The following is a 72,089-nucleotide window of genomic DNA, read 5'->3' as shown; positions in this document are numbered from 1 at the left end:
GTCAGGTTCATGGCCGAGACAGAGCGGAGAGTCCTCCCTGGGATATACCAACTAAGCTTCTCCTTGAAAAGTACTGGTCCCTGGCTGTGCAGTGATTTATAGGCTAGGCATAATGCTTTGAACCTGCAACGTTGTCTAACTGGTAACCAGTGGAGTTTCCTAATGGCTCCTCTAGCGGATTCATATTTTGGAATTTTAAAAAGGAAAGATGCAGCTGCATTTTGTAGAGTCTGGAGTCTCATCAGGGTACCTGTCGCAAGGTTAAGGGAGAGACTATTACAATAGCCAATCCTTGAGAGTATCAAAGCCCACAGATCACAGTTTTATTTTATAGTTCTGGGGGTAGGAATTTCTCAATCTTTTTTACCAGCCTCAAAGCGCAAAAAGAGGCTGATGTAATTTTATTCACCTGATCTTTGAGCTTCATTTCGTTGTCTATCAAGAAATCGAGATTCTTTACTTTGTTTGAGGGTTCCGGAAGAGGCCCCAACTCAGGCAACCACCAAGCTGGCATCCAGAAAGAGGGGTTATTTCCAAAGATGATGACTTCAGTCTTAGTGGCGTTCAATTTAAAACAGTTATTGTCCATCCAATAGCTAACTTTACTCATGCAGGTCTTGAATGCAAAGCTCGAGTTTGTTTCTGGTTTAATTAGTGACACCACAATTTGAGTGTCAACGGCGTATGATGCAAGCAAGAAACCAGAATTTTTTATGAGTGTCGCCAGAGGTTTACAAACGATTGATGAGTGTAGGACTCAGGGCTGAGTCCTGGGGGACTCCGCAAGGCAAGGAGAAAGGCCTTGATGAGATGGTGCCCAGTACCAAACTTGTCTATTTGCGAGAAAGGATTAAAGGAGATCAAGTGCAGTGGCCTTGATCCCTAGAATCCGCATACGGTCAACCAGGATCTCATGGTTGACGGTATCGAACGCCACGGAGAGGTCTAGCAAGACCGGAGCCGCTGTCTCCCTTTATCCGATGTCTTTCGTCGCTATTATCAAGGCAGATTCTGTACTCCGTTTTCTTCTTAAACCATGCTGAGTATCATCCAGAAGAGTGTTTTCCTCTATGTACTGTGAGAGTTGCTAATTCATCAACTTCTCTGCCAATTTGGCGGTGAAGGGGAGCCATGATATGGAGTGATAGTTGTTCAGAATTACTGAACATCGGAGTACCATCCACTGTAGGAAGGCCAACACAAAAATGTCTTCTCACTTCAAGGAAATGAACCATCCTGCGGACAGTTTAAGGTGGACTATAACTGAAGCTAACAGCAAATGGAACATGAATTCCCTTTTCTCTAGAGAACAGCAGTGAGTTTTCTGTCTTAAGACGCATGTCCTTGGTTTAAATGATGACATCCCCTGGTCTGCATGCGCTATTTAACTGTATGATCCTTGTGTTATCTAGGACACTTAACACACATATATACCCACTTCTACTAACATCGGGTGTTAACCCTCCTGGTTACTAGCGCGATCATAAGGAAAGTCTGTGCAACACTTTCCCACTAGCGCAATCATAAGGGAAGTCTGTGCAACACCACCTTAGCACTTCTCCCATCTCTGGGCCTGAATGTTTGTGCATCATGGAAAGTAACCTATACTCTTCACACCCCTTACTGACACCTCGTGTTATTTTACGAACAGGGCTATTACTGTTTAAATGTTAGTGCATGTGCTGCAGATCGGCGCATATAAATTCTTCCTACTTCCACGGACAGAGTAAATCCACAGTCGCACGCACATACATTCATCATACGCTAGGGCCCATCACACTAAACTTCACACTATTACTCTATCCACACTGAATATAGGAGAGAAACCTAAACCAATCTGCATCTAAACTGAGGTCAATGCGACCATAAAGACATTGTCCTGAGTCATGATTTTAAACATAGGAAATATATCTGTAACTCAATAAATGACAAAGAAATACCCACCCGACACTGGAATTCAAACAAATGGTTGTTTATCTAAATTAGTTCAAATGAAAGTCAATCAATAGCAAAATCATTATTCTCATAGTTACCTATTCTAGCTAAATGGGTCAGGACAGGTCTCTCAGTAAAATCTCTCGAGCTGCCGTCCTCAGCATGGGTTCAGGAAGAAGTGGCCTCAAAATCCCGAATGCAATGAACACAGACCCTCTCTAGTCTAGTATATTTATAACGAAACTAGCGAAATAAAAGTTACAAACAAATGCTGAATGTCCGTTGAGCCGCTGAGCAGAGCCAACAGGAAAGGATGTCACTTGGTAACATTTAGAAAAACCTCCGCTCAGGAAAAATCACAAAAATAAAAACACGGAAGAAGGAAACTTGAGTTTGCAAGCGATACATTTATGAATGCTCTTCCTTGGTACCATAGCAGAGCCACCGCAGGTTTATCTTTGTCCATTGTGGCTTAATTCTTCTCCAAGGACAATTGGAAGCATGCCCCGAGCTGCTGTCCTCACGGAAACTTTTAATTCAGGCAGAGGCTGTGGTCAGGTGACTTTCAACCATGTTCAGCAAGGCCTCTCGTCAAATCTCAATCACTCGAGCGCAGGCTGTAAATAGCAGCCATCTTTGTTTAGGCCAAAACGGACCATCTTAATTAAAAGAAACACAAAACAACGTTACCACATCATAATGGTTAAACAGTGTTAATCCCCACTAATACCCTTATGTGTATGTAATTACCTAGCCGTCTGCAACATAAAGAAGCATTAGTACACGTTATTCTAAAGGCGCAAACTCAAAACAAATAGCACTTTTGCGACACTCATTTAATTAAATTGCACATTATTATTAAGCAACATATATGCATCCCACGTGTAATTTCTCTCATTAGTAATGTTGATTAATTTAGACCTTCAACAAAACAAATAATTAATGATTATAAATTAGTAATTTTAAACATAACATATAGACAAAATTGGAGCTTAAAACTCGATAAATTTTCAACAGAAAACTCTGCTCCAGCAATCCCCCCTTTGGTGATATATTATCACCACAAAAACCAACCCCAAAAAAAAAAATATTAGTCCCAATTTTAGGAGAAATCGAAAATGTCTTTTATAACACAACATTAAACACCCGATTCTCTCACATCATCCCTCTTCGACTCCAAGTACACACTCTCCCTCAATTCTTCTAATTCTATTTCTTGTGGGTCTCTCTTTGACCTCTTTTGTTTCTTTTCAGTATTTCCTCTAATTATTCTCTTTTTCCCTCCCCTGTTTTTACAACACAAACACCCCAATCTTAGTATCAATAAAGCAACAATTACGCATGTCAATGGAAATAATACTCTACCAATAATGGTACTACCTATCTTAGCAATAAAACTCTTAACAGCAACTATCTTGTTAGCTATTTTAGTCCAGATACTCTCAGCTTCCAGTGGTACTAATTCTTCATGCAAATCAGTAATATTTTTGATATAGACCTTTAGATCTTTGCTTTCGTCAGGAATGTAAGTGCAACAATGTTGAACTTTCAGCATTCCACAAACTCCACCCTCCTTGGCCAATAGAATATCAAGGGCAAGTCGATTTTGCATAGACATGGCACATACGGCAATCATCTCCGTATTTACCAAAAGAAACCCTCCAGCGGTACTTGTCGATAAGCGACCCACCACTGTTGACAGTTTCCGAATCCCATATGCATTTAAAGAAATTCCCACTGCTGGAATTAAAGCTCCAAAGATATCACCTACGATTTTTGACCAAGTTTCTCTCTTAAAACGTGTTAGTAAATTAATGTGTTCTACATCTTCTATCCTATCTATATGAAAAATCTTTGGAAAGACCAGGCCCACATAACACGTGCCATACCAATGGTCAGGCAACTTGTAATAAGCCTTGTTCCCACAAATGTAATACACTCCTGGGAAAACTGGATCTTCTCCACCTTTAAAACCCCATCCTGTTGCAATGAAGTATGTATCATGACACTCACTAGTCCCAACAAAGTAATTATCATATTGGGATTTCTTTCTGGTAATGCATAGTTTACCCTTCTGTGGTGCATCTAAAGCTAAAGTTGGACTAGCCCCATTCCTCAATTCCTTTCCCATCTCAATATCCCAAATTGTCTCACTCATTTTTATATTTCCCTGCCTTTTCATGCATGCTCATTCTCCTTTCCTCTACCATGTCTAGGAATGCCTTCTCTTCTTCTTTCAAACTGCAAGTTAAATTGTTTCTAAAAATGTAATCTAATGTTCATTCTTCTTTTTCAATAAAAATCTCACCAAAAATGTTAGCTTCTTTAGCTGGATTCAGCTTTTTATTCATAGGCAATTGCCCAAAAATATTATCTTTGTTAGACATCTTATAATCTATTTTCCCTAACAAATAAAAAACACTACTTAGCACACTACACGAAATTCCATACGTAGCTGGTAAATGGTGATAAGTAACACCTTCAGAAACGGATGCAAGTAATTGCATACATACGTAGCAATCCCTAACTTCCATTGTCTTTACGTATTCGTACAACAACTTTGAAAAAACATTGCTAGAAAAATCATTAATTGACCTATCTTTATGTATGTAAATGTTACTACTTCTAGTTGGAACTACTTTCTGTGAACTCTTCTCTACATTGGTCACATTCTCAGTATGTATTCCAAAAGTACCTATTGTAACTCTAAAAGTAACTAGTAAAGCTAGTACACCCCATAATAGCATTAATAATCCAGTACAGAAGCAGCACATTCTACACCATCTTTTCAAAAAGGCACATCTACTTTGATTATTTTCTGTGTTAGCCATTTTACTACTTTGACAGTGTCTTTTGACTTAGCCTTTTCTACTCCACTACTGAAACACTAGAACACTAGATTATTTCAAACAGTTAAATTCAGACTCTCTTCTTTTCACTTTTCTCCAAGTGACTCCTTTAGTTCACTCAATTTGGATTTTCATCACTTTTCACTTCTTCTTCAGCAACATCAAATTGTATCAGATCTTCAACAACATCCTGAGCATCTGACTCTTCTCCAATGTCAGTCAAGATAACTTTCAGGATTCCAACAGTTTTCTCCTCAACCACTTCTCGTACGGTCTCCTCTGGATTTCCTTGACTCTCTGCCTCTTCACCTTCAGACAGCGCCACGTACGTCCATTCCGGTGACCTATACTTCTGGTTAGGTTTTCTGATTCTCTTGATCTCCTCTGGTTCTTTTGAGACCTTTTGTTTTTCACCTTTTGCTTGATTCTGACTCGACACCTCGTTCACCTGTTCAGCTTTCGATGAACTTGAACTTGTACTTGCTCGTGTCAGTCTGTATCTCAGTCTCTTTATCCTGTTAGGCCAAAGATCTCCTCTCACAACCCTTTTCGGTCTCACTTCTTTATTATTTCTTTCTCCAATCCAAGTTCTCTTTCTCAGAACTCGACCCTCTAATTTCTCATTCTCACTCTCATCTGATTCTGTTTCATTTGCCTCTTGTTCTTCAACAATTTTCTTTTGTTCCACAGTTTTTTCCACCACTAATTGAGATTTCCCTATTTCTGTCCCTCCTCGGGTCTCCGACACGCAATCTTCTTGCTGTCTGCTTGTCCCTTCACCTAGCTTATCAGGAATGTTCCCTACACCTCCTCGGGGGTCTTCCGCAATCTGTCCCTCTCTATCTTCTTCTGACCCTGCTTCTTCAGGTGTAATCTCAAGCGGATTTTCAACCTCCTCATCTGATTCAGGAGTAGTTTCTGTGGAATTGCTCTTTTCTCTTCTTTCTTCTCCACTGCTTGTTGGAACTTCAGGCACTCTTACAGAATCCGATCTCTACTCTGAGACTCTCAGTGTTTCTGTTGAAGCCTCTCTTGGAAAGAAAAAAGAATCACCTGACTCTCTTTCTCCTTCACCCCTTTCAGGATTCTTTTCCCTTCTCACTGGTTCAGTTTCTGCATCATCACTGGAATCTGACTCTTCAGAATACTCCTTACCAGTCCCTTCTTTTGGATTTGGAACTCTCAGAGTATGACTAGCATGCACCCAGTTTTTCACACCAGCACACTTTACTGCAGTCGTTGTAGTCAGAATAACTTGTCTTGGCCTTCCCCACCTTGGAACCAAGCAATTTCTTCTTCTGTGCACCTTAATCCTCACCCAGTCCCCTGGACTCAGATCATGGGCTTGCTTCTTCTCAAGTGTGGTAGCGTCTTCTCCAACCTGGTGAAACACAGAATGAACTGCGTCAGCCAGGCCTTTACAGTAATCCAAAATCATGTCATCAGTTATTGTCATCAACTTGTTGACAGGCACAAATGCATGTCTCATTGCACGTCCCATTAATATCTCATGCGGACTCAACCCTGTGGTACTATCTGGAGTAGACCTAATAGTCATTAGCACTAGAGGCAAGACATCAGGCCATTTCATTCCAGTGGCTAAACACATCTTACCAATTCGGTTTTTTATTGTGCCATTCAGCTGTTCAACGACTCCAGAAGCCTCTGGTCTGTATGCACAATGTAGCTTCTGCTGTATGCTCAATGCTTCACAAATTAAACCCATGAGCTCATTGTAGAAGTGTCCACCTCTGTCAGACTCAATTGTCACTGGGAACCCGTACCTAGGAATCAACTCTCTTAACAGTAACTTTGCAACTGTTATTCCATCATTTCTCCTAGTCGGCTAGGCCTCCACCCATCTTGAGAACAAACAGACTACCACTAGAACATACCTCAATCTGTTCACTTGAGGCATTTCAATGAAATCTATTTGCATTCTGGTAAAAGGACCTCCTTCTCTGCCTATGGTTCCTAGACTCACCACTGTTTTTTTTCCAGTATTGAACTGCTGACAAATCAAACATCTCTGACAGATACTCTCTACAATTAACCTGAACTTTGCATTGTACCAAGTTTGTTTGAAAGACCTAATCATTGCACCCCTTCCCAGATGTCCCTGGCCATGATACATCCTTGCCATTGTCGACAACATGGAATTGGGCATGACTGGTCTACCGTCTCTATAGATCCAAACATGATCTGTCTCTCTTGGGGCACAACCTGCCTTAATCCAATCTCTCATTTCCTCATCTCCTGCCTCATCCTGCAACTGTTTCACTTCATCCCACGTTTCTAGGACATTAGTAAACATCACAGAACAAGAAGACATTTCCCTTTCTCGCGCCCTATTAATCGAATGATTGTTCTTTGCACAATACTGTGCTATGTCATTGGCAAAACGATTACCAAGGGTAACAAAATCATCTCCCTGTCCATGAGCAGCACACTTCACAACTGCTAACTCCTTAGGCAGCTGTATCGCCTCAAGCAACTTTCCAATCACTTCAGCATTCTTTATTGGAGTCCCACTCGATGTCAAGAAACCTCTCTGTAGCCAAAGCTGGCCAAAATCATGAACGACTCCAAATCCGTACTGACTATCAGTCATCACAGTCACTCTCAGATTCTTCCCAATTTTGCAAGCTTTCGTCAATGCCACCAATTCAGCCACTTGAGCAGATCTTACTCCTTTCAAAGACGAAGCTTCCATAACTTCTGAAACCTTGCACACTGCATATGCTGCACTCAGCACACCATCATCAGTTCTCAAACATGATCCATCCACAAACAACACATGATCACTCTCAGGCAATGGCAAAACTCTTATGTCTGGTCTGGGTTTTGTGCAGTAATCAAGCACATCCAAACAATCATGATCAACATCATCTCCCACATTCACATTCTCAGCATCTGGTAGAAGTGTCGCTGGATTCACATTCACACATCTCTCAAGAGTCACATTTGATGCTCCCAAAATGATTTTCTCATATTTAGTCAGCCGACTATGTGACATGTACTGAGTTCTGCTTCTTGTCAAAAGAATTGCCACATCATGAGGTACGAATACCCTTACAGGATATCCCATTATTATACCCTCACTCTGTTCCAAGCTTCTGCATGTAGCAGCTACTGCTTTCAGACAACCTGGCAAACCCACAGCTACGGGATCAAGTGTCGATGAGAAGTACGCAATCGGCCTTCTCAGTTGTCCATGCTTCTGAATTAACACTGAAAGTGCACATCCATTTCTCTCACTGCAGTACAACTCAAACTGTTTCTCATAGTCTGGCATTCCCAAAGCAGGGGCCTCACACATTCTGCTCTTCAACTCCTCAAATGCTTCCATTTGTTCTCCATCCAGTTCCAATGGGTCTTTCACCTCACTCTTAGTCAATTTAATCAGTGGCTTTGCTACCAGGGAGAAATTACTTATCCACTGACGACAATAACCCACCATCCCCAGAAACATCCTCACTTCTCTCTGGGTCATTGGGGCTCTCATTCCTCTGATAATTTTGATCCTGTCATCGGTCACCTTTCTCAGACCTTTTTCAATATTGTGTCCGAGATAATGCACCTCTTTCTTGCAAAATTGCAATTTGGCTGGAGATACCTTTAACCCTCCATCTGCCAGATGATTCAGTAAAGCTATGGTATCTACTTCACAAGCTTCACGTGTCTTCGATGCCACAAGTAAGTCATCGATGTACTGCACTAATACTGAGCTCTCAGGCATGATCAAACTCTCCAATGATTTCTTCAATAACTGATTGAATATCGAAGGACTCTCTGTATACCCCTGTGGGATACGACACCATGCTAAAATACGCTGTCCAAACCGAAATGCAAAAATCGGCTGGCTGTCATGATGCAATGGAATTGAAAAGAAAGCATGACACAAAGCAATCACTGTGTACCACTCAGCATCATGAGGAATCTGATACAAAATCACTGAAGGATTTGGCACAATAGGACAACATGCCACCACAATTTTGTTAACTTTTCTCAAATCTTGTACAATCCTGAACTTCCCATTAGGTTTCTTTAGCCCCATTATCGGTGAATTACACGGGCTACTCAGTAACTCTCTCAAAACACCCTGTTGAATCATTTTGTCGATTATAGGAGTAATTCCCTCAATTATCTCTGGTGTCAATCTGTATTGTGGGATATTAGGATAAACAATCCCCTCTTTCACTGAAATCTTCACTGGATCTACATTATTCATCAATCCCACATCTTCTCCAGTAAAATCCCAAACTGCTGTTTTTACTGTGTGTCTCAACTCCTGAGGCAAATCATCTGGGTTAAACACTGCATATGTACCAACAATCTCACTCTCTCTATTATCTAGAGTCATCCGGTACAAAACATCCTCATCTGGTGTCTCAAAAGCAATTCCATCCGGAGTACAAAAAATTGTACAATTCATCTTGCACAATAGGTCCCTACCTAACAAGTTCACTGGACTAGTGTCACAGACTACAAATCTGTGCATGTCTGAAAATTTCCCTATTCTTACCCTTACTGGTTCGGTAAGACGAGTCTTAATCTGTGTATTGGCTACACCAACCACTTGGATTGCTTCGTCCGAGAGAGGAAGATTTCTTATATCTGCTGACCTGACAGTTGATCTCGTCGCTCCTGTGTCTACCAAAAAAGTAACACTCTCCCCATTTATTTTCCCATCTACAAATGGTCCTGCCTGGTCTATTTCTAGAGTTGCACCAAGTATGCACTCTTCCTCCTCTCTTCGGCACCGTCAATAGTCCCCTTCAGACTCACTCCCCTCATTCTTTAACCAGTACTGCTGTACCGGGTTAGAACGTCTCGGTTTGTTTACCTGCTCATCATTGTAGAATCCTGAGTCCTGGTTATACTTTTGGGACCCTCTATTCTGCGGCAAGGGCGGTTTTGGCTCTTGGCTCTGCTGTCTGACAACCTTCTGCTGTTGCTGCTGATGATTACACCCCTCGTTCTGCACCTGTTGATTTAAGGTTTTATTCTCATTACTCACTAATGGTGGATTGGTACACTCGGATCTCCAATGCCCCAATTGTCCACAGTTGTGACAAGGGAACTTTTTCTTCGCTTCCTCTAAATTCCCCTTTCCTTTTCCTGCATATCTGGGTCTATTTCCTGGATTATTTGCTTGTTCCACCAACTGTGCTTCTTGTCTTTCAGCAACCTTCACCTGTGCCCACATTGCCTTTTCTTTCAGCTTTCTCTGTTTTGCCTCGATCTCATCACTGAAGTACTTTGCATGTCTCAAGATTTCATCAATCTTTTTACTCTGCCAATCAACTGTGTGCTCCCGTATTCTTTCACTGATTTCAGGTCTCAAGCCATATACAAATCTGTATACAAAATGACTCAAATCCTTATCACCCAGGTGTTCATCTCCACTGAACTGTTTAAAAGCCAGTATCAGCCTTTCGTAAAAAGCATGAACTGATTCTTTCGCTTCCTGATGTGTTCGATCTATCTTAACTCAATCTGTTTCTTTCGGGGGTACCTTATTTTTCAGGAACACAATTACCTGATCGTATTTCTTCATAACCTCTGGATCTGGTGCTCCTGTTTTCGGATCTCTTGGATACTCCTTAGCAGGCCAATCTACAACTATTTTACACTCTGCCCACAAGTCTGCTGGAACAATTATATCAAACCGACTATTCAGGTCAATCCACAGCACCTTGGACAATTTCACAAACCTGTCTACCTGCCTATACCACTCGACGGGCTTTTCTCTCAGTCGAGGGAAATCATTCGTAAATGACAAAATATCCTGTCTAGTCCATGGGACATGTACATATCCTCCTCCAGGAATCTCTCTCATAGGATATGCATCCACTGTTTTTTCCTTTTCTCTCATAGGGAAAGCTGAGTAAGTCCTGTCCACTGAATCTTCCCTTTTCTTGTACCACCTATCCTTCCACTTTTCCACTTCACAATAAAGCAATCATTTCCTTAATCTGTCCTGTTCTACCAGTACCATTTAGATTTTCAATGTCTTTATCCGTGAAATCCATCCTGTAAGACTTCTGCAAAGCTTTCACCTTATCCATGTCAACTCCTTGTTCACTTGCTATTGCTCTTAACCTATCATGTGTACTTTTAGCCCTCCAGGTGATACTCTTGCACATGAATAACAATTCTCCATCATGATGGTTTTTCAGTATATCGGTAGGAATTGTTCCTGCAATAAGCTCCTCCAATTCTATGCGCAACCTGGCTACATCAATTGCCTGTGAATCTTTATCCTTCCTTTGAAGAACTTTCAACCAATCATTCAAATCTTCAGCTGTTATTTCAGTAGACTTTTTTACTGCACCCACTTGTTCTGTCATCCTCTGTGGTTCCAAAATCGTTCCTCCCAAACAACCAGTATTCAATCCTGAATTAGGCTGCACTTCTGATCCCCCACTACATATGTCATGTCTCGACTGTCTCAAATTATTTCCTCCCGTCCTCATTCCTGATTCCTCCAAAGAACAAGTACCAACCAAACCATTTCCAACATAAGGAACTGTCAAACCATTTTCACCCATTCTTTGCTTATCAAAAATAGGCACAACCGGACCTATAGTTACAGGCACTGTAACAGCTTCAAGATTTTTCGTTAGCTCTCTAATTTTCTCAGTCAGTTCAGATGTCGTTCTGGCTAATTCTCTTGCTTTCTCGTCACTGACTCGATTCTCTCTCTCTCGCTCTCTCTCTCCCTTTCCATGAAAGAGCTACCACTTTTCAGATCAGGTGTCACAACCTCTGTTTTCACAATTCGCAAAGTATCTCTTATTGGTGTAGCAACTGGCGTGCTCTCTTCTGGTCTATATGGAGGTGGTCTCTTGTAAATCATGTCATCCAAGACCTCATCCTCATAATCATTAACCCCACACCTTCTCACTTCTGCATCAGGCACCTTTTCTGTACCCTTCCTCCCTTCCGCTTCTTCAACAGTTCTCATAGGATATAATCCCTCTGACATACTAGCATCTCGCCATCTCCTCATTCGATCATGATGAGTTTCACAATCATATTTCCTCCCAAAAAGGTACCTATAATTGCCTCCACTCCTCTGCTTTTCTCGCTCATGCACCTCATCTTCCCATTCCACCAACGCCTCGAACTGTGTCGGCCTTGGTCTAGGCTCTAGACACATCATCTTTTCCCGTAAATTTCTCAACACGGCCAAATTAAATGAACCACGTTCCGGGAACGCTAAAACACCATCGTCCTTAGTATACTTAGCCCAGTTATTTAACCATATACAGGTATGATACCCATATTTCGCAACCAGGAAGGATGCAGGAGTTCTCGTTGGAGGTAGCAATTCACCTTCTCTAGTTATTATGTTTTTATCCTTGTCGAACCATCTTTTAATTTTACGGAACAAGGATTTCTTCTTCTTTTCCTCGGGTTGGTAATACATTTTAGCGTTTACCAATATTCTCTAGTCCCTTCCGTAACTGTACGATCTTTTGTCCAATAACAGCGCGACTCACACTAATGCACCAATACTGGAGCGTCTACGTCACCCTGTACTCCTTCCAATCCCTGCGCGGCTCACACTAACGCAGTTCTGATCCACTACCCAATCAGAGCGCGGTCTGAGTGACGTCAGCAGTCGCTGCAGTTGCTTCTACTCTGTCTCCTGTCACTCGTCTACTCCTCCTTTACAAAGCCTTCTCAGTAGACTTCGTTCAGATTCCACAAATCTATTAGTTACAACATATAAACATCTCCATTGTCTGCTTCGCTAACCACAGTATAGTAAAGAAAATTCTTTCTCACAAGAATCCCGCTTTTCTCTAAAACAGCACTTACCTCTGCTCTACCACGGAATAATTACTTTCGTTGACACAGTAGCACATCCCTCTACTCTGCCCTTCTAACATGCATCCATTAACTGTTTCCTCTAGGACTGCTCCAAAGAGTCTTACAATCAACTAAATGCTCACACATTCACGCACTTTCATGCCAGAAAAATGTAGCACATCCACACAGAATCCTGCCTTTCCCGAGAACAGCGAACAGTCTGTCCCACTACAGAATTATAACATACGTTAACCAAGCAGCGCTTACCTCTGCCCAGTCCTTCAGACAAGCTCAGAGAATACCTAGTACTACTCCAGCAGTAAGCTTTAACAGCGAACCTTACGGATCCCTGGGACTTAAGACCAGAGTTTCACAGATAACCTTCGCTATCATACACACTCCTTTTATACCGAAAATATGTCCCTAATAGTAACACAAAACGATGTCACTAATTCCGAACCCAGACAATGTGACGCGCAACTTCAATTGTCACACGTTTTTCCTGCATACGTACAGGTATTCCAACAATCCCGTCTTTCCCGAGAGCAGCACACACTTCCCTCTGCCCTACTACGGAACCGTCACCAGCTCCCAAGTTCCAGAAGCCGTACACACTACATAAAACTCAACACGACGACTTCAACATATAGTATTAGTACATATACCAACATCAATCAATAAATCAATGAATCAAAAGCCTATGTACAAGCAATCTATCAGATCAAGACAATAATCTAAAACTATCATACTGCTACCAGGAAACTGCTGCAGATCGGCGCATATAAATTCTTCCTACTTCCACGGACAGAGTAAATCCACAGTCGCACGCACATACATTCATCATACGCTAGGGCCCATCACACTAAAATTCACACTATTACTCTATCCACACTGAATATAGGAGAAAAACCTAAACCAATCTGCATCTAAACTGAGGTCAATGCGACCATAAAGACATTGTCCTGAGTCATGATTTTAAACATAGGAAATATATCTGTAACTCAATAAATGACAAAGAAATAACCACCCGACACTGGAATTCAAACAAATGGTTGTTTATCTAAATTAGTTCAAATGAAAGTCAATCAATAGCAAAATCATTATTCTCATAGTTACCTATTCTAGCTAAATGGGTCAGGACAGGTCTCTCAGTAAAGTCTCTCGAGCTGCCGTCCTCAGCATGGGTTCAGGAAGAAGTGGCCTCAAAATCCCGAATGCAATGAACACAGACCCTCTCTAGTCTAGTATATTTATAACGAAACTAGCGAAATAAAAGTTACAAACAAATGCTGAATGTCCGTTGAGCCGCTGAGCAGAGCGAACAGGAAAGGATGTCACTTGGTAACATTTAGAAAAACCTCCGCTCAGGAAAAATCACAAAAATAAAAACACAGAAGAAGGAAACTTGAGTTTGCAAGCGATACATTTATGAATGCTCTTCCTTGGTACCATAGCAGAGCCACCGCAGGTTTATCTTTGTCCATTGTGGCTTAATTCTTCTCCAAGGACAATTGGAAGCATGCCCAGAGCTGCTGTCCTCACGGAAACTTTTAATTCAGGCAGAGGCTGTGGTCAGGTGACTTTCAACCATGTTCAGCAAGGCCTCTCGTCAAATCTCAATCACTCGAGCGCAGGCTGTAAATAGCAGCCATCTTTGTTTAGGCCAAAACGGACCATCTTAATTAAAAGAAACACAAAACAACGTTACCACATCATAATGGTTAAACAGTGTTAATCCCCACTAATACCCTTATGTGTATGTAATTACCTAGCCGTCTGCAACATAAAGAAGCATTAGTACACGTTATTCTAAAGGCGCAAACTCAAAACAAATAGCACTTTTGCGACACTCATTTAATTAAATTGCACATTATTATTAAGCAACATATATGCATCCCACGTGTAATTTCTCTCATTAGTAATGTTGATTAATTTAGACCTTCAACAAAACAAATAATTAATGATTATAAATTAGTAATTTTAAACATAACATATAGACAAAACTGGAGCTTAAAACTCGATAAATTTTCAACAGAATACTCTGCTCCAGCACATGTGCACCCATGAAGTGATACACTGATGATTTTGACGTGCTCCTTGTACTCCCCCCCCTTTCAATACCCCTTAGGGGAGACAAGTTTATTTAGGGGCTGACAATAGGGTAGGTGTTTTGCATCCACTAAAAACACTATTTGCCAAGTAGCCTTGGATCCCGGGCGGCCGCATTTATCGTTTAAAGATGGCCACCACAGGATCAGGCAACGAGCACCAACTATTTTCTCCCCTCCCCTCCCTCTCCATGCATGTGTTTCCCGATCACGTGGGCTGCAGTTCGACTCCGCCCCTGCCGGCACCGGGTTTACCATTCAACCAGCGCCAGTTAGGGTATCTGGTCCTTCCAGGCGAGTACGGGATGATACCAACCACAGCAGAGAGAATTGTAAGTACAGTATGTAGATTGTCAGGCAAGATCCATACGGCCCATTTTCCTTTTCCTTTTTTAATAATGAGCCTCTCATTACCCATTCCCGCAGATCTCATGCCACAAACTAGATGCGAGCGCCTGCTCTGACCTAAGGGGCACAATCCTTGAAAAAGAAGGGTAAGCAACAAATCCCTCACAGTATAAGGATATGTTTCCGTGCGCTCATATCTACGACTCTCCAAGTGTGTTTGTTAGTCTTGTGTACTTGTGGACCTGCTATATATTTTTAAACAGCACATGAACGCATGTCACTCACTGTAGATTTCCGAATGAGTGACACCCAGCAATGTGAATACCTTATATTGCACCCCAAGCATGTTATTTATTAAAATATGCTGATACTATATATTTTTGTAGCCCCTACAGATATTTACCATGGTTCTATTCTATTCTTACCCTATTTTTCTCCCCTCTCTTAAAGATTGCATTTTTTTAGGTTACTGACCACAAAGGTTTTTCTTCACCCATTTTACCACTCTCATTTTTATGAGTGTACAGGTTGGTAATGTATAGATACCATACCGCGACTCCCCCGTTCCTGAATCTGGGTTGGGACAGATTAATTCCTCTATACTATCACTCAGTCCTGATGAAACGCCATGGATCCCTCCAGGACCAATAGGGCGTAAAATATTTCGACCCGACCCACACCACTCACACTCATGACTACATTGTGTTTCCTCATTGCTGGGAAGTAACAGTTTAGCTATTGATTGTAACCTTACCAAGGGGACCCTGGAATAAATGTCACCCTTAGGGTACCTCCGTGGTATTTCTAACCCACAGTTTCGCCTGCTCCACACACTCACCCTCATGTCATTTTTATAAAAAGATCTCTACTAAAGAGCCTCCTCGCGAGGCCCGTGGGGTATTGCAACGCCGACCCCACGAGGAGCAAAAACTCCCAATGATGAAGCATGACACCTTCGCAAGTGTGTGAGGGCATCACTTCCTAAATAGGAAGCCCCTCTTTTTCCTACCCAAAAATATATTTTTCATTCCTACCTGCATCTCGTTACCTCTTTAGGAACAGCTACCCTCTTGTGTACCACACACATTTATAGGAGCCCTTGTTTAACCAAGAAGGCCAGGTAGCCCTAATTTTACTCACAGGGTAGCTAGATTAAATTATTTTACGTAAAGTCTTACCTCTACGGTGTGTAATGCTGGTGCGTATATTAAGAGGTGTGGCGCAGCGGCCAGGGCGACAGACTCCGGAATCTGGGGATCACGGTTCGATCCCCGGCGCCGGTGACAGATTAGCCCAGCACCATGTGACTCTGGGCTTTAGCTTGCTTAATCTTCCCAGCGGCCCCCAGCGCCTAGAGACCCTTACAGGTGATTGTTCGCGCTTTACAAATGTGGATTATTTTTATCTGATGTCAAGTATTCAATGTCTGATGAGAATATTGTATATCTTGTGCACCACTGGATGATAGTCGGTTACTACCCTCACTGTGGGAATCGGTTTCTTCTTACGTTTTGTTTCAGCCGGCGTCTCTACTCGATTAGGTCTGCCTGACCTTAATTCTTGCTCTATTAGTAATATGTTAATCATACCCATGTGCTCTGAATCTGTCTCAAATATCTCGTAAGGTTGAGTTGTACTTACATTCCACACTACAGTTATGTCTGGCCCTTAACATCTCCCCATGGTATGGAGTTGATTTGACATTTAGGATGTGAACTTGAGCCATGCAGAAAGGAGTTACATAATGTAGTTACATGAAATTAGTTTATCGGATTGCGGGTAAGGGATGGAGTGAGCAATATTACTCTTGCGGTTGACTTGGTAACTGCAATTTTATGTTGTTTATTGTAAGTCACAATAAAATCACTTGGTTGGAAAAAACAAAGCATTTGCACACACCTACTAAATGAAGCAGCTACGTCACTGCACTTTTTTCTATGCTTGGTTCATGATGGGCAGCATCAGCATTTTTGCCAATGCTGTACAGCATGAACAAAAGGCATTGGCAGGGTCACTCAAATTGCAACCTATTGACTTTGACAGTGCTTCTTCTCTTTTGTTGCCCAACAGTAATGTCATTCCTGTGCCACCTGTCAAGCCCACAATACTAGGAATGGAAGCGAACCCACCTCTGCTACTCCCCATCCACCTTCTTGGGGTCCATTTGTCCACATCAAGATGGACTTTATCTGAAACGCCTAAATGATGTTCCTCTCAATTCATTTCAGTCTAGTCTGTATGTTTTCAAACCTGAATAAAGCCTACCCTTGCTCTCATGTTGGTGTGGAACACTCATTAGGTTTTTCACTCCGAAATTTGTGGTCCTGCTTTGGATAGGGGGTGACAAGTGCAGGACTTGTGCAAGACTTTTGGGATCAAACAAAATTTTAGCTGTGCTTACCACCCCGAACCTTCAGGAAAAGTACTATCTCAACTCCACTTTGAAGAAAAACTAACTAGATTTGTGCTGACAAGGTGCTCAAGTCGGTAACTAGAGGCACCGAACTCCCTCGCGGTAGCCTTTGCATTTTGCTTTTTGTGTTTTTTAAACTTGCTGCTACTGTTTTTAAACATGTGAAAACTTGCTGCTATTGTTTTAAAATTGTTATGAGTCCGGGGAGAGCTGCATTCCATGCTCTGGGGTAGTGGGGTCTCTTAATTAACTTGCACTCGCACTAGGCGCCAGGTCAGTATTCTAGCAGCTGATACCCGACGCATGTCTGACGCAATATAAGCGCCAGATGACGCGACCGTACAGCGGTAACTAGAGGCACCTAACTCACTCGCAGTAGCCTTTGCATTTTGCTTTTTGTTTTTTTAAACTTGCTGCTATTGTTCTTAAAACGTGCTGCTTTTGTTTTAATATTGTTATGAGTCCGAGGAGAGCTGCGTTCAATGCTCTGGGGTAGTGGGGTCTCCTAATTAATTTGAACTCGCACTAGGCGTCGGGTGAGCATTCTAGCAGCTGATACCCGACGCACGTCTGATGCAATACAAGAGCCAGATGATGCGACCGAGCCGCTGGCGCACTGAAGGCGCGCCAAAGGCAAGCCCGTCTGCGCCCATCCGCGCCAGACCGGGCCCAGGAGCCAGAACCCCTGCTTCTCCTCCCTCAGGTCAGTATCATTATACTAGCACGCAACTCAAACAGTTAAATCGAGCCCTAGGGTTAAAATGTGCACACTATCTCGATCCAGACGCTCCAGGATAAGTGTCTCCATTGTCAGTTTGAGCCTTCTGCACTCGCGGCCCCCCTCTACTCCTTGTGAAAGTATATAAACTGTTCTTACTCAACTGCAGATCCCTGCCCAAACATACGACTGAAATATCCATGTTTCTAAAAGACTCCGACCCAGAAGTCTTATTTCTCACGGAAACCTGCCTCAATTCCAGCTCAGAGCCGGACATTGTTCAAGCACTCCCCCCGGGATACTTGATTCAGAGGATGGATAGAGCGACAAGAAAGGGCGGGGGTATCACCATTATTTACAAAGGTCATCTGACCTGCCGCTTGTTAGGCAGTCCGCTGTCAGATTGCGAGAACTCCCACTTCTCCATTGAATTTACATCCACCCTCTCATTGTCAGTTATACTAATCTACCGCCCACCAGGGGCGATAGGTCAGTTCTGTCAAACCTTGCTAGAAACAGTTGTCAATCTTGCTAGTTTTGCTGCAAATTTTACCCTCCTCGGAGATTTTAATCTGCATTTCGACGACCCCTCTGCTCTAACCGCAACTGAATTAGCCCAAGACCTTTTGGCCTATCAATTGATTTAGATGATTTTGCAAGTAACTCATGTAAAGAACATCTCCTTGACCCCATTTTTTCTCATTTGGGAGACCTGAAAGTGAAAGAGCCCATCCCTCTCCCGTGGTCGGACCACTTTATGATCCCCTTTCTTTGGGCGCCACCAAGCACAGTGCCACCCACCCCATCTATATGAACTCAAATCCGACCTTGGTCCAAATTCGCGTTGAACTCAAAAAGACCACACCAAATTCCGTCTTTGACCCAACGGCAGCGAATGATAGTTTTTGCAACTGGATTGAGAGGTCACTCAATTTGGTGCTCCCTAAAGTGTCAATCCAGAAGAAAGCTGGTTCCAATAAGGCCGCCTGGTTTTCCCCTAAATTACGCACTTTAAAACAGCATTGCAAAAAAATTGGAAAGAATATGGAGGAAAGATTTCTCTCCTGAGAAGAAATTGGAATATAGGGCGGCTATCGAACGATACAAGGCATAAATAAAAACTGCTCAAGCCTCTTATTATGAGGGAAAGATCGTGTCAGGAGCTAGCGCCCCCAGAGAAATCTTCCTCATTGCCAAAAAGCTACTTAAAGTACTCGGCCTGTCTGCCACACCTGATAACTCAGGTCTCTGCTGTACTGAATTGGCCGAACATTTTTCCACTAAAATACAAAATATCCTTAAGCATCTCCCCCAAAAAGACAGTAACATCTCAATCACGCATATGAATATTGGTGGGCATCCAGTGGAACATGAACTGGAGACCTTCCCCACGATGACTCAGGAATTATTCCTAGCCACCTTGTCATCAGTAAAAATTGGGTCTCCACTAGACCCCGCACCTCCTAACATCTTGAAATTGGTCGGACCAACAATTTCCCCCACTGCCACCTGCCTGATCAAAGCTTCATTTGCGATGGGCATGGTCCCTCCAGAGTGGAAAAGGGCAATGGTAAAAGCGCTGTTAAAAAACCTAACCTGGATCCAGCCGACCTGGGCAACTATCGCCCTATTTCGCTCCTTCCTGGAATCAGCAAGATAGCGGAGAAACATGCCAACCACATTCTCTCCGAGTTTCTCGAAACCAGCCGTATTCTCCACCCCTCTCAAACGGGCTTCCGCCCCTGTCAAGGGACGGAAACCGCCATACTATCAGTGGTGGAAGAAACTAGAAAAATTCTTGATGAGCGAGGGGCAGCAGCCATAATCCTCCTCGACCTGAGCGCGGCCTTTGACACGGTGAACCACGTCTTGGTTCACCGCCTCAGGAGCGCAGGAGTAGCCGGAACAGCTTTATTATGGCTACAATCCTTCCTAGAAGGAAGATTTTTCCAGGTCTTTGAAGGCGGCGCCAACTCACAGCCCATCCCCCTACAGTGTGGAGCCCCGCAGGGGTCTTCGTTGAGCCCCACTCTTTTTAATGTTTACATGGCCCCGCTGGCGGATGTTGTATCCCCCTTTGGGATTCATATGGTGACATACGCCGACGACACACAGCTGGTCGTAGCTCTGAGCCACCCCAACCAGCAGACTAATGACCTCCTTTCCTGCCTCGAGGAAGTTGCCAAATGGATGAGTCTTTCCCACTTGAAACTTAATGGTGAAAAGACCGAGCTCATGATCCTCGGCAATTCTCGATGTTCTTTATCAAGCACCATGTGGCCTTCCTCTATGGGTCCGCTGCCGGTTCCCAAGACAGAGATTAAAAGTCTGGGAATATGGCTAGACCAAGACCTTGCTTTTATAGTACAGGCAACGAAGACTGCCGCTATATGCTATGGCCTGCTGAGAATGATCTGCAAAATCCTCCCCCTCCTACCTTTCCAAGCAAAAAAACGACTGATCCAGGCTTTAATATTGTCTAGGATAGATTACGGAAATGCCCTTTACTTGGGTGCCCCGAATTCAGTAATCGCGAAATTGCAGGTCGTACAAAATTGTGCAGCAAGGCCACTTACTGGGACCCCCAATCGATGCTCAGCAAGGCACGCTCTACGCTCTCTCCACTGGCTTTCAGAGCAAGAGAGAATCAACTTTAAGGCCCTCTGCATAGCCCATAAGTCGCTGGATGGGCGTGGACATCCCATCAACAAAGCCATGGTTCACCCCTACAGGGCGAATAGAAAACTCTGCTTCACCTTGCTGTGGTCCCTAGGTTTAAGAAGGCCAGAAGTGGTGGACGGCTTTTCTCATTCAAGGCCTCCAGACTCTGGAATACCCTTCTGTTGAACCTCCGCAGGGAACCAAATCATCTGACGTTCCAGAAACAACTAAAGACCTGGCTTTTTCCCTAGGGTATCTGTCCTCTAGTTACGGCTTCAGTACTGCGACGCTCCCGGGTAGCCATGCGCTATATAAATGCCAATTCAATTCAATTCAAGTCGCCCAACGACCTTCCCTCTGCACTCTGGTGAATCAGAGCCATCCCTAGCCAAAACACGAAGCTATGTGCTTACAGGATTGTCACTGGCTGACCTATGCTGCTCTCCTCTAACCCCCCTGCGTTCCCAGCAACCCTTGAGTTACACGTAAATATTACCTTCCAGTGCTGCAAAACAATGTGTTTGCTGTCTCAACAGTTTTCATTCTCAGGTTGAATCTGTCTTACCTGTTCGCCCAATCAAAGCCTATCAAAACCTGAACCAAGAGAGTGGATTCAAGTGCGAGCCCACAAGTGGAAACACCCTCTAAAGCCTAGCTGGCATGGTCCCTTCCAAGTCCGGCTCATCACGAACACTACTGTTAACTACTACGGAATACTATTCATTCTAGGTATTGCAGGAGGACGAGCGATCTGAAAGGCTCCAGCCCTGCAGCTGACTTCATGCCCTTGAGCCAAGCTTCTGCTATGCATCCTGCTCAAGTGAACAACTCTCTCATCCACGCAGAGAGAAACTCTCCTTGACCTTGCCTTCGGCAGAATGCAGTCCCTCCTTCTTACCATAGATACATATACTTCCAGCCAATGTAGTTGGAAGTCTCCCACCAACTAGATCACGCGATGGCTCTGGCTGAACTTTTTGCTGCAAGCATTGTTACCTGGCTCACAGTGTGGATCAGATCCAGAGGAACTCCTTGAAGAGTACCTGAATTAAACAGTTACTTGCCTGCCATTCAACCTTGAGCTTAGTGATCCTTGTACAGGGAGAATGCTTTTAAATTTTTTTTAGATAAATACCAACAGAGCCTCCACAGTTCCCTGTGCTGGATTTTTGCCTGCTGACGGCTGAGGGGGCATGCCAATGGTTCCTATTCCTTTGGCAAAGAACTATGCCTTCAGTTGTATCTACATGGGCAAGTTGCGGAGGAGTGTGAAAATATTCTGTACCTAATCACTTAGTTGTCAGTGACTGCCTACGAATAACTGTAGTAGCAGCAGCATTTTTCTTGTGCAATGCTACTAAACGGAGTCTGCTTCTGGCATGTAAAGCCTCACTGCCCATGTCTGGCATCCGAGGCAAGAATTCTCAAAAAGCTTTCTCAGCTCTAAAAGTGTACACTCTTGTATCAATTTGAAGGGAGAGTGTGTACTATACAAGGGTTTCAATTTCTGTACTTGTACAGTCTTTTGTTTCGGTTTTGTCACATGATTTCTATTTGAGACCAGTGTACAAAAACATATAAATTTGTGTTCTGTACTGTTTAGCTTTATGCTCATGGGATCCCTCTGTCTTGGACTCTGTGATTCACACATTATTATTTTGGTTAATATTTTCAGACATCAAAATTTGGCGTTAACTCAGATTTCTTTCACACATATAGTACCCTTGCATTCGGGACACCTAGAGGAACAAGGTTGTGGGCCAACCAATGGCAAGAATATAAAATTAGCTAGCATTCGCGCCAAGAATTTTAAATTCTATTAACGACAAGGAGGCGAGGATTAGGCTTCTCTTTCTATTTATTGCCACTCACAGCAGCCAATGAAAAACTTGTATCACGTAAATAAAACTACATTTCCCATGATGCACATGTTACATCACATCCTGTAATGCCCCATAAGAGCCACCATCACCGGAACTCGTCCTCTTTCTTTGCTTCGAACAGTAAAAGTCCAACAATATAACTGAAGTCCAAACAATAGCTTCCAACGTGGAAGAACCAGACCAGCTGGAAGATACGTCGTCTCAACCAGGATTACACTTAATCCATCTTCTTCTCAGATCCTGAAAAAATGAGAGATAGAACAACTCGTAACTTCTGCGTAACCAGAATATAAATACAAAACGGGTGGGTAACAATTACAATATTGTAATGTAACCGGGTGGGATAATCCTCGCCTCCGTGTCCTTAATAGAATTGAAAATTCTTGGCGCGAATGCTAGCTAATTTTATATTCTATTACAAGACCGGAGGCTTCGTATTATGCTAGTTTAACGCTGATTAAAAACCACAGAGGATATATCACCCACCGGTTTATAATAAAACTGTTTAAATGGCGACTCAGAAGACCAATCTGCAGAATGCATAATGTCCTGAACAGTAGAACCCAACATGAAGGTCTTAGAGGCCATTGCGCCTCGAACAGAATGTGCCCCAAACACTTGAGTATTAATACCTGCTTCCTGCATAACATATTTTAACCATCTGGCTATAGTAGCCGCAGTGACAGGCTTGTAAGGTTTCTGCAAAGCAATTGATAATTGCACCACACCATCAGGCCAAATAGGCCTGGTACATTCTTCGTAGGCCTTGAGACATTGAACCACACAGAGCTTGGTATTACCAGGAAAAGCATGATAGTCCACATTGCGTGACATAGTTTTAGTCCTGGAAGTGATATTAAAAGAAACTCCTTCAGGAGTAAATACTCTACCTGCAATATCTAGAGCTTTAACGTCCGACGAACGTCTACAGGCCGCCAGGCATAACAGCATGGCCAATTTGGATGAGAGTTGTTTCCTTGTCAACATATCGTTGCTGGGCCATTGATTGAATAAGGAAAGAACTAGCGAGACATCCCACAAGGAAGAATACTTCAGCTTGGGCGGATTAGCTACTCTAATACCTTTCAAGAGTTTACAAATGAGTGGCTGCATCCCTACTGGTTTGCCCTCAAGTGGAGAGTGACCCGCCGAAATGGCTGAACGGAAATGGTTGATGGAACGATATGCCAAACCCTCAGAAGCCTTTTTGGACAAAAAATGTGCAACATAGGGTAAGTCTGCCCCCACGGGATCCACATGCTATTCCACGCACCAACAAACGCAACATTTCCAGGCTGAAGAATACCGCTTCTTGGTGGAGGGGGCCCAAGCTTGGTTGATAAAGTCTGAAGCTTGTTACGAAAATCCTGGCGTTTGCCAACGTTGCCGGAAAGTCTCCAGGCCATCAGGGACAATTGCCCCGATAATTACCATCGGGTGCATCTCTCCATGAGGGCCCTGGAGCATCGTTGAGGACCATGGGATCCTCCTGGGGAAGTCGCAACTCGCCTCCAACAGTATCGGTAACCAAGGCTGTGACTTCCACAGGGGAGATACTAAAATCACCTCCGCCTTCTGGTGCATCACCTGTATGAACACTCGGGGAATTAGAATGAAGGGAGGAAACGCATAATTCTGATTCGGTGTCCAATCCTGTGAAAAGGCATCCATCGCCAGAGCCAGCGGATCCGGCCTCCAGCTGAAAAACGTGGTCATTTGACGATTCAGTCTGGAGGCAAACAGGTCGATCTCGCAAGGTCCCCAGATCGCCTGCAACCACTGCACTATCTGAGGTTGGAGCTGCCAATCGCTGTAATCCTTGAGATGGCGAGAGTTCCAGACTGCCACTACATTCGACTGTCCCGGAATGTACTTGGCTATGACCGAAATCTGATGACTCAGGCAATAGTGCCAAAAGTCCTTTGCTATTTCTACCAAAATTGAGGACCTCGTGCCCCCCAGCTTGTTGATGTATTGAACCGCCGAGATGTTGTCCATCCGCAGTAGGATGCAACACAAGACTTGTTCGGGAGAGAAAGTCCTGGTCGCGAACGACCCTGCAAGGAGTTCTAGGCAATTGATGTGGAGATGTAGCTCGCGTAGGGACCAACGCCCTCCTGTGGAAATATTTCCGCAGCAAGCTCTCCAGCTCCAACGACTGGCGTCGGACTCTATGACGACCTCTGGCAGAGAGCCGAAAATGGCCCTGCCGTTCCACGCCTCTACGTGGGCAAGCCACCACTGGATCTCCTCCCGTACCTCTTGGGAAAGAGGTACTAGGTCTGTGTAAGAGAGACATTTCTGCAAGTATTGAATCTTGAGCTTCTGAAGGGCCCGGTAATGTAGGGGCCCTGGAAAAATTGCTTGAATGGAAGACGCTAGAAGGCCCACTATCCTCGCAATCACTCTGAGTGAGACCATCTGTTTGGATAACAGGGAGCATAGCTCCTTCTTGATATACCGAAGTTTGGAGCGTGGAAGACTCAGCTGAGCCGTTTGAGAACTTATTACAAACCCCAGGAAATCTATCGTCTGGGTAGGACACAGAACTGACTTGGACTCGTTGATCACGAAACCCAGGTTTTGTAAGGTAACAATGGTCATGCGCAACTGCTGAACTGCTAGGGTTGCAGATTGCGCCATGATGAGAATGTCATCTAGATAAACTATCAGGTGCACTCCCTGTTCCCTGAGATAAGCTATCACTGGCTTCAGTACCTTGGTGAAGCACCATGGTGCCGAGGAAAGCCCGAAAGGAAGGACCAAATATTCGTATCATCGGTTCCGCCATTGAAATTGCAGGAATCTGCGATGGGGAGTAAAGATGGGAATAGACAGATAGGCGTCCTTCAGGTCCCCACCTCCCTTCTCCGCCCCCCTCCACTTTGTCAGGAGACGGGCCGCTGCTGGGTAATTAACATGTTTTGGGGAAGAAAAAACCCAAAACACTACAAATATGAAAACATCATGTTAAGTGCATTGTCCCACCAAACCAATCAGAGTCAGAGATCTGGCACTCAGGGTCTGAAACCTTATAAAGCCTGGGTGATGAAAATATATGGTTGTTGTATGTTTCCATGAAGAGAAGTGTTGATACCTGCAACCAAAGGATAGATAGCCTAAACAGCATTTTACTTGAAGTTTCTTTCCAACTGCACTGTACCCATTGTATTGCCGGTGGGTACCCTGAACCCAAAGAAAATCCATATATATCTGGTACCCCATATTGCTGAGACCCAGAACCACCATTAATAGGGTCAAGCCAAGGCAGGGACATTTTGCTTATCGAGGGAAACTGGAGGGAATTAACATGTTGTGGGGAAAAATGCATTAAAGTCCTAAAAACGCTATGTTCAGAGGGTCCTATTAGACAGCCGGTGATTCAGGGAGTGGGGGTCTGGCATGTACCAATAAATTCCTTAGGTCGAACAAAATTAGAAAATAGTCCTCAATTTGAGATTGGTCATAAAAAGTGATTCAATCACTATTTTGTGTTCTGTGGTAAAAAGGTACAAGTTTCTAAATCTATGCAGATTTTTTTTTTTTAAAGCTTCAGGCACTGAGGTGCGCAAAAAGATTACAAAATATTAACTGCTCACACGAGAAGGAAATACTACCTTAAAACAAGCAAAATAGTGATTATACAAGTATTCCTATTTAAGTATCATATCCCAGCCCAGCGAAAATCTTTATATATGAACAAATGGTCAGTATTTTTCTGTGAAAGGCGGCAACCCTATCACTGACATTACAGCAGAGAAGCGCCATAGTCACCTACAGTTAAAGCCGTGGCATAGAAAAACAAGCATTGGCATAGCCAATAGGTCTCGCCTTTGGGACCTTATAAGTGTTTAGCCATGCAACAGTTGCATAACTAAATACTTATAAGGTCCCAAAAGCGAGACCTATTGGCTATGAAAAGTGGCCCTGCGGCCGCGAAAGCTCTGAGGAAGTCGTGACACCTCTTGAGGTGCTTGATGCTTTTTGTTAGGTCGAGGGACCATCCGGTCTGCCGAAGGCAGAACCGGAAGTCCGGAGATTTAATGTTTTGGAGAAGAGGGGCTTGAACCCGCCCCTCTTCTCTCCTCTTCTCCATTGGCTGGCCTCTTGAATGCTGGCCAGCCATTGGAGAAGAGGATCGTCTCTCCGAACAGGCCCCGTCCTTTTCGGATTCGGGGGCGTGTTTTTTGCTACTTTTCTCATTTTCTCCTCCAGCCAATGGCAAGAGAGAAAAGAAAAACACGCACCCGAATCCGAAAACGCAGCTGCCTTTCTCCGAGGCATTTCTGCTTCGCCTCGGAGAAAGGCGGCGGTGTTAATGGCGTCCTTGTCTATATGCATCAGGTGATGGTCGCGTGCTAAACGGAGCCATGGAGATATTTCCCCTGCAGATATTTTCGTGCCAGTTGCTTGTTGCATATAGGGCCATACCTAATATAGCGCTTTAAAGCAGTTTCTAGGACAATAAACCACTCGGACAAAGGAACGATCAGGCTGCGGGGTCAGGTGGCAGGGAGTGTAGTATAGCTTTGTAAATCACTAGCCCAGGCGGGTGCCCTACGATAAGAACTGTTACGACTCGACTGTCGGTTCGTTTATGGTAAAAGTGTTTCTAAGAGCTTCTCTCAAATCAACGATTATGTATTCACTTCCTGCAAGGCCGATTTAGCATTTCGTGTTCCAAAGGCGGACATAATAAGTAACAATAAATTGTTCAAATGTAGCACCTGTGGTTTAAAGTGATTCGAAGGCACACCGCTCTAACAAGCGCTTTGTAAAGCAAAGTGCCATTAAAAGAGAGTCACCAGAGAAGCAAGTACTAGGATGAATGTATGAATCGATCTACGAATGAAAGGCTGTATGTCTGTCCGCTGTAGTCTTCGAGTAACGTGTCTGGTCGAAATATACACCCCAGGCAGTGAACTCCATACAGGAGGCAGCTGACATGCGGTGTGGCCGCACAAAGCGCTAGATTTGTGAGAAGAGTGGCCAGCGCGCGACACTTGGATGAATGCATTTGCGCCCAATGATATTATAGAATGTCAAATGGATAAAAAAGGAGCCAATTAATAAACACATTAATGGGTACGTGGGAATTATAAATACTCTGATCATGGGAGGGATGAAAGTCAAATCTGCTCGCGAAGGCACGGGGGAATGCCTCACGATTGTTAGAATTCATCGGAAAAATTACATTAATTTTAAGATGTCAAAGACTCCTGCAATGGTCACGTGGAACCAATGAAACCCCTAAGTTGTGGGCTTCTTCCAGCCGCTTCAAGCAGACCCGGTATATCAAACGCAATATTTTATGCGGAGACCTGAATCCCTGCTGTGGAGACACGATGCACCCGAGTCCTGTACGGACCCTGGTGCAGGGGGACATTTCGCAAGTATCGCTCCGTCCACACACTGCACCTCGCCCGGGCGTGAATGTATTTACGATACACGTCCAATTGGATTATAGCATGTCAAATGTATAAAAGGGAACCGAAGTATATATATATATATATATATATATATATATATATATATATATATATATATATATATATATATATATATATATATATATATACATATATACTCTCTGCTCCCTGGGAGGACTGAAAAGCAAATGTGCCTCAAATGCACAGGGGAATGCCTCACATTTATGTGAATTCATCAAAACATTAAAAAAAAAAAAAAAAAAATGTGTATCTTGTATTAGTGACGTGGAACTAATGAAACCTTCAGGCTGTAGCGTGCTTCTAGGCGCTGCATGGGTTGAATCTCGAAATTATTTATTTCGCACAGCGCCTACCTCAACTACTCATCTACAAAATAGTACTATGCATCCAGAAAACTGCCCCTTCCCTAACCCCCTGCCTCGTTATCGCGAACTGCAGTGAAAAGCCAGTATCTGCGCTGTCGTGACATGATACATGCAGGGAACGTGGGCGAGCACAGCCCCATTCATTATAATTAAAAAGTTACCCACTCATCCTTCACGCCTTCTTCAGGTCGCGGTTTTGACGCTCAAAGGCCTGTCACCGCTTTTATTTTCGATAGGGGTTCAGGGGGGCTGTATGCATCATGCTCATATCACAGCGCTACCCACACTAAACCCTCACACGTGTGCTCTTTGTTGAACCGGACCAAGCACATATTGTCATCGGCGTCATCATTTTCAATTTCTGCACAGAACACGCGCTTTTTCCGGTTCTGTCCCATTTCAAAAAGCTGGAAGCTAAGAACATTATATATATATATATATATATATATATATATATATATATATATATATATATATATATATATATATGTGTGTTGCCAATAAGTTAAGTTAGATGTCATTGGGTAAGGGTCGGGAGCACATCACATTTGCCATGAACGTACTATGACTGGCACGACTGTTTTAAAGCGCTTGGAAACGGCAGGACTGCACGAAGCGCTATTAATAGCATCGCCGAGATATCGTCTTGCACAGACTTTGGCAGTACACTGCGGGAACATACAGCACACGTGCCTACACGTGCAAACGCATCCTCGCCTGGACGCAACAAATGCACGTGCAATGCCAGTCCGCGTGGCATGTACCATGCTGCCCCCTTCTTGAAAGTATGCATTTTCATTCATAACATGAAATACACGTCTGAAGCTTGGCCCTGACGAAGCGCACGTGCCTTAAACCTCGACAAAGGGGCAGTTTTCGCTCTGATTGTACCCTGTGGGTGTGAGTGAAAAATACTTTATTTGTACTTCACAGCTCCTCGCACCACCACACACGTTATCAAGCATATGACACAGGGCTGTTCTGAGGAGGTCACAGGGGCAGCTGCGGGCACGCCTTGCACTAGTGTTTGTTAATTCCTGACCCTGTACGGTGCGCCTCGAAGCTCTTGCGTTCCAGGGTTCGTTCACTTCATCTTTCCAGATAAAAAAAAAAGCGGTTTCCGCTCTTTATATCGAAGATCCACAGGTCGTAGGGATAATTGATGAATCGTGGCCTCCTTCTTCGCGTCGATTGTGTCTCCTGCACAGCTCGCTGTCCAGTCATCGATAAACGTATCCATTCATGTATCCATTTATCCAGTGACTCGCCCGGTGATGTCCATGTGTTTATTCTTGTGCCCCAGATGCAAGCATTCAGGACGGAGAGGCTTGAGGCGAGGTGCAGCGCCGAGAGGCCGAAGCCTTGGCAGTCGCTGCGCTTTACACCGTCCCTTGGATGCGGTGCGCTCCCCCCGGCTCTCTCAGAGGGCTCTGCCGGGGCCCTCCAGTTACAGGGAGCTGTGCCCCAATCAGTGCCCGGGGGAGTCCCAGGTGGCCCCCACCGAGGTCAGGGCCGGTCTGAAGCGGCCAGGAGATGGCATGGCCCCTGGGGCCACGGGTCCCAGGTCAGCAAGTTCACCCGTCGTGTCCCCCTACTGCCCCCTTTCTGGCAGCACCAGGCCCCGTTCAGCCATGGCTGTCCCTCACCGGCCATGGGGTGCGGCTCCCGTCTGTCCGCCCTCTGCTTTATTCGCCCCTATGCTCTCTCAGCCCCCACACACCCCTGCCCCTGGTCACTAGTCTGTTCACAGCCCCTCCTCCACTCTCACCTCTTCTCGAACTCTCTCCCCCCTCTGCCGACCTTCACACCCGCCGCTGCCCCCACTCCAGCATAACACCCTCTCCTACCTGCAGCGCCTCGGCTGTCTCCTCGGGTTCAGGTGTCCCTTCCCCGCCTCCACGCCTTCCCCTCTCGGCAGAGGGCGCTGCACAACCCGGGTCCACGTTCAACAAACTTAGTTCTACCTTCGCCCATATTCCAGGAACTCCTCATTCACCCGCCATTCACCCCACTCTTGCCCATTCACCACCTCCTGCCCATCACCGCTCTCCTGCCAGTAAACGCTCACCTGCCCATTCACCCCTCTCTTGCCCATTCAGCACCCTCCTGCCCATTCACCCACCTCCTGCCCATTCTCTGCTCTCTTGCCCATTCACCACCTTCTGCCCATTCGCCGCAATCCTGCCGATTCACCACTTCTCCTGCCCATCACCACTCTCCTGCCCATTCACAGCTCTTTTGCTCATTCACCTCTCTCCGGCCCTTTCACCACTCTCCTGCCAGTAAACACTCTCCTGCCCATTCACCGCTCTCCTGCCCATTCACCACTCTCCTGCCCATCACCGCTCTCCTGCCCATTGACCCCTCTCATGCCCATTCCCCCCTCTCCAACCAGTAAACCCTCTCCTGCCCATTCACCGCCCTCCTGCCCATTCACCGCTCTCCTACCCACCACCGCTCTCCTGCCCATTGACCCCTCTCATGCCCATTCCCCCCTCTCCAAACAGTAAACCCTGTCCTGCCCATTCCCCACCCTCCTGCCCATTCACCGCTCTCCTGCCCATCCACCCCTCTCCTGCCCATCCACCCCTCTCCTGCCCATCCACCCCTCTCCTGCCCATTCACCCCTCTCCTGCCCATTCACCACTCTCCTGCCCAGTCATCCCTCTCCCGCCATTCACCCCTCTCCTGCCTATCAGCCCTCTTCTGCCCATTCTCTGCTCTCTTGCCCATTCACCCCTCCTGCCCATTCACCGCTCTCCTGCCCATCACCGCTCTCCTGCCCATTCACTGCTCTCCTGTCCATTCAACCCTCTCCTGCCAGTAAACCCTCTCCTGCCCATTCACAAACTCTCTTGCCCATTCGCCCCTCCCCTGCCCATTCATCCCTCTCCTGCCCATTCATCCCTCTCCTGCCCATTCAACCCTCTCCTGCCCATTCACCGCTCTCCTGCCCATTCACCCCTCTCCTGCCCATTCACCCCTCTCCTGCCCATTCACCCCTCTCCTGCCCATTCACCCATCTCTTGCCCATTCAGCGCCCTCCTGCCCATTCACCCCCCTCCTGCCCATTCTCTGCTCTCTTGCCCATTCACCACCTTCTGCCCATTCACCGCAATCCTGCCGATTCACCACTTCTCCTGCCCATCACCACTCTCCTGCCCATTCACAGCTCTTTTGCTCATTCACCTCTCTCCGGCCGAGAGTTGTGCTTTGTGTCCGGTTACTTTCATGCGAGCCCTTCCGAAGGTAGTTTGTGGCACAAGGACTATAATGGCTGTAGTTTCTATGCCCTATAGAAAATGTAGCTGGATGGCTGTCACTAGATGGACGCAGGCGGCTCTGTGTTTTTTTTTTAGAGAGCATGCAGTCCATAAAGCTGGAGCAACGAGCTGAATCCCCCGAGCCACGGCGAATCGAGCAGACCGAGTAAATACTGCAAGCTGGAGTCGAGGGATAACTGCGCCTAGCTCGACAGCTGCATGGCCTAACTTCGAGTGCAATGCCACATCCCCCCTCATTAAAACTCACTGGAGAGGAATAGTCGTAATCTCAACAGTCAACTGGCAGGAAACGAGCGATCCTAGTGGAAAACGCTACAATTGGCGATATTAAGGGCCTAATTATCATGATTCGTGTAAATGTGTTTTACTCTTACAGTAGTCCTGGTTTACTCATGAATTTCAGGTATAAATCTGTCATTTGGGACCTCAGTAGAAATGCGTACTATCATGGAAGATTTTGTGTAGGAGTAAGTGTGCCCTTCTCTTGTAGTACTGGTTTCAAGAGTGAACTAGGAGCGCTCTTGGCTTATTTCAGGCTCGCCTCCAAAATTCAAGAGTACTACGAGACTAAGCCACAGCATAATCTTTGTTACTCGGTCCAAGAGGGTTAAGATTGGATCCTGAAATTTGAATGACCGGTTTCCCGGAGGCTCTTCGAAGGTTGCTAACAGCACTCCTGGACCCCTAAACTTACATGTCGTGAGAGAATCTGAGCTTGCTTTGGCCACACCTCCCGTCAGGCATGCTGGTGCCCTTCCAACAATTGATGAGTGAGCTTTTAGGTGTGCAGCTGCTGTCTGTGTTGAAGCCTGCTGTGCTCAGCCTTGTACTGCAGGTAAACGGAGTGCTCTGTCTGGAGTCTCTTCTATCTCCGAGTAGTACACCCGTGGTAAAGAGGTCAAGGTGCATATTTCTTGGCTTCTCTTTATCTCTACATTTTGCTTGATGTTTATTATTTTCAACTCTTCTCACTTGGGGCGTGCACTTACATTTCGTCACCTGAATGAAAGGCTAACTAGAAGCAGAGTGGCATGTCTGCAACATATAAACATTGAGTAAAACATTAACTTCAACTGTGTGGCTCTGTGTGTGGGGGGGTGGCTCTGTGTGGGGGTGGCTCTGTGTGTGTGTGTGAGGGTGGCTCTGTGTGTGTGGGTGGCTCTGTGTGTGTGTGTGGGTGGCTCTGTGTGTGTGTGTGGCTCTGTGTGTGTGGGTAGCTTTTTTGTAGGTGGCTCTGCGTGGTGGGTCTGTCTGTGAGTGGGTAACTGTGTGTGTGGGTGGCTCTGTTTGTGTGTGGGTTGCTCTATGTGAGTGGCTCTGTGTGGGTGGCTCTGTGTGTGTGGGTGGCTTTGGGTGTGTGGCTGTGTGTGGGTGCAAATGCAATAGGTCTCGCATTTGAGAGTGATTAAGCTATTGACATTGTAAATAACAATGCTGTTTCTTTAAATGTTTTAAAAACAAAAAGATTAACAAAAATAATGTCATGAGCAATGCCAATACCTTTAACTTTAACAATGCCGAGACCATTGCATTGTAAATGCTTGTATTGCTTTTGCCAGAAAACGAATAAACCAGCGTCCTTCCTCTCTTTCGGACGCTCGCCTAGAAGACACGGTATCAAAGGTACGCATACGTTAAAATGACAGTATTAAGTTTCTTATAATTGGGTGTTGTAAGAGCCCTGACCTGTTGTGTTTGGCTGTTCGAAGTGAGTACGCCTCTGGGGGTTGACAACACAAAGCGAAGTAGCTCTCTCTGCGACTGGTTACCGTGTACTCTGCTTCTCATTGCCATTGGTTGGATCAAGTGCATAGGCCTCGCCCACTTTTTGTCACATCTGAGCTGTGTGGGCACAGGGAGGTTGAGCTAGAGTAGATTCGACAGTAGGTGTCTGACGCTCGCAAGAGTAGCTGTTATCAATCCGGTAAGTAATCGCTCATGCATTAGTTGGGTATGGAACGCGGCATGCAAAAATATAGCTTGATAGAATAACGCCGTTACCTGTGCGCATGCGCAACCTGCATCATAGCTTCTTTAAGGTGGCTCTTAAAGGGGCATTGCCCTTATACCTACGATTGCCATTCAATCTATAGCTTCAGTTTTCCTCTTAACACTCGTAGCATTTATCCATGTAAGTATAGCGTCAACAATTATAGAATACAAAATAAAAACCCGTTAGTTAACTGGCCGAGGGTGACAGTTAACTGACTGAAGGTGACACTTGGCTGGAGTCTACTTGTTAGTCAAGGCCACTGGGTGTGGTAACTGTCTAAAGTGGTTCACATGGTCGACTTCTGATTGAGTGCTCAAAGGAACACCGTTTTTTTTTGCAGATTTTATATAGTGCGAACTCGACCCGAAGGTATTGGAGCGCTTTACAGGAGCACCGGTTACGTTACACATTAAGGCCCGAGGAGATTAAGTGATTTGCCCAGAATCACAGGATGTGGTCGCGACCCCGAGGCTCGAACCCTGATTTCCAGCACCAAAGTCGGTAGTTTAGCCGACGGCCCACATCCTCTCCCCAACTTAGCGTGTCATGCAAACTCTCATTCCTGCCCCATAATGTATATATGCCACTTCGCGTTTCAGATGAAATCTCCCGATTAAATTGAAACAACTTTTTATTTTTATTTCGTTGTCTCTCCCCCCAAAAAGAGAGTTTAAAATCAAGTTAAGGCTAACTCCGTTCTGCTTATTGCATTTTCCAAATATCATCATGTCAGAATTCTCTGATGCTCTAATTATGTGCTCGAGTAGCTATCCAATTCATGTTTTCATTTTCTTTGCATTTTGGTACTCGTAGTTATGTTTATTAGCTTTATGCTCATAACTACATATACTATAATGACAGGATAACAATTGGACTGTCATGGGTCTGGGAAACGCGAGTGCTCTGACATACCAAGCCATCGCTCAGTTTGCTCCACAAGGAGAACTTGGACTTTTAAGAGGGCTCTCCTTTAAAAGTAAATGGTGAAAACATTCTCAGAAGGGTGATAAGAGAAAGCTTTTGGATGCATCTTGCTTGGTATCGGGCGGGGTAATGTGATTAAAAACAATTTTCCATAATCTAAATGAGTCCAATCAAGGGTGTGTTGACGTGTATCCCCGTGTAGCTGGGTTATTGAGGCGAGTTGACAAGTATACATATGGGATAGATATTGTCTACTCTTTCTGAGTGTAAACGGAGACCATAAATACCAGCCCTATCTTGCTTTACCTCAACTGGACTAACCGACCTAAAACTATGGACAGTCCAAAGATCAAAGCCAATGCTAGGGATGTGATTCCTGATGACATGGATGGAGCCAGAAGTCGAATGTCGAAGTACAACAAAAGAAAAGTAGAATACCAATAACAGGCGCGAGGTGGGGCAGAGGACAGTTCTGGGAGGAAGAAAGACTTCTGCAGAACAGTTTTGATGCTTCTTAGGTTAGCATACGCACCCATATATCATTAGAATTCAAAGAACATCATGGAAAATTCCCTCAATGAGACACGGTCCTTTATTTTCAGAAACTCTTACTTATACCTGGTTAGAAGGTTGCCTTACATTTCGCACCATTTTTGATAGACCATGCAATGCAATACAGCCCCTTCTTTGCGAGGTCACCGTAAAATTATTTTTAAATTTGCCGTTCCATTCTAAAAAGTTCACTGGGATATTGCAAAGAGTGGGTTTGCATCGAGTGCCTTGACGTCCGAAATGGAATTTTGGTGGAATAGTTAAACTAAAAGTCTTGACACATTCTGGGATTCTTTTGCTTTCTGTATTTTCTCTTTTTTATATAGCAATTTCTAATGAGTTCGTTTTTCATTTATATTATGCTTTCATGTATGTCAACAATAAAGTTAAAAAAAAAAACCTTCACAATAGGTGCATGTTTTTGCTTACATTGTAAGACGCATTCGATGGGGGCAAAACTGCATTGCAAATTAAATTACCGTGTGTCCGAAAACACAAAAGTAAATTTCAGTTGAATGTTCAGGCAGACAATCCCTCGTTATCATTGCCAGGGTGTGTACTTGTTTGTTATCATTTTTATGTTTGTTTGAACTTTCTACTGTGTACTGTCCTTTTTAAAAAAAAATTAAAATGTCCTTTCTCTAGATTGATGATTATTATTCCGTGCAGTTCTATTGATACCATTTCTTTTAGATTGGCTTTGAAATTCTGCTTTTGGTAACGCTGGATGCAGGAGGTGACCTGCATTGCTCCAATGTACTACCAAATGCAGCTGTTCTGTATTTTTTCAGTCCGAGTGTACAGAAGACATCTTGCGAGGTCGCCATAGTGATTCCTCCATGTACAGCAGTTATGGAAAAGGGAGGGACACGCTCCAGACAACTCTGCCTTTCCAAAATTATTTATTTAGAAAAAGATGCATGATTTATGCCACAAGTCCACCGAGGAGAGCGAGAAAGAGAAGCTGCCATGTTAATAGGGAAGGATGGGTCAGCGTGGAACCATTATTAATACCATTAGCACTTGTTCCTGTGTGAGTAGAGCGAGAGAGAGCAGTGGCTTCCACAACTCTTTGCAAGAGTCCCTGGTTAGCTCCATTTTGGATCCTTGAGTGGGTCTCGAGAACACCAAGAATCAGAACCAGAACCAGGAGTTTGACATACCTTTGAGAGCTTTCGTATCGGGGACTTTTTTCTGGTCACTTTTCAAGGCGTAAAAACCATAGCAGCTGTAGCAAACTCACATCTCAGTATACCTGCTGTGTGTAAAGCACGCTCAGTTACTTGAGTTTTCACGCTCATCTCGTGTAGGCATCCGATAAATGGTAAAACTATCAATTGCCTATCTCCTACGCCGCCTTTAATTTCTGCTCCCTGTAACCTCGCAAACGAATCCCCGTGTCATGCAGGTGTGCTAGAGCATCAACGTCAAAAGCTGTTGCATTCTGATTTCCACACCAAACAGTGTTGGGCAGTGCTTTGAAGTGCAGTCAGTGCAACAGAAGCATTTTACCAATGCTGTAGGACAAGCCTTAGCTCAACCTAGATCCAGGTTTTCGAGCCTCCAAATAGTCAAAATCCAGAGATGTTTTCAGGACATCCACAATGATTATGTGTGAGCAAAATTGTCATATTAAGACTGTTGGTGGAGATTATTTACTTACCCATTCGTAATTTTGAAAACCTGATCCATTTTCTCTTCAGTGTCTGAACAAGTGCAGCCCTATTTTAAGCATAGTTTAAGGTAAGATATATATTCACTGAAAAAACCATAGGTTTCACACATGTTATAGTTAGCTGTACATTTCACTCGTAAAAAACCAATGAAATTCCCCCGTTATAGTTAGTGCAGGCAACTATAACTCACGCGACCGCAATCCTCAGCTGATGCTAATACTGTATTTAGACACTTATTTGCCCATGTCTTCTTCCATTAAATTTTAGCTATACATATATTACAAATATTTTTTTTTCATAAAGACACATATGTCATCAGCAGAAGATTGCGGTCGCGTGAGTTATAGTTGCCTGCACTAACTATAACGGGGGAATTTCATTGGTTTTTTACGAGTGAAATGTACAGCTAACTATAACATGTGTGAAACCTATGGTTTTTTCAGTGAATTTGTACGTTTTTTTAAATGCTAAGTTACTTTACGCCATTCGTGGCGTGCGCGCCCAGTTAACGCAGTTCGTTCCGTGCGCGCACGGTGGTCACGCGGTGCGCTGCGCGCACCGCGTGCCCACGTTATGCGAGATGGGCCATGTACGCACGATGCGCTTCGCGCACCGTGCGCACATGGGGGACATATTATGCGCATCTTTGTGAAATTTATTCTTTGTTAATTTCTTATCTCTAATAAGCCATGCACAAATGGTGCCCTTCGGGCAACATTTGCACACGGGGTGGGGAGAGTGTGGATAATTTTTTTTTTTAAAATTTTTTACCGTATGCGTACGGTAAGCGTAATCGGCGATTTTCCGAAAAAAAAAAAAATTTTTTTTTTTGGGCTTGGTTGTTTGGGGACCCCTATATCAATGCTGGGTGGTTAGGATCTCAAGAAACTGCCTCTTTAGACATTTTTTGGCTTCGTTTTTGCTGCCCAACTCAGAGAGCGAGAGAGAAAATGGCGGCCGCCGCTTCCTGGTTTCGACCGATTCGAATGTTTACTAAGATCTAAGAGCCAATCAAAATCGCGCTCGCTACCGTACGCGTACGGTAAGCTTACGGTAAGCGCACCGTAAGCTGCCACAGATATATATATTGATTTAAAGGCTATTTTCTCAGAATCTACTGAACAGATTTACACCAAACCTACAAAAGGCACTTCCTTGACCTGAGGACTACCTCTCTGCCAAATTTCAAGTAATTCTGTTCAGCCGTTCGGGCTGTAGCTGTGTCTAAAGGTCCTATGGAAAAATGCATGGGAAAAACGCGTTTTGGGACCCCCCTTTTATCTCAGCCCCCGCTTGACGAATCCCCCCGAGACTTTCAGGGTAGGAGCGGAGCGTAGCGCCCCACCTATTTTGAAAAATTCGCGAGGATTCGTCGACCGGCGCCAAAGTTATTCAAAATAGAATGTTGCGGATTTCCTATGGAAACGTGGTCCTAACTATAACTACCTACTGGCGACCGCCAGTAGGTAATATCAGTAGAAAATTCTCCGAATATACATTTAATTCTGTACTAAGAAACCTGTTCTATTAGTCACGGGGATCTGTATACCATCTCCATCTTTATGCAGGTATTAATCATTGTGAATCTTTGCAAGATGATGCCCCTCTTCCCTTGGACACTGGTCAATGCCATGTTGTAGCCTCATTTGATAAAAAACAAATTCAATACAAGGACAATTTTCCGCATAGCATTTGACTAATCGCCTACATTTTTTTTTTTATTCAAGCCCATAAATCTTTTCTAAATAATTTACACAAAAGAAATAAATGCAGGATTAATGACATCGGTTGAAAGCTTAATGAAAATGTTTTTGTTGGATGCAACATTTTATCACATGGGAACAAAGACGGCACCATTGCCCAAATTGTCCAAATTGTATCTGTCGATAATTAATTTTATTATCTGCAAAATAAGTCTCATAATAGGGGCACAATATTAAACCAAGTTGTAAAGTATAGAACGCCTAGTGCAAGTATTGACTGAAAACATGACAAATAAAAAGGAAGGTTGGAAAGCAATACCTAGTGAGTGGTCCTGATTTAGAAGAACAAAAGGCTGGTGTCCAAATCAAATGTGGAGCGTTCAGGAGGCTAAAAATAGATGAACTAGATCAGACATCTGCCACTGAGTTAATGTTGCTGTGTTCAAAGTAACTCCGAACACATTTTACACCAAGCACGTAAACAAATAGCAAGTTTGGATGCTGCTGTGCACCAAGGTGTACTGTTCAGCACATTTGTACCAAACTTGTCTTATCTGTTTCACTGTCTAAGAAGCTCTGACCCCCTGAGTTTCCGAAGACAACATTTTAGAGATTGCGTTCATTCATTATGACGGCCAGCTAAAGACAAAGTTTGGCCGAAACGCTACAATTATAAAATCTGCAGAGCTTGCAGATGTGAGGTGACAATGTGAGAAGATGAAAATACATTTTTAAAAAGCATATCTACAACTGAGGTGCTCTTCTGAGGGCTAAAGTGGTCTTTAGGATCCTGTAACTGAGCCGTTTTTACATTCTAGCATGCATTTCATCTCCTTCAATCTTTGCAGATTACACAGTGTAACAGTTGATTTTATTTTATTTGTGATATCTCTTGTTTTCTTTTTTCCAGTTATAAAGCATCCCCTGTATTCAAGCAAAATGGCCTCTGATAATCGTTGGTCTCCTGAAGAAGCAGACAGCCAGACATCTAAATTGGTTCGGAAAGCAAAAGATTCTCCTTTTGTCCCAGTAGGTGAGCATTGTCCTTTCTGAGCAAATTTTTCTCTATAACACAATTCCCATCGTAGCAAACCAGTAGCACTGTCTTTGCTCCTCAAATTGATATTTTTCCACAATTATTGTCTTCGCTCCACTAGCCTCCTGCTTTCTTGTTACTTTATATTAAAACAATTTACCTTCAACTACCTCCCCCAACGATCACATTAGTATCCAAGAAGATTTGAGGACTTAGTAATGGGCCTGATGCGTAATATTCTCAATGTCACTTTTTTTGTTTAAATTTGTTTATTGAGATTTTACATTTCCTATTACAAGTTGTCATTGCATCATTGACATATTATTTCATACATTTGCGAGTATTTGAATCTGATTTATACAAATGTATTTAACCATCTCATCGTACATCAAAACCAACTTGGTTAAGGTAGCTGGTATCAGTCCGGGAGTTGTCTTCTGGTTAATTCGGCATACATTAGTATGTTATGCAATGTCAGGTTGGGTAAGTATCCCGGGGGGTGTGGGTTGGTGTTTCGCCCTCACCTCTACCCTTGTATACCATCTCATATATGGTGTAGGAAGGTATTCCTTGACGGAGAATTCGTTTTCGGAACTACCAAAGTGGGAAAAACAAACCATGAACTGCGGGGGGGAAACCGGGTGCAATGGAGGAGCGGGAGCAGTCGGGTTGTACATTTGTGGCGATCAGTGATGCGTCTGGTTGTGGGTCAGTGTCGCTGTGCCGTTGCGTGTGAAAAGGGGGGGGATAGGTTATATGCAAGCTTTCGGGGGGACGTGTCTGACATGTCCCGGGCATGCCCGTGGTTGAGTGTGTCGTGATGTTATATATATGGGGGGGGGGGGGGGGGGGGGGGGTTGTGATCTATTCCGTGGGGGGTACAGGTGGAGCTTGTGGTTGGGGTTGTGAGGCTTCAGGTGTTGCCACTATTGCCGTTTCTTGTGTGAATTTGAACATTAGCTGTGCCAAGTCCAGGGAGATGGTATGTTTGCGAGTTCCTTTCACTTCTTCGTTTTTGAGTGCCTCCTCCTCTGCTGCGCCCCATTTTTTCATAGCGCCTACGCATACCATTTCTGGGGGTCCCGCTGGGGCTCGCCAATGCATGGCTATTCCCCTCTTTGCTAGAAGGGCCAGGGATGCGAACCGCCATTGTAACTTTTGGGATTTCCCTCTGCGATAGATTCCAAGGGCGCACACCTCCCATGTGGATATGTTCGGGAGATTCACCGTCGCTTGGAGTGTCTGCTGCACCTTATCCTAATACTGTCTGTTGGGGCAGTCCCAGAACATGTGCTTAAAATTCGCCTCCTGGGCTTGGCAGCGGGGGCATGCGAAATGTGTGTTAGGGTAGAAACGGTGTAACCGATGGGGTGTTAAATATGCCCAGTGTAAGATATTGTACTGGATGTTTTTGAAGCATGCATTCCTGGAGACTTTTTTGGGATATTCCAGCACCTTCTCTCATTCTTTATCATGGAACACCCGTCCCACCGTGCCCTCCCAGGTTTGTCGCAGCGCATCTAGGGGAGTACTGGTCAGCTCTCGTATCGCTTTGTAGTGCCAGGTTACCAGATGCCTGCCCACACCCATACGAAGGATTATGTGTAGCACTGGGTGTGTCGGGCGTTCCCCCCTCCCGGAGATCCCAGTAGTGTCAGCCGTGATCAAGGAATTGCCTGTGGGCTAGGAATTGTCCCGGTGGGAGGTCATAATGCTCCACCAGTTGGACATACGTCTTTAACTGTCCTTCTTCAAACAGGGCCTCAACCTCAGTCACGTCGTGTTCTGTCCAGACTCGAAGGGCACTTGCAGTGTAGTATTTGCCTTTGCGGGGGAAACCCTACTAATGGGAGTAATGGGGAGTACAAGGGCTTCCCCCTCGACATGCGGTGGATTCGTAGCATACATTTGCGGGCTATGGATATTTGTACGGGGTGCGTGCGTAATGGCTTGAAACCCGGCATTAATAGCCTCCGGATAGCTGGTAGGGGTATTCGACCTTCGTCGGAAGTTGTTTCCCCTATATGTCCTTCTGCTGTCCAGTGAGTCAGCCATTGGAGTTGTGCCGTGAGGAATTACGCCTCGAAGGATGGAGCTCCCAGCCCCCCACGGGTTGTGGATAATGGTAGTGTGGTCAGAGCTAACCTATGCCGTCCACCCCCCCCCCATATCAATGCTGTGAGGAGCGTGTCTAATTCCCGAAAGAATGAACGTGGTGGTATGACCGGGAGGTTTGTGAAATGATACAGGAGTCGAGGTACCATAATCATTTTAGCTATGGCTAAGCGCCCGATGGGAGCCAGGGGTAATGTTTTCCAGGAGTTTACTGCCGTTCGCAGTCCCGCTAATGTCTTTCAATGATTTCCTTCGTATAGGTCTTCGGGAGAGTGATACAACCGTACTCCCAGATAGCGAGGGGCTACGGCACTCCAGGTGATCGTTTGGGTGCCAACTGCGATGTCTAGGGGCACCAAGTGAGGACTAAGTGGGAAGAGCGTAGATTTATTCCAGTTAACCTTGAGACCGGAGGTCGTTTCAAAGTCTTGCAGTGTCGACCATATTGGTGTGAGGTCACTGGTAACGTCATGGACGTAGATCGGGAGATCGTCTGCGTATAGCGATACACAGTGAACCGTGTCAGCTAGTGGAATCCCCCATACTTCCCCCTCTCGTCTTAACCGTATTGCTAAGGGCTCTACTGCCAGAGCAAAAAGGAGCGGGGACAGGGGGCACCCCTGTCTAGTCCCCCGTTCCACCGGAAATGTATTGGATATAAGTTTGCTTATCCTGACCCTGGAGGTGAGTCCCCTGTAGAGGAGTTGTGTACGCCAGTAGAGTTGGGCCTACCTTTATTTTCCGGAGGACTGCAAACAAGTATGGTCATAGTAGTGTATTGAAGGCTTTTTCAAGGTCCAGAATCAGGCAGGCTGCCCCCGGGAATTGATCTTTCGCCCTATCTTGGATGTGGAACAGTCCGCTCAGATTCAGCGAGGTGTTGCGCTGTGGGACAAAGCCACATTGGTCTGGGTGTACCAGGGCGGGGAGGATTTGACTGTAACGGTCTGCCAGTATCTTACCTAGTATTTTGCAGTCCGCGTTCAATAGCGTGATCGGTCTATATGAAGCGGGCAGTGTTGGGTCCCTATGTGGTTTCGGGAATGTCGCCAAGATCGATTCGCGGAAGTTCGCTTCTGGTCAGCGCGTCCTCTAGCATGGCTGCCATCCGGGGTTTTAGCTGGGCCGCAAAGGGGCTATATTCTCAATGTCACTTATTCTCATTCCATTCCAGGTTATCTGTGTCTGATTATTAAGGTGTTATTTTAACACTCGCATTCTATGTAGATGTACAGAATTACCATTCACAAAATGCAATCTGTTGCAGTGAGTTCAATGAGCATTGTGATTCTAATGCTGGATAAGTTGACTGTCTGCACCCTGGGGGAATGAGATGTAATCATGCTGTACCAGAATTCTTTAAAAGTTGTTATTTCAGAAAGAGGCCTCTGGGCAAACCTAGGCAAGTGCGCATTTCCGCACTTAGTTCAGCACCCAATTCCACCCTTAGTTTAGCACTGTGCTCTAAATTTCTCCAATTGCTCCTTTAATTGCGAATCCATTTTTAAACAGCGTTGCCAGCCCTGATCCTTATAAACGACCTAATTGACAACATTGTGCATTGTGTGGATTGCCTTTCTGAAGGTTGATGTAGTTTCACTATCGACATTACCAAAAATGGTGTGATTAGGTGTTTTTCATGGTAATCCCTGCATCAGTACTAAGTATTGAATAAGCAGAGGGGTCCATCGACCATTGTCTTCTAGAACAGCGGTTCTTAACCCGTAGTCCAGTGACCCTGGGGGTCCATAATGCCAACTCAGGGGGTCTGCAACTGCTTAGAAAATGTAATAATATTAGATTACTTAAATGTAAATAGATAAGCAAAAATAAATGTTACATTTCAATTGTTCCGTAAATGTGTAGGAATTTGAAATTGGAGGCTAAAAATTAAGTTGGTATTCTCAGGTTGATTTGTGGGAGAAGTGCACGTGCATCAAACAGAATATAAAATAGAGAATGGGTGGCATCAATTGAATTTAGAAAAACACCAGCCTTCCCATTAAGATCATTACATTGTGGATTTTTTTCATATTTGTTTGTGAATTAAATAAAATATTTCATCATTTGTGTATTGGTTTGATGGATACTTGATTATGTATTGTTTTGCTGTTCAAATCATCAAAATTGCTTAGGCCAAGGTCCCTGGATTCCAACAATAATTCAGTGGAGGGTCCCTGGGTTTACATTAATGATTCGGTAGGGTTCCCCGGACTGCAATAATGATTAAGTGGGGGAGGGGTGGGTCTGCTGAGATCCAAAGGTTAAGAACTACTGTTCTAGAAGAATCCCTAGCCAGGCACACAGCCTTATATAGCACCTTTAGACTGGATAGTTCTCATCCAAATACGGAGCACTTCAGAAACGCCTGACTCTGATATCCAGGCATTCCATGGCAAGCCCTCCTCTGCAGGTCCCACATGGTCAGTTGAAACCCCCTGCAAGGAAACTAAGTTTTCCTTTCCTAATCCAGCACGTGCCATGTTGTGGTTCCGAGACATCTAAATACTGCACTTGCTTGGCTGCCATACAAGGGGTCTGAAGCTGCTGTGTCATACCCCAGTGGAAATGTCAGGTCCTGCAACTCAACGCAGCAACAACAAACCTCGACCTTTATTAAACCCCTGTTATCATGTTTTCAGCTCCTGGAACTGTGTATGCTCTGTTCATGTTTGCACCAATCATCAACCATGCCCATATTTCCTTATAAACGTAATCCACCCAAATGTTTGTCTGTTCATTCTGTGTAAATTGTATGTAGAAGACTACTAGTAATAATGTTATTGGTAAAAAACCATAAATAAATGCATAAAAAGAGACAAACATGCCGTATCACAAAAAAGAAGTGTAATGCTTCTTTTAAGGTTTGGTTGAAAAGGGGTTAAACTGAAATCTCACTGTTAGGATGAAGCAGTCGCCTAGCTGTATGCACTGCTACAAGGTAAGGCCGCAGGACAGGATCATAACCTGCTGGTCACTTCTGCTTTCCAAATCTAGCCCTACCCGCCGCTTCTTTCTCTGGTTTGATATCGGCCAGCAATAATAATGTGAATTTAACCAAGCATCGGGTTGTTGTATTAATTTTAGACAAAGTCTGCTCTCTGATTTCCGGTCTAAAAATGAGCCTTTTTATTCAGTCTGTGTGTACTGCTGGCAGTGTCCCAAGATCTTAGGGATGTCGAATGTGGGACAGGAATGATGGATGCATTCCAGATTTTCATCGCAGTCACTAGCGAAATGATTTCCATTTAGATATAGAATATACTGATTTCTTATGTGGCTAGCTTAATAATCTGGCATGGATTCTTCACTCCCGGAACTATGTTGGATACCCTCTTTTATTAAGTGACCATAACACAGAGGTTGGCTGTAAACCTGCCAGGCTTTGTGTTGCCCAGTTGTTATGCCAATGCACCCTATTTCGGCTCGTACAGGGCACGTTTAAAATACAGAGTCTTTGTTGTAGGACGAAAGTTGTGTACTGTCATTCCAGGCCTTTCACAAGGTCAGAGAGAGGCTGTCCTAGTTTTGCCGGAAGTACCCATAGCACATCCCGTGGCACCAGATGCCCTCTTCAAAGAGGGCTGTCCCAGCAAGTTTATTTTTAGACGAAGCCGTGCCCTGAATGCCCTGCACAGTGATGCCGTTTAAATAACTTATCAGTTTTTCCAGTAAGACAAAACGTGGGACTCTGCCAATATGTACTCAAATGTCTGCAGCCGATCTTTGCTGGCAGCAGTTACAGAACAATTATCAATTGACGTGTTTTTTTTTATAACAGCACTACCTCCGCCACTCTAAGCGCTTAATAATCTGAGACCAAAAGATGTCGTTTGTTTTATAACTTTCCAAAACCACTAGACAACATAACGATGGGGTCACTCGACGTGACACCACGCGACCCTTGACGGATCTGTAAGCGTTAGCACTGTGCCAAAGCCTTAATATACCTTCTAAACAAGTAGGAAGCAGTATAAAATTAGAGGCGTACTAAATGAAACTCTTGTAGCAGTTGATCATTGGCTACCTCAAGCGCACCCAGAATGCAATCTAGTCCAATTCCAGTGGCGGTAATATAATAAGATGTGTTGGTTGGCTGATCGGCTGATTTCGAGGCATCAATGCAAGTATGTATTTACCTTGCTAATTTCTACGCCCCGCCCCCTTAAGTTTGAGTGAGTCAATGTATTGAAAGCATGCATTAAATGATGCCGAAGAAATCATAGATGTTGGATCTCTCTTGAACTGCAAGAACCCTTTCCAAGTTTCCTGCAACATTATCAGCTGTTTTAAATCTACACCTCGCTGTCTTTGCTTTTCCAAAATGAGGATGGGAACTACCTCCAAGAACGAAACTTTTGAAATTATTAGCATTACTTTCCACAGCCCAAAACAGGTCCACATGGAAATTAAATAAGGGTTTAGAGAGTGGCGCAAGTCTATCCGTGTGGCAGGGTTGGGTTGTTGTGCTTTAAGTTGACCCTCCTATCTTGGCACAGGAGCGGTATAATATTTACAGTGGCAGGTTCAGGTGTTCCAATTATTTTTTTTTAATTGTAATGTGCATTGGTCCAGGAAATAGACGTTTTTTGTTTGAGTTCCCCTTTAAATTGACTCTAACCGAGAGAGACACGTGGGAGAAATATATCTGTTGCTCTAAATCAGTGTTTATTGAATTTCCACAATAACATTCAACAGGCCACTAATGAGGGTTGTTGTTCATTAGGTTTGGATAATCCGGTTAGCATGCAGCCGTGCAAGATCTACAGCATCTTTTCATTAAGAAAACAGCTGAGGCAGGAACAGGAGGGCCCACATCAGTGGCTGTCAACCTGATTAGTATGCGATGCTGTCTGCCTATGGGGTGACGGCGACCTCAGCTTCCCTCAGCCCCCACACTTCCAGATCACAGTGGGCTGATTTAATTTGAAAGATGTAGTGATGTGTTGCGTGCATTGATTTTGACCAGATCACTGTGGCATCATGTAACGAGTGGCTTTGGGATTGTTAGCAGACGACTGTCCCTCACGTTGGAGCTAAAGTACACATTTCAAATAAATGTACCAAGACATTGAGTGGAACCAGTGGTGTGTTGGAGTGCATCCACTGAGGTTTGAGAAGAGTCCTGTTAGCACGGACTAAATGATTAGTGAAGGATCTGCAGGATAATGTGCCCATTTCCGAAGGCCCTGTCTGGTGTAATGTGTCCGGTTCTTAGGTTCGCGCATGTCCAGTTCTGGAGGCTACATCTGGGATTTTGCGTCCACTTCTGGAGGTCTCTTCAGTGTTTTGTGTCCAGTTCTACAGGATACTTCTGGAGATCAATGTTCCTACCTAGAGGGAACGTATTGTGTCCATTTACAGAGGCCACCTTCCGTGCGTTGTTTCCAGTGCGGAAGGCCAGACTGTCCGAAGGATAAGGACAAACTTGAGACTGTCCAGTGGGGTGCACCACACAAGTGGCACACGGACAGCACATTGACATCTTTGTCCTTCTCTTTATAGGTCTCAGTCCTTATAAACTAAAGGGGATGAGTAAGAGGGATAGATATGGTAGGTCCATTAAGGCATTACAGGCATATTAATGCAGGATTGGAGAAAAAACAACCCACAAAAAAGGGCGCTAGCACAGAGGGGTTGCATGAGGACCCTCAGAAATAAGTTTGTTTTTCCACGGAGCCCTAGCTTTGGAAAAAAAAATCCTTAAGCCAGTGAATTGATTGAAAGACACAAACCAACAACAGTGAACGTGAAGGTGAAGCTGAGAAGTAAATTGGGGCTACTGAATTAAACCAGAAGGGAACTTGAGCAAACTGAATAGGAACGTGATTTGATCATTTCCTGCTGGTGTGTAAACATTGATCTATGTCTTATCTTCTCTAGGTTTCTTTTGCAGTCAGAAATGTATTACAGTTTTTTCCCCCACACATTTACCAAAATGAATCACTATGTGTATGATGTAAAAACAAAGATATCTGTCTGTCTGTCTGTCTATCTATCTATCTATCTATCTATCACTCCAATGCCCTCGATAGGGTTCGGACGCCAAAAGCAAGGAAGCGACTCATAGAGAGAGAGAGAGAGAGATATTTCTTTGTTTTTACATCATACATATATATGGAGAGATTATATATGTGTATACATATAGATTTGATAAGTGTAATACACTGTTTATTAAAATTGTTGTTAAAGGGCCAACATTAATAAGGAAAAAAAGCCTAGCGCGGGTCCTGTCACCAATGATCATAAATAGAACATTGCATTCAGTGGATCTGCATGTAAGTTTTATGCAATGTTCTTTTTTAATTTAAAGTACTCCTAGACAATGCACTCTACTTGGGTAATAACAGTGTTGCACTGTAATGTCAATTGTGGGCATCGTATTTATTGCTACACTTGTTCCAAATAAGATGTGTTAATGGACTGCATAAATTATGCAAAAATGAAGTAGGGAACCGTGGGCAGCTCCTTTATGTGGCGCACTCTAGAACACACAGACTCTCCAGAATTGCTCACCTCAAATGTCTGTTTTAGGGTGGCATGGATAGCTTAGTGCCATCCACGCCAAGCTAGAAAAGTGACAAAGTAATTTGCCATTTGCCAGCAAAGTCTTTAAGCATAGGAATAGCTAATGGCATCCACGCTGCGCTGAAAAATGATAAACGGTTTTACCACTCTAGCCACAGTATTAGCACCTCGTATAAATCAAAGTAATACCCTTTCAGATTTCTACTGGGTGCTCCCTTGTGCCTAGACAGAGCTACATATCTCTCATGAGCTCTAATGAGAGTGAAACACAGGTCAAGGACTACTTTTATTTATTTATTCCATGTTGGCTGGGATGGTGTTTTTACCAATTTAAAGCTTTATGCCGTGAGTGGTTTTTGTCATTTTTCAGCTTTGCGTGAATGGCACCAGCTAATCCCATGCTTAAAGACTTTGCTGTAAAAATGGCAAAATACCTTATCCCTTTTCTAACTTAGCTTAGACAGCCCTGTGCTAATCTTAATGCATCAAAAAGTCTGCTTGAAAAACAGACATTTGTGTTGAGCAGTTTGGGAATATTGGTTATATATTGGTTATATATGTATGTACCGGCAGACATCAGATGTGCCCCCTCCCTCAACACCTTCAGGAAGACCTCTAAGACCTGGCTCTTCGGCTAAACAGATCTGTGACACCGCCCCCCCCCCCCCCCCCCCCCGCGCCTTGAGACCCTCACGGGTTAGTAGCGCGCTTACAGTTGCCTGATTGATTGATAGTTGCCAGTAGGTAGTTATAGTTAGCACCATGTTGCCATAGGAAAAGCATTTTTTGCCTTGCCCATAACTTTGGTTCCGGTTGACACATCTTCATGAAACGCGTAATGGCGGCGTTGGTGCTTGTTATATTTAAATAAATTATTGGAATTTGCACCGCACTTTGGGTCTGCTTCCGTTCTTTGAGGACAATCCTGGAATTTTGAAACTGAGTTTTGGCTATATATATATATATATATACACACACACATACACGCACCCTCAAATCTACTTAGGTGCTCACACACCCACTCTCAGACACTCATGCACCCAGTGAAAGACTCATTCAGAGACTTATACACCCACTCCCACACCCACTCACAGACCCACTCAGAAACTCACCTACCCCCTGATAAACCCTCTTAGTGACTCATGCACCCCTGACCGATTCACTTGCGTACCCACTCACAAACCCACTCAGACACTTGTGTACCTACTGACAGACTCACTCAGAGACTGATGCCTCCACTCACAAACCCATGCGCCCACTCTCACACCCACTCAGACACTAATACACCCAATCAAAGGCCCTCTCTGACACCCACTGATAGACCCTCTTAGACACGGACGCACCCACTGACAGACCACCTGAGAGACTCATGCACCCGCTCGTGCACCCACTCAGAACCACTCATAGACTGATGCACCCAATGATAGACCCACTCAGACACTGATGCACCCACTGACAGACCGACTCAGATACCCACTGACAGACCCACTAACACACTGAGGTTAGGGAATTGGGAAGCCATAATGCTTTTAACCAAATGCAGCAATAGCGGACATTTTAACCCTCTCTAGCAAATCCATCTAGGGCCCGATTAAGACTTTTGGCACAGCGGGAGTGGGTGGTACACCAACGCCACACTCCCACCTCTAAAAATGGGCAGCGCAATGGGGACGCCATAAGCAGTGCATTGCGGAGGCGTAAGTTTATATTCCGCTCAGGTAACTATAACTGTTGAATTTCTCTGGTTTTATATGAGTGAAATGTGCGCCTAACCTTTTGTAACCTTTGTTTTTTTGCAATGAATTTCGAAAGTTTTTTAAATTTTATTTCCCAACTGTAACACCCATGTAACCTTTTCTTTTTTTCAGTGAAAAGAAAAAAAAAATATATGTAAAATAATGCAACCCTATGATGAGGGAATCTTACAGCATTAAATAAGTCTTATCACATGGATATGTTTGTCCCCAGCATTCAAAATGTTAAAGCACGCTCGATCCAGATAGCCCAGCAGGGCTTTTTGTATTTGGGGATCTATATTTCCACCGACCCCATCTTGCGCTACGAGAAGAACTTGCTCCCTCCCTTGGCGCGCCTGCGGCGGGATGTGGCGGGCTGGCGGCGATTGCCGCTCTCCCTCCTTGGCCGCGCTGCACTGTTTAAAATGATGTCCCTTCCCCGTTTCCTCTATGCCCTGCAGAATACTCTTGACCTGGTCCCGGCCAGCTATTTCCGTGAGATCGAAAGCCACCAGCGCGCGCTATTATGGGACGGGTGTTCGCGTATCGCAGTCGCTAAGTTGACGCTTCCGTGGTATGACGGTGGTATAGCGCTTCCAGACATTCGACGTTATTACTGGGCCACCCAGTTGAGCGCGATTAACCATGGTGTCTATGGTCCGGCGCTCAGCCCTGGCTTCGCCATGGACCGCTGGTTGCTCCGTGGGGGTGGTTACCACAGAGCGTTGTACTCGAAATCGTCGGACCCCACCCTCACGGGGCCCACCAGAGTGGCCGTCCATGTGTGGAAGGTGGCGACGGATTCGCTGGGCTGGAGGGGTAAGCTTACCCTTGCCACCCCCCTGTTTGACTCTGAGATTCTGGGGAAGCTTTGGCGCACAAAAGGGTTCGAGAAATGGGATTTGATCGGCATATCCAGGGTTGGAGACCTTTTGGTTAAGGGTAAGATAAAGTTGTTCGAGGAGCTGCAGAAGGAATACGAGCTGGGGAGCACGGAGTTCTTCCGATACGCACAAGTGCGCCACGCCTTGCGGTCAGTCCTTGTGGAGGGGGAGAAGGTGCCCGAGTCCTCTCCGTTGGAGGATCGGATCCTGGATGGTCACATGCCTGAGAGCACGATCTCGCTCATCTATAAGAAGCTTATCAATGTTCGGGCGGATCTTCTCTTAGGGTTGCGCGCCCAATGGATAAGGGACGGCCTTGAACTAGATGATGAGGATTGGCAGTACGCAGTTTCTTCTCCCAAAGAGGTCGCTATCCCCGCGTGCCTGAGGCTGGTGCAGCTTAAAATACTCCATAGGGTCTACGTGACGGGGCCCAGGTTGGTTCACATGGGTTTCTCTGAGGAGGGCCTATGTAAGAGAGGCTGTGGTTTGGTGGGTACCTTCCTCCATATTATTTGGGAATGCGGTGCGATTATGGAGTTCTGGAGGCAAGTACACGAGGTGATGGGGGAGGTGACAGGAATTGTTATGCAGCCTGAGGCGCGCTGTTGTCTCCTGAATGTCTGGAGTCCTACTGACCACAACGCGGCACAGACTCAGTGGGTGACCCTGGGGAACATGGTAGCCAAGCGCGATATCGCTCGGCTGTGGGGCTCCAATAGGCCGCCCACATTGACAGCGTGGATGGAAAACATGGACTGGAGCATGTTTAGGGAGAAGACAGTGTATTGTGCTAGGGGGCGCCCTCGGAAATGGCATGCTGTGTGGGGGCCATGGAACCAGTACAGAGGGGACATATGCTTGCCCCCCGACCCGGACCCGCCTGAGGAGCAACTTTCCCCTTAGTCCTTTTCCGGCTTTGACTTTCCCACTGATATGTGATTGTTTCTAGAGTCTCTGCCTTTCCCTCCTTTCCCTTACTATAGATCAGTGCCTGTTGGACATGATGGGGCTCGTCCCCCTGACGGGAACCTCTCTTGGTGCTTACGGTGCCTTTCGCCTTGCTTGTGTTTAGGGTGGTATTTATGTTTGTGCAAAATAAAACCTTTGGCTCTCCTGTCAGTAATATGTGAACGCAAGCATATGTTGAACTTCTAAAGCTGCCGTACCTCCGGGATGTCGGCTGAATAGCTGTGTCACTGATATAAAATAAAGGTTTTAAAAAAAAAAAAAAAAATGTTAAAGCACAGACTGAATTCAGATTGCAATCAATTTGTGACGTATATCACAAATCTACCTGGAAATGTGCCAGCTCATTTGTTGGAAATACCGCCCCTCTAGCAAATAAACTGCCATGTTGGGCAATCTACTTTTCGCCCACCAGTTGATAATGGTCTATAGCCTGCAAAAAAACATGTATTTAAATGGCTAGATATAAAGTAGTCTATCCTAAACTGTAGATTCCTGCGTTCCTGTTAAATAGCATAGATTTAGTTAAAACAGAAACATGCGCCAGTTTGCCACAACGCTGTTTTGGTATTCCAGGTTTAGGTCAGTTTAAAAGACTCCAGACCAGGTATAATCTGGAGTAGACTATTTCCAACTTTTGTGAACTTTGTGGAGTCTTGTTTTTTGCCCTCCAGGTATTGCCGGTTGCTTTGCTGTGGTGGCGTATGGCCTCTACAGGCTGAAGCACAGAGGAGATCAGAAGATGTCTGTGCATCTCATCCACATGCGTGTTGGGGCCCAAGGATTTGTAGTGGGAGCCATGACCTTTGGTGAGTGTTATTCTTTCTTCATCACACATATTTCCCTGCCATCAAGTTGCCTGGCACAACAAGTAACTACCACTCCTTATGTAGGTAATTTATTTGGCGTTGCCCCATCAAGTGACACCCTCCAAGCCTTTTGTTTCATTTGAAATGCAGATACTGCATCCATCTGCCACTTGAATGAACCACAGTAAGTGCATATGAATGATGAGTCTCGTTCAACAGCAAAGGCACACTTTTCCTAACACCACTGCCTCAGAATAACTTGATGTATTACACATGAAGCTCCTTCCAGGAAAAAGACAGCAAAGAAATGATTATGCATTGTGCCAATAGCAATAGAAGTTGGAAACCTTCTTATTTAAAAGGGATTTCATGCCTAGCCTATATTCCAGGCGCACTGGTTATTCTGAGACTGGGTTGTAGGATTGGAATAAACCCAAATCTCACTTACTTGCAGCACACCCTGCAATTTGAGAATTAAAAAACTGCCTATACATTTCAGCTCAGTCATTCAAAAAAATATTGTAGCAAACCATAGAGGAAAAGAAATTGGAAAAAACAACCTTATAATGCAAGGCCTACTGAGTACCTGGAAAACGAAGTCTTAAACTTTTAGACCATGAGGTTTTGACGAGAAACACATGGCTAGTGCTATTTTTCAACCTTGTGGCTGAAGATATGCTAAGATCAAAGGATTGTACATAGATCTGGAAGTTGCTGCATTAATTAAAGTGGAGCTTGTGGTTTTCATGCAGCCAGGATGTGGTGGTGCGCTATAAGAGGATCCGTTGGAGCACCAATCCGTGTACACACAATTACAACCAAAGTTTAATACTTTTGAAATGTTAAATGACTCAAAATCAACAGTTACGTGGACTCACATTGGAAGCTATTGTTGTGACATAAATTCTGGTCTCCACGCAGAGCTTCAAAAAGCATATACATGCTACAAAACATTTGTAGCTGGATCATATCTTGCCAGGCCAGTAGCAGCTCCATTATTTCCAATTATGCTGCAATTCCAATAAGATCCTCTCTGAATCAGCAAACGCCTGATATATCTCCATAGTACACTAATCACATATCCCATGCCCATAATTCTGTATTCCTCCTCGTTACTGAGAGAGCAACAAACATCTGTCCGGGGACTCTACTTTCTGCCTTTACATACTACATAGTAGACAAAATCCACTTGGGTGGCACCACATTATCAATATTCTTAAAAAGGTGACTTGTTTGTTCAGCTAGCTGTCCATTTATCTTCTGGTTGGGCACCATGTATTGGAAACCAGACTGAGTTACAGTGTTGATCATCTAACACGAATTCTTGAAAGAGCACAGCTAGCACTGTTTCAAATTAGTCTACCATTTTTAGGTCTCGTATGAAACAGCGCATGTGCTGTCGCTTGCAACACATTTGGTTTGCAGACAGGGGGCTTAAAGCCCGCCCATTACTTGGCGGTTGGCTTCATGGTTACTCATCTCCTTGCTTCTCATTGGTCAACGAGTGCCTGTTTCACCTTCTCTTTGTGTGTTTGTGCCTTCCATGGAACCTTGACCAAGTCCTGCATCCTGTTGGCTGCCACAGTCCTCCCCGTGCACATGTGCTTCCGGAGGTACTTTATTTTTTTGTGCTCTTTTAAGATGTAGCACTCTATAAGAGTGCGTGTGGTTGAGATCTGCCTCGCCCGTCTTACTCAGAGTTATTGTGTTCCCACCCCCCCTCTCCGGAGTTGTTGCCCTGTTGCTTGCTTCATCTACTCCCTACTCACCTGCGGGTTGTTTGTTGACCCATTCACCCCCCTTACTGACTTGTTACTTGTCCCATCCCTCTCTTGCTTTGTTGCTTGAGCTATTTCCTCCCCCCCCTCAACCTGTCGTTGCTTGCCTTACCCCCTGCCTACTTCCCCATCATCGCTTGCCCAGTATCCTCACCCCTACCCAGTCATTGCTTGTCCCATACTCAGACACCTTAATCCCATTATTGGTTGCCTCTCCCCTCGCCAGAAAAAAAATGTGATGCGGTTAGCACTGGCTGCATTATAGCAATTTTTTTTTCTTATGCATTGGCAAAACCAATAGGTCTCGCCTCAAGATATATTGACTTTGTCAATGTGTGTTTGTGCAATGTACAATAGCCAACTGCTGTGTAGCATGGTTGAAAGTTAAAAATAAATAAATCTGATGCGGCTAGTGTTGACTGAGTGATAGCACCTTTTTTTTGTTTACTTCCAGCTGTGCTGCTTTACAACATGGCTAAAAACATTGGCAACATCAATAGATCTAGCATACGTGAGGCCTTATGGCTTTGCCAAAGCTTGCTGCATGTGCAACATACTTTATTTTGCCTGAATTTAAGATTGTTCCAGGAGGCTATAGGACAAGTCATCATCACATTGTCCTAGATTCTCTAAGAATTCATAAAGGGTAAATGCATAACAGTCTAGTTTTTGTGTACAGACCACTTGCTACTGGTCTCTTAAAGGATTTCTAAGGGTCAGCCCTTTAGGCCTGCTCCTTGAACAAATAGTCCACTGCACAGCTTCAAATGTATACAAGCTAAAACATCGCTCTTGGATGGGTCTAGTTTGACTACCTAACATTTAAGCTGTTCAAAAATACCACCAACATTAGTATGCCCACTCATACCTTAGAATAGGAAACTTCCTTCTTAATTAGTAAGTACAACTTCTAACAAGCCTGTGCTTCATACTGCTTAGTTGTGAAGGGCGACTGCAGCTTCAAAAAGGTGCAAACATGGGGTAAGTTACAGTTCTGTCAATAAATTAGTGCGCCCACACAACTCTTTTGGCACTGGTCTGTGAGTGAAATGTTTTCTGCAGAACTAACATTAGAGCCTTCAGGACAAAATCAGTGTGAAGGAAAACTAAACCGACATCCCACTATTGATGCAAGATTGAAAGCATGAAAAAAAGAGTGGGTTCTTAAAGGGGTTAACATGGATTTTATTGCATAGGTAGTTGACCTGTATAAGCATTTATGTAAACGACACAAACATGTGCATTGAATTCTTGCCTGAACAGATAAACATCGAAGGGACCACCTGGCAGAAGTGATGTGAACTATTTTCCTGAAACTCTGTTAACTGTTAGAAACCCGTGAATATCTCCACCGTTGGAAGTTCTACTAAAGAACAACTGCAGTTTTCTCAGGAGGAATTCACAAGCGTACAAATAAGGATAGGAGAAAGCACAACAGGAACAAATCCATTGCTCTCGTGGTGGAACGATAGAAGAAACAGGATTGTACTTAGAGTGATTAGGTTGAGCTTTATTGAAGAGGGTGTTGTCCATGAAGAAGCCAAGCTTTCTCACTCTGGGGCATATTATCAAGACAGGCGATAAAATTATCGCCGCTTTAGCGGCACAAAACTGCCGCTAAAACGGCGATAATGAGCTTGATAATATGCTCTATGGAATTCCAGTTTAAGCTCAGGTTAGATGTCCTTCACATCTAACATGGGCTTCAATTGGAATTCCATAGAGCATCTTATCAAGCCCATTATCGCCGTTTTAGTGGAAGTTTTCTGCCGCTAAAGTGGCGATAATTTTATCGCCTGTCTTGATAATATGCCCCTCTGCTCTTGATGGTAGGGGTGTGACCAAAGATGGTTTGAGTGTGGTGGAAAATACTAGTGATTACTTTTTTTAAGCAGCTGACCAAGTTATTCAAGTTCTCTGACAATCACTGAGCTTGATGAGAAATTAAAGTTTCACCTGCTTGGAAATGTTTTTGCTGGGGAAAAACAACTGCGAGTTTGCGTATCAATATGAAAGATGCAGGGTGGAGGAGTACATGGGTATAGTTAATGAACAACAAGGCCCTAGTTTGTGCTTTTGGCTTAGTAAACCAGGCTGTACAACAGGCTGTGATGGATCATCTTCTTTATTTTAGAAGAGATTTAATAGGACCAAGAGACCCTCCTTACCTTAGTCAACTGTTGATTGAATGTTATCCAGTACTTCAATGAGGGCAAGGTCAGTGACCCTACTGGAGCCCCATAGCTATGGATCTAGAAGTTGAAATTGATTTACATGTGGCTGAAACTTTCTGGTAACAACTCTAGCAAGGATTACATGCTTCAGTGGGAGCTGGCTCATTCCTTCAGTAAGATGAATCGAGTAAACTAAGTCAGCATAGATAAGTGGATATCTCGGGATCAACAACCCAGAGACTTGGTGGTTTTGAAAGAATGAACTTATAGGTGTGAGTAGCCTGAGGTGAACCCTTCTCAAAGGTGTTTATGTTATGGCAAGGTTTGATGGAGGTGGGCTCAGTTACTCAAAAAGAAAATTCCTCCTTCTAGATGACTTCCCGTCCTGCTTGCTCTATAGAACCATTTGATAAAATGAGGTGGAAGCAGTTATCCAGTTACCCGAAGCACTTAGCCAAAGTCTGTATTGATGAATCTGGGAGGTTCATATCTTTAATAAGTTCCCTATGGAGCTGGGCATGACCAACAGCAGTTCGGACTGCGATCAGCCTTCGTGGGACCCATGACTGGGCTTCAACAACCCTAAAGCTTCCACTCACCCTCACTGCTTAGCCTCTACTTAAGCATAACCTTACACTAAGAGTAACAACCTTACACTAAGGCTAATGGAAAATACGACACAAGCTCACAATACTGGGAGTAGTGTGGGCAAAACACTGAATAGCTATAGATTGGCTTCACCCCATTGACCCTACTGGATAAGCATGGGAAAGGGTGTGTGAGAATGGGATTTGGCTAAGGAGTCCCTATTATGCCATTAGGTGGGATGATGTGTGCAGTGGCAGACTTAGCCCTGTGGGCAGAAATGATGATTGCGCTGGCAGATAAGCTACCATACTGCCTTGGACGAATGGAATTAAGATAATGAGGCATATAGACGAAATTGTTGGAAATGAGGTCTAAAAACACTGTTAGCGCCAATAAACTACTTAATATTTAAAGAATGTGTAATGATTGAGAACGTGGCAATATACATGTTTGAGGACATGACGACATACTTTCTGATATAAATGAGGAAGATTGTAATCAGGTACCATGCCTGAGATGAATATTAACACACAATATATTGATTGGTGTTCTCATACAAGAATCTTGATGAAACTTATGTTTTCATTTATTACTATAAAATGTTATAAGCAGCTGTTATAAAAAAAACAAAAGTATATATAAGACTGATCTAACATTACATTGAACGACATAAGAGATTCCCTTTGCTGAATCACTAAAAAGTAAATACACTCACATCCTGTCGCAACAATCAAACTAATTTGATACCATTGGAATTGATAAGAAACCCATAGATGGTTTAATAATATATTCATTAAAAATTCATACATTAAAAAATATTGTTACATAGCACAATCAGTGTACCGAATTAACAATACATGAAGGACAAATATGCAAAACCAGATTAGTGAAGGGGGATAATCTAAAAGACACTCCAATCGGTTTCTCATAAGAAGATACTCTCCCACTTTGTGTGTCACTGGGTGTGAAGGAAAATGTTAAGTGACATATGGAAATTGTCCATGCACTGTGGGTCGAGTTTATGTGTTCCGTCAGCGGGTTTCAGTGGTCTTAAACCACATATACCACTTTCCTCAGGACAAACCTGTTTAATGACTCGTTTACGTAGTGGGTCGCGACACTGCTCGTCATACTTGCAAATAACCCCAAAGGATTCTGGATAGTGTAGTGGCAGCGGTGAGTACGCCTACGCCACGAGTATGTGAAATTAAAGCCATCCCTGGACACGTGTTTCGAGGTAATTGCCTCTCGTCAGCAAACTGTTTAATGACTCTTCCCAAACAAATATCTATGGGAAACATATTTCTCCGCCTTCATTGATGTTGTTTTGCATATTTTTCTTTTATGTTATTGTTGTTAATTCGGTTCATTGATTGTGTTATCTAAGAATATTTTTAATGTATGATTTTTTAATTAATATATAAATAAATAATCTGTTTTTTTCAAAAATTCTGCGGTATCAAATTAGTTTGATTGTTGTGACTGGATTTGAATGTATTTACTTTTTAGTGACTCAACAAGAGGAACCTCTTGTGCTGTTTGGTTGGTTAAACCCTGTCCCCTTGGTCTGAGGGGTTTCTCTCTATTTTCCACACTAAAGTTACATTGAGACTGAACTAACTTTATCCGAAGTACGTTTACCAGTAACCAAGCCGAGACAATGTAGTAGTAGTTTTAATCAATATAGTAGTATTTATGATACATTGATGTAGTGATAAATCAATAATGTGGTGTCTATTAGTTGGTATGTCGATGCGGGATGCACATTTTTTATTTCGTATGGCCAGATTTATTTTTATTAAATATATATTTTTTCAAAAATCCATTAATGGGGGTACAAATTAACATTTTTTTTTTTAAAACATTTGCCTATTGCTCAACATGGTAACACTAATTTTAAAGTGTTGGAAATCCTAACCCCCGGGATCACAAAACCAGTCTCCCACACACTGGCCCTTCAAGTGGCCCATCTGACAGCGCTAGAGTACCAGGCTGAACAGTCCAACACTACTGTGTTCTTCTCCAGAGAGCTACTGACAAGCCCCTGTGCCAGACCTAATGTGAGAAATAAAACACATTTAGGTGACGACTGCATTAAAAAGACCTGTTACACGCTTTAGTAGACATTGTCATGCTAATGTTGTATATCTTGTCTATCTCTTTGTTATAGGTGTCTTATATTCCATGTACAAGGAGTACATCAAACCAAAATTTGAAGACCACTCTGAAAAGTGAACTATTTCCGTGGCATTGTAATTTGTGTAGTAAATGTTTGTGTTGATTCCACTTGCCTGTTCACAAGTCCCTGCCAGCACCTGGCTTGACCTCTGTCTGCCAATCTGGAATCAAGTCAGAGCTGTGCACTATTAAAGGGGCCTGGCAGCGTCATCGAACGATGTAAAAATAAGCCTTCCTTAGCTGTGATGTATTTCTGGCTGTGTCATTTCAAGGTGTGTTTATCTTACTGTCTCAGAACTCCCATTTGAAAAAGAAATTCGTTATATTGTACTGTTTGTGGCCCCAGAGTGAACATAACTTGGGTTCTAAATATATAGGGTGACCAGATCTTCAGAACCAAAAACTGGGCTTTTTGCATAAATGGCAGAAGGACTACAATTTTACATCAACGGAGCGGCGCAGAATGACAGCGGTCATCAACATAGGAACACAGAAGAAGCACTCGGGAAATAAGTACATTGTAATTCCTAAAACCAGCATCAGACCTGTTAATTAAATTGCTTACTTATAACTGCTGCTAACTAGCACAGCTTTAGATCACCCCAAAAAGTACCTCACTGTTTACAGTCTACCCCTTCTAAACATCGGGACAGGAGACAAAATTGCCAAAATCTTCCGGGACAGCTGACGAAAATCTGGGACTGTCCTGGCAAATCAGGGATGCTTGGCCACTCTATTAATATATGATGCCGGCAGGCAGCAGCTGATTTCATCCAGAGGAAAGTAAGGATTCCCAAATCCGTTCCACTGCTGCCATAGCCTACCCAAGAACGTCACTTAGCTATAACCGGGTGACAGTGCGTGGTCCCGGATGTGTCGTCACACCGTACGGCTGCCTCAAGTGTTTGGACATCCGGTTGGCAGGCCTGATGCACCAACGCTGACATTTTGTCCAAAGCGTGGGTGAATAAGGGACGTGGATAAACTGGGTATTTATCAAACACGAGAGTTGGGAGGTCTCAGCCATTTCTCAAATTGAAGACATCGCAGGCGGTTTTACGCCGCTTGGTCCGTCTGTGGACCCGCTCCAGAAATCCTTTTGTGTTCATTCTGAGGCTGCCTGCCTTTCTACTGCTCCATACAGCACACCAAGACTTGTAGAATGGAGGGGGAACACAGGGACGGATTTACTAAGATTCAAATAACTCCTGTTGTGCGAACATGCCAGAATTTGAACTATGACGTACATGCGGTGTGTGCCAAAGACGTCATTGGCTAAGAAAACCCAAATAATACTGCGCATGTCCAAATGCGATTACAGTTACAATGTTTGACGCTAAACACGATTTATTGTTTCACCAGGGCACAGAGGACAAGCAGCATCCTCATGGCTGCCAAGGTTTCAGATTGCCATATGTTACATTTCCATAATTTCAGAGTAATTATGAGTGACACTTTCTCGCGAGCAAAATCAAGGGATGATGACAAGGGAAACCTATAAATATAAGAAATTTGCACCCATTCGAGCAATGAGAAATTCTAAGAAGATCTTGAAACTGCTGCAAAGCGCCAGATATGAAAGGGCACTAATCGGAGACAGACTGCGCGGCTGCAGTTCTCAGTAACAGAGGGCAGGCAGGCAGGCACTGCAGCTGCTCAGAAGATCTCATTGATCTGATCATTCATGACCATGTGCTAGCCTAAAAAGCAATTCTTTTAGCATAGCAAGTGCAACTAGGAGATTTTAACGGCACTCAGTCTCAGGCAATTACTGTTTTTGTGAGTCTGGCGAACTAGAGCTGCTGCAACAGGCAGGCCCCGTCACACTCTGCAGCTCGGCCGCCACGTCTCCATAGCAGCTTAAACTTCACAAGACATTGTAGGAACTTCTTAAACGAATGTAGGATTTAACAGAAAATATGTACTTCCTTAAACAAGAACACAGGTAGCCATTGGACGGAAAGTGTCCGCCTGGCTTAAAAGGCAACAACTGAGGCTACTCTTGGGATATACAATGAAAACATAAAATACCAGTTAACGCCTGCCATATAAGGGATAGCAGTACACTCCAGGGGAAACGTTAGTATACTTCAAATTAGGCAGTGTTGTTACGTGGAATGTGTTGAAAGTAATGCCAGTTTGCACAGGATTCGTGCAGAAGCTACAATGTCTTTGGTGCTCCTGAAAACATGTTTTCTTCCTTGAATACTTCCCTTGAGCTACCTTGGCAAAGACACTAGGATATCAACCATAGTTGTAAGTGAGCCAACTGAGCTATGCATCAGGGCTTTTACTGAAGCCTGCAAATGCAACACTGCTGCACAAACCTAATCACTGTACTGGGGCGCTGTGGCGTGGGCACTGTGTCAACTTGTCGCTTAGTGGTTCTGCAATAAATTATAAGACCATGAAGTGACAGTTCTCTAACTCAGTGCTGTGCAAGCAAGAATTCTTCTCGCACAGCCGCAAGAGATTTGTTTCTCATCAAATTGCAGACAGTCAGATGGGATAGTGCATCTGCGGGTGATATACACATTTTGCTGGTGTTTAAACCTAATCTCACATGACACCCGCAAATTGCGGGTAATTTGACAGGTGTGCATTGTTTCAAATATATTGCCTGATTTGTTGCTAAATTGAAGTGAATATTTGTCTTTTTCACTGGGTTTTTCAGTAGGGTAAAGACTCTGCTGATCTACTTTTTCTCCTTCCTTTTAGCAGTGAGGTGGTGTGCCGCCTTTCTATGCTCTTGCGCTGATGGGCGGCTGTCTGTCTGTGTTTCCAATCAAGGTGTTAGATTCTAGGGGCCTTATTAATGAGGTTTTACCATAGGGCAGCGCCACAGGCCTTCCTGCGCCACGGTAAAAGAAAAGGGCAGGAATGCGCCGTATCTATCAGATACAGCGCATTTCAGTCCTTTTCCCCTACGCTGATGTACAATGGGCTGCCGTGCGCCAACGCAGGCCCCTTTGCACCATGGTGCAAGGGTGCCTGCGTTGCCGGTATGATTATTTCTGTGCAGGAAGGGAAACCTTCCTGAACAGAAACAATCATAAGAGGCTTTTTCCTCTTTCTATTGCATACATAGAAAAAGGAAAAACAGGGAGAAATAAAGATATTTCTCTTTGTTGTGCCTCCCTTACGCCCCCTGCCTGTATCGGAGAGAAAGAAGTTGAAAATCACAATTTTCCCATGAAAAGATTGTGATTTTCCTATGTTCATAAGCAGCCAAGGCTTGTGCCCTCGGTGGCGCCAGGGCCTTTAAGGTTAAGAGGCTGGGCACTCCCACGTTCTCAGAAGTTTCGAGTTACTGTATTTTTATCACCCTAATTACGAGCACCTCAACGCCAACAAAGAGGAGCCGAGGCCCATGGATGGAGCTGCAGCAGGGATCGATGGGCTGTTTGGGCCAGTGACCTCGGCGGGCGAGAACTTCCCGGAGAGGCCAAAATTCCAGCCTTTACATGAACAGACTGCGACCAGGGATGACTCGTGAGAGAAGCACTAGAGAGCTCTGGTCACGAGGCACGGCTTCCATCGCCACCTGCATCTCCAAGACACTTCTGTTCTGCTAGGTACCTGGGGTGAGTTCATGTTCTAAGCTTCGTGTAGTATAAGGGCAGGTGCGCTAAAAAATAGATCTGCATTAGGAATCAGAGTGACCAGAGAGTCTGGAGTCAACAGGAGTCGCCATTTGTGGTATTATATTAACACCCGCAGGTACTTATTTGGGCCGAGGCTGCAGATGAGTCTGTCCGGACTCGAAGACTGTGGTGGGTGGAGCTCCATAATTGAAGGCAGTCAGTGTAGGAATTGGGGGGCAATCCAGTCTGATCCTGAATGCAGTGTAGTTAACATTGAGTCAGATCTGTGAGCAGAGTCACTACTCTGCTCTGCAAGGCTGGAAGCAGCAGGCAGGCTCAGGCCGTGAGCCGCCGTGGCATTTCGGAATTGCCGCCTGGCCCGCCTCCAGTTATATTTGTCCAGGCTGTATTGACTCCTGTTGAGTCCCGGGCGGGGTCGTCCAGTGACAGTCAGTCATTGGACACACTACCTTGATGAAGTCAGGCTGACAGGCAGTGAGAGCCACACCCGGGGAGTTGAGTGAGTGTGAGCCTGCCATCAGCCTTAACTCAGCTGGGATCCCTAAGCTGGCTGCAGGAGCAGCGTGCACTCCACTGGCGGCACACTGCCATACTTAAGTTTTAGGCAGCACTTTCATTGACAGCTGAGACACATGCATATGCGTGGCAATGCATTTCAGTGTGGTAATGCGAAGTACCACACTGAAATGCGTTAGTCTGATGCGTAGTACTTGGCAGGACTGCATCCTGTGATTTTGTATTTGAGGTACACCTTAGAGTACAATTCTTCCCAAGCAGACTGACACTCAAGGGTAAAACATGTAAAATTTGTAATTTTACCTAAAGAAGTACACTAAGTACGCACACACGTGAAAATATCACACAGTATCCATTTTCCCAATGTTTATGCCTGTTTTCGTTTGGTACTGGCTCCCACCACTATGCCTGACTGTAATCGTCTGATTTTGAGTGGAATCGCACAGGTGATTTGCACTGTTCCCACCACGTTACGCCCACCCTATATGAATAAGCGGGCTTTTCGTACAAACGCAACCTCATGCAGGGCTGCACTTGCAGCAGCTTTTGCTGCAAAATTCTTTTGGCCACAAAAGGTTGATCAACACAAACCTATCTTTTGTGGCCTTCAGCATTACGCAAGTGCCCCTACTATATCGGGGCTCAGTGTTAAAAGAGGGCACAATGTAGATTCTCATAATAGATTATAACGGAAAGTCTTAATTTTATTAAAGACACGGAGGCGAGTATTATGCCTTCTTATCTTGCTTTATTTTCTACAGCAGCCAAGATAAGTAAAGATACTACAGTTCCCAGAGGGCAAGCAGAACAACTGGCCAATGGGAACCCGATAAAACAAAACCTTTTAACCAATCAGGGCATATCACAATGAGTAACGTCACAATCTGACTGCGAACATTCCTCTTTTCACTAGCGAGCATCTCCGATAGAGTCAATAAACAGAGTAACCATCGAAAATATCATAGAAAAAGCTAAAGTCCAGGAACAAAACTCCAGAGCAAAATTAAACCAGGATCGCCGAACTGCGGGAGTCACCGTAGAAGAATCCAAACGGGAAGGATAGGCGTCCAGACAAGGTGGAAGATGTTCTTGCAGGCCATTAGTCCCATCACGAAGATGCAGGAGGCAATGCTGGAGTCGCTGAAGGGAGGGAGAAAAACACAGATTAGAAGTGTTGTGGTGGGATAATACTCGCCTCTGTGTCTTTAATAAAATTAAGACTTTCCGTCATAATCTATTAGGAAAATCTACATTTTATGGCAAGACCGGAGGCTCCTATTATGCTTGTTCAAAGCATCTCTACAACTTAAGAAGTAGCAGTAACAACAGATTTGCAATAAAACATTCGGAAAGCATTGTCATTAGACCAATCTGCTGATCTCAGAATGTCCTCCAAACGAGAGCCTGCCCAAAAAGCTTTGGAGGCCATGGCTCCCCTGGTGGAATGGGCTCCGAACACGGAGACGTCGATGCCTGCAAGGGACATGATCCAGCGAACCCAACGGGCAAGGGTAACAGAGGAGACAGGAAGATGGGGCTGGGAGTGAAAGGACGTTCTGAGATCAGAGGTTCTTTGTTCATAAACATTTAGGCATTGACCTACACACAATTTAGGATGAGAAGGGAAATAAGGATAAACAACAGAGTTTGTTTGTTTTTGTTTGTCTGTTAATCTGAAACAAAACACCTTGAGGAGAAAACTGACGAGAGGAAATATCTAATGCTCTCACGTCTGAGACACATTTGATAGAAACAAGATATAGTAACATGGTAAGCTTAGCAGATAACATTTTTAGGGAAAGAGCAGAATTGTCTGGCCAGTCAGAAAATAACTTAAGAACTACATTAACATCCCATTAATTTGAATACTTAGCCAACGAATGTTTGGAAAACCGGACTCCTCTCAGAAGGTGACAGCTCAAGGGTAAACACCAACAGGCTTGCCGTCGATCGGGGTATGATTAAGGGAAATGGCCGATCTGTACAAATTGACCGTTCTGTAGGACTTGCATGCGCTGGCTTCAGATGCCAAGAAGTTGACCACAAATTTCAGAGGGCCTGAAAGGGGATCGACATGTCTTTCCAGACACCTGCTTGCCCATAAAGACCAAGCGGATTTATAAGCCTTGGAGGTCCCTGGGGCCCAGGGTTTGCTGATAAAGAAAGAAGCTTCCTCTGAAATGAGGAGGTCAGGAGGGACAGGCCCGAAACTTTCCAAGCCGACAGAACCAGCGAGTTGTCCAGAATGAGACTGTGTGAGAGACCTAAGGGGTTCAGAAGTAAATCGTTGCGAACAGGGAGGAGAACTGGGAAATCCATTGCCATTTTCAGAAGTGAAGGGAACCAAATCTGAGACTGCCAGAAAGGAACCACGATAACCAAGGTCGTCAATTGGTGACGTACTTGAGAAAGTACTCTGTTGATCATGAGAAAAGGAGGAAAAGCATAATTGAGATGGAGGGACCAATCCTGAAGAAAAGCATCCGTAGCTAGAGCCGAAGGATCTGGACGCCAACTGAAGTACTGAGGTAATTGGGTGTTGAGGCGAGAAGCAAAAAGATCGATATAAAAAGTGCCCCATATTCGAGATAGAGATTGGAAGACGGATGGAAGAAGCATCCAATCGCTGGAGCCCCGAAGGTAGCGAGAATGCCAATCTGCTATAGAATTGAGATCTCCTGGGAGATCCTCCGCTGTCAGCGATAGTTGGTTTGAGAAACACTACTCCCAAAGGCTCTTTGCCAGTTCTGCAAGGGGCTTGGATTTGGTGCCACCTAGATGGTTGATGTAGCGCACCGCAGAAACATTGTCCATACGCAGGAGAATGGAACACCGAACCCTGTTTTTTGTAGGGTTTTGGATCGCAAAGGAGCCTGCAAGCATCTCTATACAATTGATGTGCAATTTCGACTCCTCTCGAGACCATGTACCGCCAGTCGAGATTGGTCCACAACGGGCGCCCCAACCCGACAGGCTTGCATCTGATTCTAACACAAGATCTGGGGCCGAAGCGAAGATAGTTCGCCCGTTCCAGGCATCTAAATGGTCGATCCACCACTGAAGTTAGACGCGAGATTCTTGATCTACAGGAATAAGATCTTCGTAGGCTAACCCTTGTCGAAGATGTCTGATTTTTAGACGTTGAAGGGCCCGATAATAGAGGGGACCTGGAAAGATGGCTTGGATGGAAGCGGAGAGAAGGCCTACGATTCTTGCGAGAGATCTGAGAGAAATGAGGGAGGTCCGAAGCACACGAGAGATCTCTGACTTGATGGTTGAGACCTTTGATTGTGGGAGTCGGAGAAACGCTGTGGAAGAGTCCACGAGGAAGCTCAAGAACTCTATGTGCTGGGAAGGAATGAGCATGGACTTGTCGAGATTGATGAGAAAACCCAGATCTTGGAGACGAGATTGAGTAACATTGAGCTCGGACAGAAGAAGCTGTTTGTCGGTGTTCATTATCAGAATGTCGTCTAGATAAATTATAAGCCTGATCCCCAGGGATCGAAGGAAGGCCACCACTGGTTTCATAACTTTCGTAAAGCACCATGGTGCCGACGACAGACCGAAAGGAAGAGAAGTGAAGCGATAGGTTATGCCTAGCCATTGGAATTGAAGAAATTTGGTATGAGAAGGATGAATCGGAATGGTGAGGTAAGCGTCCTGCAAATCTAACCTGATCATCCAGTCGTTTGGACGTAGGGTATCTCATAAGTGGATGATGGTCTCCATTTTGAAGTGGCGATATACCACAAACTGGTTGAACCATTTCAGATTTATCACTGGACGCATCTTTTTGTTCTTTTTCTGCACCAGGAAAATAGAACTGAGAAAATCGGTAGTATCCAAGGGGGAGATTTGAATTGCTTGTTTTTGGAGGAGGCCTTGTATCTCCAGGGAAATGAGCTGAGACATTTCCGTCGAGAACACCAGAGGAGGAGGGAACACAGTTTGGGAAGGCAGCGCATAAAGCTCTATAAGATAGCCTTGAACTGTATTGAGAACCCAAGGATCTGCGGGGAGAGACTGCCACTTTTGTAGAAACATTTTTAGATGACCTCCTACAGGGGCAGGTGGTAAAGGACCCACCTTGTTGGTTGTTGTGGAAATTCTTTTGACCCGACCTCTGTATCCACGGCCTCTTTGCGGGTAGAATTGGGGTTTGTAGTCTTGGAAACCGGAGTAGAAGGAACCTCTGGAGCCTTGATTGGAAAAAGAACGGCCGGAAGAGCGACCCCTTCCTCTGCCGGCCCGTCTAAAAACCAGAGGATAAAAAAACTTTTTTGATTGATTGTTGCGCCTTATTTAAAGAGGCGAAAGTAGAAACAAATCTGCTGAGGTCCTTAACTAATGAATCACCAAAGAAAAGACCATTCACTTCAATACCAGGATCTTGAGCAGCCAAATTGGGCAATTTGTGGTCAAGTTTAATCAACAGCCCTTTGCGGCGTTCATGTGTAACCGCAGCATTTGCATTCCCTAAAAGACAAAAGGCTCGCTGGACCCACAAGGAGATATCTTCTGCAGACAACTCAGAACCCTCCAGGCGAGCAGATTCAGCCAAATCAAAGATACGAGCCAAAGGACCCACAACATCAAGTAATTTATCCTGGCAGGTGGACCAGGCTTTGTCCACCCCTTTGCGCGGGTCCTTGCCAAACTTTGAGAAAAAGGTGAGTAAAAGTTGGTCAATAGCAGGTACAATGGCAACTTTCTCAGCTAAGGAGGGTTTAGGACACTCAGACTTCAACCTAGATCTAGCAGAAGCCTCCAAAGGTAGACGAAGTGTGGCGGAAATATAATCACCTACGTGGGAGGCTGGAAACCACTCGGTGGAATTAGGGTGTCGAATGGAAGAAGGATCGAACATGGAAACCCCTTCCGAGTCCAAGACCGGTTCAAAATTAAAAGAATCTGACTTTGGTTTTTTAGCAGGAGTGGAGGGAGGGTCAGACACAACAAATAAATCATCTGCGTCATCCATGTCATCGTCCGTGTCTAATATGGTGAAAATAACCAACTTTTTGGGTACCTCTATGCTTCAATTTATCTTTGCGTTTACCACCTGAGTTTAATAACCCCTCCTTAGAAGGAGGTCTGGGAGGCACATAATCCTCAATCAATTGCGAGGAAACCTTGCTATTCAAAAGTGATGCAGTTTTTGAAACCGAAATAGAAGCAGAGGGAGACACCTTTCTTTTTCTGCTATCCCCCACAGACTGGGCCAATGCTTTAAACAACAGACTCATTATGGAATTCTCAATGCCTTTAGAAAAACGTCTCACGGACGATTCAACTGCAGACTCCACCAAAGTATTAATAAATGTATTCAAGTCATTTTTTAAGGCTTCGCCTTCTTCATGTTACCGGCCTGAACCAGGAGAGCTTTCAATTTCCATAGCTTGTGAGGAGAAGGAACAAAGTGAGGCAAGGGTTAAAATTTACAGCAAAGGACGGGGACACTAGTGAGACACTCCCTTTCTGGGCGTAGCAGCACAAGGAACAGAAGCTCCGGTGAAGCCAAACGAGCCGACATAAGCTCTGCTACCAACCGCCGAAACGGTAAGGAAACGCACACTCTATGAGGGAAAGCAGCGGGAGAAACCGGCACTGCGCGACGGTTGCAACGAAATGCAACCCGCGCGCATGGGGGGAAACAATAACGTAATGTACCACAAGAAACAATCACAAGCGCTAATGAGGCAGCGTCGAGCGCCATATGGAGAGAAAATGTAACATGTGTAGAAAACAGCACAATATGACACCAATAAATCAAATATTGAAATAAACGGAAGAGCAACAAAGAAAAGTCACTTATCTGACTGCGAGCAGCCAGAAAAGAGGGATGTTTGCAGTCAGATTGTGACGTTACACATTGTGTTATGCCCTGATTGGTTATAAGGTTTTGTTTTATCGTGTTCCCATTGGCCAGTTGTTCTGCTTGGCCCTCTGGGAACTGTAGTATCTTTTACTTATCTTGGCTGCTGTAGAAAATAAAGCAAGATAAGAAGGCATACTAGGAGCCTCCGGTCTTGCCATAAAATTAAATAGAATGCCGCACACTGATGCTGCGGTCACTACTAGAATACAGAGTCAGCGCGTGCTGTGGTTCCTCACTGTGCTAAACTGTATAGGCTATGTCCCTTTTCTCTGCCTTCTTAAACAGGCATGGACATGTGCTCATGTTTGAATTGCACTAATAAACGTTTGCTCTAAAGATAATTTAGATGTGTATTTTTCTTTGCCGGCAGGAAACCTGTAAACCACTGTTCAAATGAATATCCAGGAGCTTCGTGACGTGTAGTTACATTTTATCATGGTGTTCCTCTATGAACTGTAAGTGTCGCAGCATCCTGACGGGGTGGAGGCTAAGGCCCATGTCCCTATCTGCTACAAACTACTGCCTGCAGGTGCTGCTCTTGGAACCAACGTGCATCACTCCATAACAGCTAAAAATATGGAGGCCACGTGCATACTTTCAACGCGCATGCATGCACTTACAAAGGTCATCGTTTTGTCTTTTATTTACCAATCCGAGACTGATCAGTACATTTTAAAAAGTAGCACAAAAACTGTCTTTTAAAATGGAGCTCGAATCGCTTTAAAAAATAATTATAATTATAGATGAGCTGATTGCAGGAGTGGGCGGGGGATGAAGCAACAACTGGGAGAGAACATGGACGAAAGGAAGCAATGTTGAGTCGGGGGCATAAGCACATGGTGAAAGAGAGCAATATGGTGGTCAGAAACAAAATGGAGAGAGCAACACAAGTGTAGGTGGTGGGAGAGAAGCACAAAGACAGAACGAAGGGGGATAAAAACATAAGGAAGACAGCAGGAAATCACATGCACTTTCATGGAGTGCTTAAACAACAAGCATTGGCATAGCCAATAGGTCTCGCCTTTGGGACCTTTAGTGTTTATCCATGCAGCACACATATACAGGCTTTAAGTTGTTAAACATATTTCCTGCACTCGAGCACAACGTCCTAGGAGACAGTCATCCTGTAACCTCACATCTTTCCCAGTTTAAATTCAGAACCACTCTCTACCATTCTAGGCTTTTCCCTTTGTGAAAAGCTTTTTTACACCCAAGCGAAGTAAAGAACAGAAAGCAACAACAATAAAAAATCTTATTAGAGCAAAGTAGTGTTAATATGGAGTAGGCAGCAGAAGAAACACTTTTTACGTTGGTTTAGCTCGTTGTTAGGAGCGGTTTCATATTTTGCTCCATTAATGTATTCTCCATTTTCAACTTTAAGAAAATACACTTGGAAGGGATGTAGAGGCAGTATTATTCTAGCACCGCAAGAACTCACTAAAATTAAATTAAACCACCAACAATGAGCTAAGAGTGGGGGGCGAGTGGCAAACAATGACTGGAGGTGGGCTGTGCAAGCAAAATAGGAGGAAGGAACGATAAGCGGCAAATCCAAAAGAAACAAAAAACAGTCTTCACATCAGGGTGTTTGCGTTTGACAACTTTTTAGGTCAGGCTAGATAGAGCGGAGGTATGAGATACTTTTGTATATCCTAAAAATGTGCAAATTCACACATTAAATTCTTTGTCTTACATGCACTGCATACAAGGACAATCTTTTTTTGCTTTTCACTGCAGCAGGCTTCTTAAAAACTTTTAGTCAGAACTCAAAATGCAAGCAAGTGCGATTGGTTTGGTCAGTGCTTGTTAAAAGGATTTGTGCAATAGCTGCTATGCTTTTTTTTAATTTAAAAAAAAGCTTAAAAATGCCAAAATCGTAGGAAGCGCGCTCGCACAACGTTTCAAGCCAGGCATGAAAAGAGCAAGCAAATCAGGAGAAAGTAACACGTTTATCATAGTCAGGAAGATTGTGTTTAAAGATACGAGGAACATATTTTAGTTTTTAAACTTGAAGGATGTAACGTGTTTAACTACTGTGCGATAAAATCAAAGTGGGAAGATGGTTTAGGAACATTCTTTCTACGGGCCTTTCTGTATTTAAATAATCTTGTTCTGTTAGTGGCATAGTTTGCGTTGGCATCATGTTAATTAATAATTAAAATAGGCGTTTCATTTTACTGCAGGGCAAGCACTTTGAGGGACAGGATTATCACTAAACGTGATGCCTCGGAGGCCCTAAACAGCGTTAGACATGCCACTTGGAGCGGTCTCGGGGCTCCGTATTAATGTTAATCTTCCAAATCCTTCGAAACAACCTTTGAAAAATCTATTACTAAATTCTAATGTATACATTTCCTGCCACTTGCAGCTTTTATAAAAAACACAGAATGATTTTATGTAGTACATGACCTTCCCCAGCGAAAATATTCAAAGTAAAACAATGCACTCACTGTGTGGCAGACTATGCCAATATGGCGTTAAGAGTTTGACACAATTTCAGGGAAAAAAAGACAAACAATCAATTTGAAGCTTTATTTCGACAATTGTCATAAAAGCATGAAAAACATATACAACATACATCACAAGACAATATCAATAAAACATTTACA

The 72,089-nt window shown here is 44.3% G+C and overlaps 1 protein-coding gene across 1 annotated transcript; it reads left to right on the top strand.

Annotated features, from left to right (window-relative positions):
• The first annotated feature begins 33,545 nt into the window (after window positions 1-33,545).
• HIGD1C (HIG1 hypoxia inducible domain family member 1C) lies at window positions 33,546-69,821 on the top strand. Its single transcript, XM_085600798.1, has 4 exons — window positions 33,546-33,759; window positions 39,594-39,716; window positions 52,626-52,760; window positions 59,471-69,821. The coding sequence occupies exons 2-4, from the start codon at window positions 39,623-39,625 to the stop codon at window positions 59,533-59,535; spliced, it is 294 nt and encodes a 97-aa protein (XP_085456924.1). The 5' UTR covers window positions 33,546-33,759; window positions 39,594-39,622; the 3' UTR covers window positions 59,536-69,821.
• Window positions 69,822-72,089: the final 2,268 nt, after the last annotated feature.

This window comes from Triturus cristatus, chromosome 4_2 (genome assembly GCF_964204655.1).
Source record: "Triturus cristatus chromosome 4_2, aTriCri1.1, whole genome shotgun sequence".
NCBI lineage: Eukaryota > Metazoa > Chordata > Amphibia > Caudata > Salamandridae > Triturus > Triturus cristatus.
Note: the sequence above shows the minus strand (reverse complement) of the source record. Positions and strands in the feature narration are given on the sequence as shown.

Coding starts and splice junctions, on each gene's coding strand:
- HIGD1C (XM_085600798.1), top strand. CDS start 39,623: ATGGCCTCTGATAATCGTTGGTCTCCTGAAGAAGCAGACAGCCAGACA. Junction 39,717..52,625: donor TTCTCCTTTTGTCCCAGTAG/GTGAGCATTGTC, acceptor TTTGCCCTCCAG/GTATTGCCGGTTGCTTTGCT. Junction 52,761..59,470: donor AGTGGGAGCCATGACCTTTG/GTGAGTGTTATT, acceptor TCTTTGTTATAG/GTGTCTTATATTCCATGTAC.